The sequence below is a fragment of the Oreochromis niloticus genome, linkage group LG4 (assembly GCF_001858045.2).
Source record: "Oreochromis niloticus isolate F11D_XX linkage group LG4, O_niloticus_UMD_NMBU, whole genome shotgun sequence".
Classification (NCBI taxonomy): Eukaryota; Metazoa; Chordata; class Actinopteri; order Cichliformes; family Cichlidae; genus Oreochromis; species Oreochromis niloticus.
The window spans coordinates 10,927,299-10,978,949 of NC_031969.2; the positions used below are offsets into that span (position 1 = coordinate 10,927,299).

The 51,651-nt window shown below is 41.3% G+C and overlaps 2 protein-coding genes and 3 long non-coding RNA genes across 9 annotated transcripts; 4 read left to right on the forward strand and 1 right to left on the reverse strand.

The window, feature by feature from the left end:
• The first annotated feature begins 18,949 nt into the window (after positions 1–18,949).
• Positions 18,950–19,643, forward strand: LOC102078437 (uncharacterized). The gene is made up of 3 exons (XR_269098.4): positions 18,950–19,124; positions 19,218–19,300; positions 19,396–19,643. It is a non-coding gene; the product is annotated as an uncharacterized LOC102078437 (long non-coding RNA).
• A 5,248-nt stretch (positions 19,644–24,891) lies between these two features.
• LOC100700633 (adenylosuccinate lyase) lies at positions 24,892–30,774 on the forward strand. The gene is made up of 12 exons (XM_019358115.2): positions 24,892–25,105; positions 26,065–26,268; positions 26,356–26,400; positions 26,706–26,785; positions 26,897–27,068; positions 27,167–27,213; positions 27,330–27,420; positions 27,524–27,593; positions 27,672–27,819; positions 28,842–29,022; positions 29,341–29,517; positions 29,662–30,774. Exons 1-12 carry the CDS (start codon positions 24,962–24,964, stop codon positions 29,746–29,748), a joined length of 1,446 nt encoding a protein of 481 aa, XP_019213660.1. The 5' UTR covers positions 24,892–24,961; the 3' UTR covers positions 29,749–30,774.
• LOC112846768 (uncharacterized) lies at positions 27,671–28,912 on the reverse strand. Its single transcript, XR_003219915.1, has 2 exons — positions 28,790–28,912; positions 27,671–27,876 (listed from the first exon to the last, which is right to left on the reverse strand). It is a non-coding gene; the product is annotated as an uncharacterized LOC112846768 (long non-coding RNA).
• A 1,470-nt stretch (positions 30,775–32,244) lies between the features above and the next one.
• On the forward strand, positions 32,245–33,902 carry LOC109201986 (uncharacterized). Of its 2 annotated transcripts, XR_002061943.2 has the most exons (4): positions 32,245–32,550; positions 32,644–32,689; positions 33,274–33,362; positions 33,460–33,902. It is a non-coding gene; the product is annotated as an uncharacterized LOC109201986 (long non-coding RNA). The 2 variants fall into 2 exon arrangements; XR_002061942.2 differs by having other exon boundaries at positions 32,245–32,689.
• Positions 33,903–34,686: 784 nt separating this feature from the next.
• On the forward strand, positions 34,687–39,945 carry tmem150b (transmembrane protein 150B). 4 transcript variants are annotated; one of them, XM_025906545.1, is made up of 7 exons: positions 34,687–35,057; positions 35,187–35,321; positions 37,208–37,267; positions 37,410–37,477; positions 37,662–37,789; positions 37,915–38,092; positions 39,441–39,945. In XM_025906545.1, the coding sequence occupies exons 2-7, from the start codon at positions 35,257–35,259 to the stop codon at positions 39,650–39,652; spliced, it is 711 nt and encodes a 236-aa protein (XP_025762330.1). In that variant the 5' UTR covers positions 34,687–35,057; positions 35,187–35,256; the 3' UTR covers positions 39,653–39,945. The 4 variants fall into 4 exon arrangements, with proteins under 4 accessions (XP_025762330.1, XP_003443279.1, XP_025762333.1 ...); XM_003443231.4 differs by having other exon boundaries at positions 35,253–35,321; XM_025906548.1 differs by having other exon boundaries at positions 35,256–35,321.
• Positions 39,946–51,651: the final 11,706 nt, after the last annotated feature.

Below are 51,651 nucleotides of genomic sequence, written 5' to 3' on the forward strand. Positions count from 1 at the left end.
TTGTTTTCTGATTGTCCCAAATAAGTGGCTTTCTCCCAAGCCCATTTTAATTTTGGAGAAACTCACTTGCGATTGTTCAACGTGTTGTGTAGTGTAGATCTTGTAGGCCTGCTTGAAAAAGAGAAAATTGCCAAACAGAAAATCTCAGTGCACTGTTTCTAAGCATACTCTTAGAATGATAGATCAACCAAAGGAAAATGCATCAGTAAATCTCCAAAACGTTCATCCACCAGTCACACACCTCACACAACAGCAATATTCTATTAGATGATGAGTTTTTTTGTTTTCCTCCATGTAACCAGATGTGTGCCATGATAAGACCTCCCCCACACATCAGAAACAAGAAACTCAATAATCTATTAGTCTCCACTCATCTGACCCTCCTGCATCATTCTGTTCACCCCTGCTATGGGTCAATCATCCTTGCCCAATATAATACTAGTTCACTAGTCTATGTATCACTTCTTAACCTACTAAGTGAACCGGACAAGGTGATGGTAACAGAAACGCATGCTTAAAATGCTATTTGATCTTCATGAGCTTCATTGCATGTGTGCTTGTGTTAGTAGGATTAATCCATTTTTCTGTTTGTGTAATTTTTGTGTACCTCTCCTCTTTGCGGTGCTCCAGACACTTTTCAATTCTCCACGCAAGGCAGTCGTTTTTCCTCCCAGTTTCCTAAACCCAAATGTCATTTCCCACACTAAAAAAGCCTTCCTCCATGTTCTCCCCTGCTCCTTCCACTGTGGTCTCATCTCATCTCACCCCCCCCCCCCGCAGCAGTCCAGTGAGAGAGTTGTCTTTCAGCTTTGTCCTGTGTTTTCCACTGTCTCATCTTGCCATTTTGCTCCAAAAGTGGCAAATGTCCAACTCAGGCAGTCTTTTCAAAGGTCCATTCACACACAGTGAAGTTGCAGCTCATTGGAAATGCACATCCATCCATCCAGTCATGATGATGCAATTTTTCTCCTTGCTGCCGCTGTCTTGCACAGCTGCTGCTGCTGGACCTTTTCTTTCACTGCTCAGGGTACTGCTGTCTCTTGCCCTGCTGTGAGCTCTTGATATCCATCTCGTTGTTCTGGAACTGCATTTCTTGTCTTCAGGGAGAGATTTTTGGAGCTTGTGTTCTCAGGGTGACAAACACATGGAAGTTAAGCTGTAAAATAATTCAGCCAAAACTTGGCTTGAGTGTTTCTAATGGTGTTAACCTATAATTTTCTTCCGACTGCTGCACGTGGAAAATTGCTCCGGGTCTGCTCTTCACCTGCAAGTGACACTCTGAGACATTTTGATCATTGTTCTCACTGCTTAAAACAACACATCTCCTCTCTCTGGTTCTGAACTCCCCTTTCTTAAAAACCGAGAGAGATTTTAATTGTTTTATATTTTTTTTAAAAAACAAAACACCAAACTCTTTTCCTATTTTATTGCTTACTTTCATCAACAATTCTGCTAATTTTGTGTGTGTGTGTCCACCCTAGGGAAGCTGGTGACCTGCAGTACCACCACCTTCCGCTATTTTTTTTTTTGTTGTTTTCCTTGGGGGTTTTTTTCCCCATTTTCAACATTTTTAACCCCCCCTTTTTTTTTTTACAGTTTTTACACACACACACGTTCACACACACACACAGACACACACACACACACATCAACTTCTCCCACACAACCATTCCCTTTCATCTCACAACATACTTTTACACACAGTTCTTAACATACAGTCACATATTGAGTTTTGTCCCTGGCCACCCGGTGGAGTGCTTGCTGCAAGCTGGTAGGACAAAGGTACCTTTTTCCTCAGGGGTGATCAGCCCGTCCACGGAACCGTTGTTCAGCGACCACACGGACCATCCTGTTCGTGACGCCATTTTGTTGTGGAAGTTTTCGATTAAATAAAGCCTGCAGACGAGCGGTAGCTAACATTCTTTAATCAAAACACAAAGAAACAGACAACCAAGTTGGTTGAGAGCCTGCATGACCGCGGGGCAGACGGTCAGCAGAGTCTCCCCTGAGCCTAGCATGCCTCTCAGTTAAATACCTTCTCCAGGAATGAAAGGCAGTACACAGCTGTTTCACAACTTAAGGTTCACACTCTCTTGCTACCTACCAGAGTCCTCAAAGAGACAAAAGATTCTTCCTGTGGAGTTGTCTGCTTCCCCCAACTTCCTTACTAGACCCCCACCATTTGTCTTACTATATGAGTGTGAGACATGTTAAAATCCAGTGGCACCAAGGCATCATACAATAAAATAATGTGATTAATACATAAGTAAAAGACATTCCTATACACTGTACTTCAAGTACCCAGATAAAAGTAGAACTCTATAAAATTGGCAGCACTTAATCCCTTAAAACTGAATTCACAAAGTGCAAACGACCTCTATGAAAAATCATTATAGTAACGTACCAAATAGGTAATATAAACAGTAAGTATTGAACCTGCCTATTTAAAACTTTTGGCATTCCTAAAGTTTGGTTAAAGAACGTGACCTAAATAGAATTGTTAGCAAAACACATTGTACTCGTAGAGTAATATGCTGACTGGTTATTTTGAATAGTTCGACAGTCACCCAGGGAATACCCGAACTCCGTTGATGTAACCGGCGTGCCCTCGGTAGCAGACGTTCTTCCCTTCAGCTCTGGCTTGCTCCATTTTGGGCTAAACTGCAGCTCTTGCCTCCCAGTCTAGTTTGCAGAAATCTTGCTTGAAGTAGATGCCTATACTTCCTTGCACACCTGGGAATGCTTAGTCACTTTCCAGAAAGCGTCTTGGTAGTGCTTCATGGTGAACTGAACTATTATTTGTCGATGTCTACCCGCTTCTTTTTTCCCTAGACGATGGACGGTGTCCACAGCGTTGCCCAGTGAGGAAGCCCAGTGTGGCGCGATCTTAGCCAAGATGTCGATAACTTCTTTGCGGGTATCTTTGTCATTTTTTTCTTTCCAGCCCTGGATTTTCAAGTTCCAGCGACGCATGTATCGTTCTAGTTCCAATATTTTCTCTTTCAGCTCTGCGTTTTCTTTGTTTAGAGCAGGAATGTCTTTTTCCAAACCAGACAGTTTAGCCTTACAGTCTTTTATATCGTCTGCGTTCATTTCAGCTAGCTTGGCAATGTTAGCCACCATTATCATGTTGTTACTTAGCTGCATGCCAAAGTCATCGATTTTGTTTGTTAGCGTGTTAATGGCTTCTATTATGGAGTTGTTGGTTTCCACACTTTGGGACACAGTACCCTTGCTAGGTGGTGTGGGTGCTTTGGTGGGCGTAGGTGGAGTTTTTCTTTTTACTGACGGTGTTGAAGTCTCCATTGCATATTCGTGGTCAGTGGGTGCGGAGCTCTTGGAAGCTACCGCTGGCTTAGCTGAAGCTTCTGTTTTTCCCCGCGTCATCTTCTTCTTCTTTAAATGGCAGATTGGGTCCGTTCAAAAGATTTCCTTTGAATGTAGACAATCCGAATGTTATAGTTTCTTTCCACTGTGTTCCTGTTAATGATAAACTACAAATTTACTTCTCCCCCCCCCGCCCCGCTCCGCTCCTTCTTCCTCTTCCTCTGAGTTTTTATAGCAGTTGTACCAACTTACAGTTGTATTGGGGAGGGGCCAAGATGGCGACCGAGGTAGATGCTCTTCTCCGTGGCTAAGCAGGATTTTGCAGTTTTACTTCCCTTTCAGCCATCGTTTTATTCTCTGAATCACAAGTGAGTTATCCTACTGATCTTATTCAGTACACGTATGCGGCACTTCTAAGTAACGGCTTCCTGAACCATACTTCAAAGAATTTTTCGCGACCCTAGCCTCTTTGCAAAGCGATAGCTCAGCTAACAGCAGGAAAGCTTTGTTACCTCAGCCAAGTTTCCAACAACTCAGGGTAGCAAAAGGAAGGAAAAAGAAACACCCATGAAATTTAAAAGTCTAACCAAAGGAGCAACCAAGGAAATGGAGAGAAACACAGGTGTAGCTGGCTCCAAAACCAGCCCCAAGAATGCCGTGACTGCCGAACATGACTACAACCACAGCAAAAGTCCTGAACTGATGCCACTGCCGGACTCGGACCCCGATACTCCAGCCAGACCGGATGGTAAAAAACACAAAGGTGATATATCTCTTGCTGATGTGCAAAACAACATTGCTACTTTAATTAATGAGCGCTCAGATAATCTGGAGGCTATGATCAGCAAGAATACTGTTAACATCGAGGCCATGAAGAAGTCTATTGACTTCATGTTCTTGAAAGTAGAATCTTTGAAGAATGTCACCCAAACAGTTAAATCTACTTGTGAAAAAAACAGCAGCAGATTGTCGCAAGTAGAACTGAAGGTTAACAAAGTTGAAAGATACCATCGGAGATGGAATCTCAGGCTCTCAGGTGTCCCTGAGCAAAAGCAAGAAGACATCACCAGAAAAGTACTTGACATCTGCTGCACTGTTGCCGGGGAAACAAGTGCAGGATTCAAAAACAGCATTGATGTAGTTCATCGCCTGGGCCGCTACAGCGAAACTCAGGAGAAACCAAGGCTGGTTATTATTCGATTTGTGACAAGATCAGCTCGCGACCTGATCTGGAGGAAAGCTAAAAACTGCTCCTTTCTGAAAGAAAATTACATGAGGTTCACTGAAGATCTGTCCTCTGCCGACAGAGCGATTCGAGAGAAGCTTTGGCCTCTTATTGATGCTGCAAGGAGAGAACGAAAAAGAGCTCACTTTGCCGGGGTCCGTGTGATCATTGAAGGGAAAGAGGTGCACCCAACGCTCACTTCGCCTGAGGATCAAGCTGCACCTGCATTGATGGAGGTTTCATGCCCTCCTTGAGGTATAAAGTTACAGATGTCAAAGGAGTTATTTATAATTTTGAGGTTCAGGATAAACGTTAATACCAGTTCTATGTTAACTAAGGGAAGTAAACGGTTCATTATTTTGTGTTAAAGCCGCACTGTCTATATCACTTTGTTCTCTCAATGTCAGGGGTTTAAGAGACACTGTTAAGAGAAAAACTTTGTTTTTGTTTGCAAATCAACAGAATACTGACTTTAAAACGTCTTGATGCATTCTCAATCATCCAGGAAAGTAAATCTCCAAAAGTTGAATCTGTTCATCTGGACGTAGCGTTTTGTGGGAGAAACGTTTCGTCACTCATCCAAGTGACTTCTTCAGTCTCAGCTGACTGCAGGTTTCCCCAAACCTTATAAACCTTGTTGATCAATGGTCATGGGAATTTGCATAATTATGATTAAGGAACTGACCTCACAGCCCATTGTTCCTTCAGTGGGCTGGTTTCAGTCATTATGCAAATGTACTGTTTATAAGGTTTGGGGAAACCTGCAGTCAGCTGAGACTGAAGAAGTCACTTGGATGAGTGACGAAACGTTTCTCCCACAAAACGCTACGTCCAGATGAACAGATTCAACTTTTGGAGAGAATACTGACTTTGTTTTTTTTCAAGAATCACACTCTGTTATTAAGGATACTGCTTTTTGGAAAACACAGTGGGGCAAGGACCTATGGTTCTCACATGGTTCAGAAAGATCGGCAGGAGTTATTACTCTGAAGAACAAATTTAATGGGAACGTTATGCACTCTGAAATGGACTCAGAAGGACACTATGTGTTAATGATTGTCAACATTGATGGTACACTTCTTCTTCTTGCCAACGTGTATGGTTTTAATTCTAAGTCTGATAATGACTTCTTATTGGATGCCCTTGAAACACGCTTTTTGTTCTGGTTATCCAAATACCCTAATCTCCTGTTATTAGTTGGAGGCGATTTTAACATTGCTCCAGATCCTTCACTAGACAGATGGCCACCTAGCTCAAATAACTCTCTGTCTTGTTGTTTAAAAACATTTATGCAAAAATTTCATTTAATAGACATTTGGAGATTTAAAAACCCTAAAGCCAGACTATTTACATGGAGTAACAAATCCAACTCTTCTAAATCCCATATTGACTTCTGGTTAATCTCTGATTGCTTAAATAGGAATAATGTTATAGCCAATATAATGCCAACTCCACTCACGGACCACAAAGCGGTATCACTTCAGGTCTTTTTCAATACTAATGCTGCCCAAACTTGTAGGAGCTGCTACTGGAAACTTAATAACTCCCTTCTAAAACATGAAAAAGTGATCGAGGATATTTTGTCATTAATCAAACGTTTCTGGGATAAAACCCTAACCAGTCATCTCTACTGTCAAAATTGGGAACTCTTTAAATTTGAAGCCGCTAAATATTTAAGAGAGTATGGCTCATCTGCAGCAAAACAAAGGAAAAATGAAGAAATTAATGTAATTACTAGGATATCTGCTCTCACTCAGATCCCATCAGAGAACCTATCTGAAGAAGATAAAACTGACTTAGCTTTGCAACAGAGTAAGTTAAATGATATCTATAAACTGAAAGCAGAGGGAGCCTTTGTGAGATCAAGGAGAAGGTGGTTAGAAGAAGGTGAACAACACTCATCCTATTTTTTTAAATGAGAGGAATCTCCTTCTAAATTTAGTTCTGTTCGGAGACTTAATATTGACGGTATTATAACTGATGACCCCCGAAAAGTCTCCACCTATTGCTCCAATTTTTATAAAGATTTATACAAGTCAGAGTTTGATGAGAGTGCTGCTCTGAACTTTATGGAACAAATCCCTGATGTGCAAACAGTTAAAGAAGATCAGATGAGTTTCTGTGATAGGCCGATATCTATTGGTGAAGTGCTACCTACTATTCGACGTCTTAAACTTAATAAATCCCCAGGAACCGATGGCTTAACTTCTGAATTTTACATTACTTTTGCAGATCAACTGGCTCCGTTTCTTCTTAATGTATACATTGAAAGTCTTATAAATCAGTCTCTTCCCCCACTTTATCACAAGGTCTGTTAACCCTAATCCCAAAGCCAAAGAAAGATCCCACTTATATTGACAATTGGACGCCAATTTGCCTCCTTAATAATGATTATAAGATCCTAGTTCAGATCTTTGCCAAAAGACTGAAAGCTGTTTTGAATGATATTATTGATGAAACTCAGTCTGGCTTTATGGCTAACAGACACATATCCCACAACATTAGACTTGTTTTTGACCTAATTGATTATGCAGATTTGTGTAGGGATGATAGCTTTATCTTATTCGTAGATTTCTGCAAAGCGTTTGATACGATTGAAGATGGTTTTATTTTTCAGGCTTTGGACAAATTTGGCTTTGGTCCTTAGTTTCAGAATGCAATTAAAACAATGTACAAAAATGTAAATTTGCTCCATCAAACTACAAGCAGGTACATCACCTAGGTTTAACTTGAACCACGGTATCAGGTAAGGCTGCCCCATCTCCCCATACTTATTTCTCATCTGTGCTCAACTCCTCTCTGATTATATTAAACGCAGTCCTCTGAAAGGTATAACAATTGCAGATAAAGAAATATTCATTAGTCAACTTGCTGATGATACCACTCTATTTTTAAAAAATGCTTCACCGGTGCAGATGGCTGTTAACACAATTAATGCCTTTTCTTTAGCTTCAGGACTCCACCTAAACATTGGCAAATGTGAACTGCTTGCCCTTAGAAATTGTACCAGTCTATCTATCGCTGGCATCCCAGTGAAAGAGTCTTTCACTTACCTTGGTATCGTCATTAATAAAAATCAATCCACCAGGTGCTCCCTTTAGTTCACTCCAATTTTGGACAAAACACCACATAAGCTAAATGCTTGGCTGCAGCAGGATTTATAAATTAAAGGGAGAGTTTTACTCATGAAAGCAGAGGGTTTATCTCGTCTAACTTATGCTGCTTTGTCTCTTGATGTAAATAAAGAAACCCTGGCAGATATTGACAGACTTCTTTATAACTTCATATGGAAGAATAGAATTCATTATATTAAAAGATCAGTTTTATCCAACTCATACCAACATGGTGGAGTAAACTTTCTTCACTTCTCCTCATTAAAACAATGTGTTTAAAATAAACTGGATTAAACAGTTTTTCAGGAACCCAACCTCAATTTGGAACTTTATTCCCAAGTATATGTTCTCAAAAATTGGTGATCTTAACTTTCTTTTGCTTTGTAATTACAATATCGAAAAAATCCCTTTAAAACTATCCAACTTTCATAAACAAATGCTTCTTTCCTGGTCATTGATTTATAAACACAACTTTTCTCCACATAGATACTATATTTGGAACAATACAGACGTTTTATACAAACATAAGTCTGTGTTTTTAAGTAACTGGTTTGATAATGGGATTCATCATGTTGTACAACTTATAAATCCTGTTGGAGGTTTACTCTCTTACTCAGAATTTATGAATACATATGGTCTTCCTGTTCCACCAAAGGAATATGCCATAGTGTTTGATGCTATCCCTGCTGGGGTCTTAATGTTGTTTAGAAATCATGTTGTTAGTGATTTGACCCCTTTACCGCTGGATCCTGCTGTTACTCATGTCGGTCAGGTGTGTTTCCCCTCTATAAAGAGGAAAAACAACCGTGAAATACGAACTCTGTTTCAAAAAGACAGAACTTGTGTCCCAACGGCTGTCGCCTACTGGAATAACTTATACCAGGACCTGGAATGGGAGAAGATTTGGACCTTGCTGTCAAAATTTCTATAAATAACAAAGTAAAGGAAATATCTTTTAAAGTTATTCATCGTTTTTACCCAACCAGATCTTTTCTTGTACGTTATAAAAAGGACATCGATGTTAACTGCTCATTTTGTAATTGTGTGAAGGAAGATATTTCTCATTTATTTTGGTCATGTGTAACATGGTAGACTAATGTGCCTGTGTTGATTCAGCTCCATATTGTGTGAAGTTGCACTGGGTTGGGAGTGGTTGTGTGTGTGTGTCACATTTTTGGTGAGCCAATGGCTGGAATGGGGTTGGACTAATTAGAGGCAGGTGTACTTGATTGCACTGATACACTGGTCTACTTATAGCCCACACTACAAACACTGCTGTGTCGTTTTGTCTCTCTGTGCAGGTATGTAATGTGATGAAATTGGATATGTTTGGGATGGATGGGTTTTGTGCTATGAATTCTATAGTGAGTGTGTCATTTTGTCTCTCTGTGCAGGCCAGGGCCTATTATATGCCACAGCCTAAAGGCAGCAGAGTTGCAGAGGCTGGAGTGACCACTGGCTATATGCTTACAGGGTGGTGGGTCTCAGATGACAACTTCTAACCCTGTTAAAGGCAACATGTGGAGTGCAACTGGTCGTGTGGCATAGCTGGCTCTGGCCTTGGGACTGTGTGTTTTTATTTGATTCATAAATGGGACACTGGACTGTTTTATATTTTATCTCTTGATTATTTGGCAATAAATTATCTTTTAGAATTTTATTGACTCATCTTTTTGCCCACGACTGAGACGGTTGGTCAGACCTAGAATCTTTCTTTGGGTGTGTTACAACTGGCGTTGTCGACAGTGTCTGGCCACCATAATCTGTAGTGGGCAAAAGCAGGATGACTGATCAGAGTGAATCGCAGTCTGGCCCAAATAGAGAAGCACCAGTTTCTAGTGCAGGGTTTAGGCCCTTTGGTATGATCCCTATGTTTAATATGGTCACAACTAAATTTAGAGGGAAGGATTCAGATATTAGTCTAGGTCAGTGGTTCCCAAACTTTTTTTGCCAGGCCCCCCTTTTTTTACAAGAAAAATGTTCGCCCCCCCCCCACGCACACAAACATCCTCCAACCACACACACCCATATTTTGTTTACAAACTCCATTGCGGTTTATTTCACACCTCAAACATTTAGTAAACAATTAAGCAAATACAAGTAAACGGCAATAAATTACAGGTAGTAATAAAATACACTAACTCGTCTACACCTACACGGGTATTTTGGAAAATGCAGCTTTCTTTGCGTTTGGGCCTTTCGTCAAAACGTAAACGGCGTTGCGATTCACCGAAAACGGAGATTATTTAAAACTCCTTTTTTAAGTTTATGTGTGGACGAGGAATACAGAGTTCGTCACGCAACGACAAAGGTATGTGCCTCTTTTCACGTCACGCTGTGCGCCACGTTATTGTTTACATGAGATGAATTGCAGAATGGCAGATAGATTAACAGTATTTTGTCTCTATCTTCAGGTTTTACACGCTTACATATACACACGCAGTTACTGTCCCTCCATTTAGAAAGGCAGAGGCGTCACGGTGTGATTATTTTACGTGTAGTTGTTTTTTTTTCCTGTGTAATAATTTTCAACATTGCTATCAATACATCTTTCAAAAAATGTCTCTCTGTACAAAATGGGTTCAAAAACAAAAACGGCTGTGGAATACTATTTGTCCGTGATTTGGAGAGCCCAGCGCTGCTCCCGACGCAGGGAAACTAATTTTGCAGGGGACCCTAACCTTGGCACTTGTGCAGGTGAAGCCAAAGGGAAGATATGCTTCACCATATTTTCTAGTCTTTGACTTGGAAGGAAGTTGGTTTGGAAACATATTTGGCGATGCTTCATCTCCTGCTTTGTGTTTGTGTGGGAGCCCCGTCAAAAACCTGTCCACAGTGTCCAAGCGCTATTTTTATTTTTTTTTTATTTTTTTTTTTTTTTTCTTTTCATACCACGCCGCCCCTGCAATGGCTCTGCGCCCCCCCCCTAGGGGCGGGCCCCACACTTTGGGAACCTCTGGTCTAGGTGAATGGAAAAGTAATTTGCAGACATTTGCTTTGCAAGGAGTTCCTGTAGATTTTAGAGCAGAATTAACACTCTGTTGCTTAGAAGGCAAGGCTAAAAGAGAGATTTTAATTCTACCACCAGAGAAGCGTAATTCACCTGAGCTAATTTTTAATGAGTTAAGTTGTATGGGGATAAAACAACTGCTTCGGTCCTGCGCTCTCAGTTCTTCAATGCTCGTCAAGAAACACATGAAGACATCAGTTCATTTGCACTGAGATTACAAGAACATTTTCTCAGGTTAAAGAGGAAGGACCCTAGAGGTATGAATGACGAAGATATTCTTAGAGATCATCTGGTTGAAGGCTTGAGAGACATTGCCCTTAGAGGTGAATTCAGAACAAAAATTTTAATGAATGATCAGTTGACATTTGCAGAAATTAAAACGGAACTAATCCTGAGGGAACACGTTTATGGTGAAATGGTTGATCCAGTCCAGTGTTTTGCTGCCAAAGGGGAAAGATACAAGACCTGTAATGTTAAGGATATGGAACAGATCAAGTCAGAGTTGTGGGATGACATGAACAAGCAAATGACCACCCAATTCAATGATTTATCACAGACTTTGATCAAAGAAATCCAATCAGAACTTCATCAGGCTACACAAAAGACTCTGGACTGGAAACAGACTGACCAGTACAGGTCAAGAAAGAAAGGAGGGAGCAGACCCAGAGTCCACTCAAACTAATGTGAAAAAACTGATTGGAAAAGTTCCTAAAGTCAGCTTGTGTCTTGATGATGTCCCAATACAGTGTATTCTTGATACTGGATCAAATGTGTCACTGATAAAGAACAGCTATTTCTCTAAACACTTTGGCAGTAATGGTATGAACTTGAAGGATGCAAGTAGCTGGCTGGCGCTCGAGGCTGCTAATGGACTAGATATTCCATACCTGGGCTATGTATTGCTACATGTGAAGGTTGGACAGGTGGAACTCCCTGAATGTGGCTTTTTGGTGATTACGGACCAATGTTTAACCGACAGTGAAGGCGTCCTGGGTACGAATGTTATTTCACAGTGCTACGAAAAAAATGGATCAGGAGAAGCCATTAGCCTACCTCTCCTCTAGTGGGACCGAACAGAGTTTTTGGACTACTGCTTTTCAGATTTGTGCCAGTCAGGCACGGTTTGCAGCTTCAGATGGGTCCATTGGGTATGTATGTACCGTAAATCGCCATCCTATACAGATTCCTCCTCAGAGTGAGATGTTGGTTTGGGGTCGTACGAAGACTGGAGTGGACGGCAGGGATTATCAATGCCTGGTGGAACCTGTCGAGGTGGGTGAAGTCTTAATTGCTAGAACATTATCTACAGTCCATGATGGGAGGCTTTTGATTAGGGTCCAGAACCTTAATGACTCACCAATGTACCTTTACAGACATCAGAAGTTGGCTAAGACTTTTATTATTGATCCAGCAGATATCATACAAGAGAATAGTGTGAACATGACTCGTGTTGGTGTAAACACAGAGTGAGTATGGACCAAACGCAAGCCCTGCCCAAGGAGAAATGCATGTTCCCTGATTTAACTGGTTTTCATTTGTCCACAGAGGAATTGGAGAAACTGCAGGCTTTATTGCATAAGCACCGAGCAGTGTTCGCAGTGCATGAGAAAGATTATGGATTGACAAGCAATTCAATTCAATTCAATTCAATTTTATTTATATAGCGCCAAATCACAACAAAAGTCGCCTCAAGGCGCTTTATATTGTACAGTAGATAGCACAATAATAAATACAGAGAAAAACCCAACAATCATATGACCCCCTATGAGCAAGCACTTTGGCGACAGTGGGAAGGAAAAACTCCCTTTTAACAGGAAGAAACCTCCGGCAGAACCAGGCTCAGGGAGGGGCGGCCATCTGCTGCGACCGGTTGGGGTGAAAGAAGGAAAACAGGATGAAAGACATGCTGTGGAAGAGAGACAGAGATTAATAACAGATATGATTCGATGCAGAGAGGTCTATTAGCACATAGTGAGTGAGAAAGGTGACTGGAAGGGAAAAACTCAATGCATCATGGGAATCCCCGGCAGCCTACGTCTATTGCAGCATAACTAAGGGAGGATTCAGGGTCACCTGGTCCAGCCCTAACTATATGCTTTAGCAAAAAGGAAAGTTTTAAGCCTAATCTTGAAAGTAGAGATAGTGTCTGTCTCCCGAATCCAAACTGGAAGTTGGTTCCACAGAAGAGGGGCCTGAAAACTGAAGGCTCTGCCTCCCATTCTACTTTTAAATACTCTAGGAACAACAAGTAGGCCTGCAGTGCGAGAGCGAAGTGCTCTAATAGGGTGATATGGTACTACAAGGTCATTAAGATAAGATGGGGCCTGATTATTTAAGACCTTGTATGTGAGGAGCAGGATTTTGAAATCAATTCTGGATTTAACAGGAAGCCAATGAAGGGAAGCCAAAACAGGAGAAATATGCTCTCTCTTTCTAGTCCCTGTCAGTACTCTTGCTGCAGCATTTTGGATTAGCTGAAGGCTTCTCAGCGAGTTTTTAGGACTTCCTGATAATAGTGAATTACAGTAGTCCAGCCTGGAAGTAATAAATGCATGAACTAGTTTTTCAGCATCACTCTGAGACAGGATATTTCTAATTTTAGAGATGTTGCGCAAATGGAAGAAAGCAGTCTTACATATTTGTTTAATATGTGCATTGAAGGACATGTCCTGGTCAAAAATGACTCCAAGGTTTCTCAGTGTTACTGGAGGCCAAGGTAATGCCATCCAGAGTAAGAATCTGCTTAGATACCATATTTCTAAGATTTTCAGGGCCGAGTACAATAACCTCAGTTTTATCTGAATTAAGAAGCAGAAAGTTAGCGGCCATCCAGGTCTTTATGTCTTTAAGACATTCCTGCAGTTTAACTAATTGGTGTGTGTTACCTGGCTTCATGGATAGATAGAGCTGCGTGTCATCTGCATAGCAGTGAAAATTTATGCTATGTCTTCTAATGATGTTGCCTAGGGGAAGCATGTATAATGTAAATAGAATTGGTCCTAGCACTGAACCCTGTGGAACACCATAATTGACCTTAGTGTCTGAAGAGGACTCTCCATTTACATGTACAAACTGGAGTCTATTAGATAGATATGATACAAACCACTGCAGTGCAGTACCTGTAATACCTACAGCATGTTCTAATCGCTCTAATAGGATATTATGGTCAACAGTATCGAACGCAGCACTGAGGTCTAGCAGGACAAGCACAGAGATGAGTCCACTGTCAGAGGCCATAAGAAGATCATTTGTAACCTTCACTAAAGCTGTTTCTGTGCTGTGATGAGCTCTGAAACCTGACTGAAACTCTTCAAATAAGCCATTCCTCTGCAGATGATCTGTTAGCTGTTTGACAACTACTCTTTCAAGGATTTTTGATATGAAAGGAAGGTTGGAGATTGGCCTATAATTAGCTAAGACAGCTGGGTCTAGAGATGGCTTTTTAAGTAAAGGTTTAACTACAGCCAGCTTGAAGGCCTGTGGTACATAGCCGATTATTAGAGATAGGTTGATCATATTTAAGATCGAAGAATTAATTAATGGCAGGACTTCTTTGAGCAGTTTTGTAGGAATGGGGTCTAAAAGACACGTTGATGGTTTGGAGGAATTAATTATTGAAGTTAACTCAGAAAGATCAATTGGAGAAAAAGAGTCTAACTTAACATCGATGGTACTAAGAGTAGCTGTAGATAATATTACATCTGTGGGATGATTATTGGTAATTTTTTCTCTAATGATAAAAATTTTATTTGTGAAGAAGTTCATGAAGTCATTACTAGTTAACGTTAAAGGGATGGTTGGCTCAGTAGAGCTCTGACTTTTTGTCAGCCTGGCTACAGTGCTGAAGAGAAACCTGGGGTTGTTCTTATTTTCTTCAATCAGTGACGAATAGTAAGATGTTCTGGCTTTGCGGAGGGCTTTCTTATAAAGCAGCAAACTATTTCTCCAGGCTAAATGATGATCCTCTAAATTTGTGACACGCCATTTCCTCTCCAGCTTACGAGTTATCTGCTTTAGGCTACGTGTTTGAGAATTATACCACGGAGTCAGGGACTTTGGATTTGAGGCCTTAGTTTTCACAGGAGCTACAGTATCCAGAGTCGTACGTAGTGAGGAGGTAAAATTATTAACAAGATAATCGACCTCTGTTGGAGTAGCGTTCAGATAGCTGCTCTGCTCTATGTTGGTACAGGGCATTGAAGATGATAACAGTGGGTGGATTATATTCTTAAACTTAGTTACAGCACTTTCAGAAAGACATCTACTTTGATAAAGTCTACTCTCCACTGCTGTGTAATCAATTATTGTAAATGTAAATGTTATCAGGAAATGATCAGACAGCAGAGGGTTTTCAGGAAACACTGTTAAATATTCAGTTTCTATGCCATACGTTAAAACTAGAGATGGCACGATACCACTTTTTTATGTCCGATACCGATACCGATATCATAAATTTGGATATCTGCCGATACCGATATTAATCCGATATAGTGTGTTTTTTAATCAATAAAACTGTTTTTTTAATATCTTGCTGCGTTTTGTATAAGGTCATACTCAAGTTTAAATAAACAACAACACTAAAGCTATTCTGTTATACCTGTATGTAAAAAATACACTGCACCCAAAATATTTCATAGTTCAGCAACACTGATCAATCTAATAAACTTAAACCTACACATTCCTCCCTATTCTGGTATTTTAAAGAGTACTTAGGTTGCTTAATATTTCTGCTAACTAATAGGGTTGCAAACTCCCAGCAAAAAAAAAAAAAAGGGAACCACCCCCACCCTCCACCTCATGATGCTTAATCGACGTAATCAACTTAAATTTGATGCAGTATGAAAAAAAAAAAAAATGCACAGAAATAAATTATTTTTCAAGAATAATTAAATAGATTCAACATCTTTCTTCTACAGAATTGCAGACTGCACAGATGGTACCTTCCCAAAGGAAAAAGTAGTATAGCTTACTAGGGTATATTAGACTTAACAGTTACTATATACAGTAATGGACTTCTATACATTTTACATCAGATTAAAACTTTGGGTGTAAGATTCAGATAATTATTTATTAAAAGCTAGACATTTTAAATGAGAATAAGAAAGAAAAGTATGTCTTTGTGCCCCCTTTTCCCTGTTAATACCCTATCGGCCCCCCTGGCTAAACTTTGCTAGATCCGCCCCTGCACAGTTACCAGCCGTCAGCTACGTAGAAAAGGATCCTGGTGTAGAAAGTAATATTAAATACATTCTAACAACAGCTTATCAAGCTTAAATGTGCTTCTGTTGTTCAGCCGCTGGTTTCCTCTTTCTGGTGCAAAGTGGGCCAAAAACAAAGAAGAGAGACGGACTCGCGACAGAAAAGCCGATCAGCTGATCATTAAGGAGTTTCATGAAGTAGCGGCAGGAGAGGGAGAGAGAGAGAGAGGCAGTCGCTCCATATATCGGTTGTTAAGCTTAAGGTAGGTACGCTTTACAAACATTCAGAGATGAACTTACACACTTGCTTTACTTCTCTCTGGGATAACTTCCTCGGAGATGAAATGCTGGATTGCTAGCGAGGCTACAAATATACACAGCCGCTCTATCACTGAGCACACTGCTCCAACGTGCTACGGTTATGGGGCAAGTTACGCCGTGTCGCAAGTTTTGTGAGGTCCTTTTTTGATATTTAATGGATCGGATTACATTTTTTATTTCTCTCCGATATCCGATCCAGTAATTTACGTCAGTATCGGACCGATACCGATACCTAATATCGGATCGGTCCATCTCTAGTTAAAACAAGATCTAGAGTGTGATTAAAGTGGTGGGTGGGTTCTTTTACATTTTGAGAGAAGCCAATTGAGTCTAGTAACAGATTAAATGCGATGTTGAGGCTGTCATTTTTAGCATCTACATGGATGTTAAAATCACCCACAATAATTATTTTATCTGAGCTGAGCACTAAATCAGATAAAAAGTCTGAGAAATCAGAGAGAAACTCTGTGTAAGGCCCAGGTGGACGATAGATGATAACAAGTAAGACTGGTTTCTGAGTTTTACAGCTGGGGTGGACGAGGCTAAGCATCAGGCTTTCAAATGAATTAAAAGTCTGTCTTGGTCTTTCGTTAATTAATAGGCTGGTGTGAAAAATTGCTGCCACACCGCCCCCTCGGCCTGTGCTTCGGGATTTCTGGTAGTTAGAATGACTCGGGGGTGTTGATTCATTTAAACTAACATACTCATCCTGCTGCAACCAGGTTTCTGTAAGGCAGAGTAAATCGATTTGTTGATCAATTATTAAGTCATGTACTAACAGAGACTTGGAGGAGAGAGACCTAATATTTAATAATCCACATTTCACTGTTTTACTCTTTGGTTCAGATGTGGATACTGTATTGTTCTTTCTTTGTGATTTTTTTTTATGTTTAAGTTGTTTATTGCTGGTTTTTAGTTTGTTTTTTGTCTTTTTGGGAGCTGACACAGTCTCAATGGAGATGGGTTTTTGGGGGGGTAGCAGGAGGAGAGAAGCTGCAGAGAGGCGTGTAAGACTGCAACTCTGCTTCCTGGTCCCAACTCTGGATAGTCATGCACCATGCAGCATTCAATTCCTACGGGCAATGCTGTACCAGTCCATGAGCGCTATAGACAAATTCCACCAAAGTTGTATCAGGAAGTGAAGAGTTTGATTCAAGGTATGCTGGACGCTAACATCATTGTGCCTAGTTGCAGTCCATGGGCTTCTCCGATTGTGTTAGTCCGTAAGAAGGATGGGACACTTAGATTTTGTGTGGATTATCGTAAACTTAATGCTGTGACCCATAAAGATCCTTACCCTCTTCCAAGAATAGAAGAGTCACTTGCCAGTTTGGGTAACGCAAAGTATTTTTCCACACTTGATCTTGCCAGTTCTATATGGCAACTGTATCATGAATATGCAGGACACTGGGGCCCAGAAAAAAACAATACCCCTGATTAAAAGAAGAGATTTCTGGCCCAAATTAAATGCTGATGTTATAAATTGGTGTTCCCAATGTCAGGCCTGTGTCCTGCGTAAAGCGGCTGCTGCGAAACATGCTCCTTTGATTCCCATTAAGACATCTGTTGTCTGTAGACTTTTTGTCTATAGGTGGTCCAGAAGATCTGTATCATAATGTTTTGGTCATGGTGGATCACTTCAGTAAATTTGCTTGGGCTGCAGTTACAAAAGACCAGACTGCAGTGACAACAGCTAAAGCACTTTGGAGCAAGGTAAATCAGCCCTTTGGTGCACCGAGACGACTGCTGTCAGACCAAGGTCCTAACTTTGAATCGCAACTAGTGCATGAGCTGTGTATGGCATACTATAGTATATAGTATGGCATAAAGAAGGATCATACAACACCCTATCACCCAGCTGGAAATGGGGCCTGTGAACAGCTTAACCGGACTCTTCTGGGGCTGCTGGGCACATTAGGTGAAGAGGCGAAACTGGCGAGATCACCTGCCTGAGATGATCCAGGGATATAACAATACAGTGCACAGTTCTACAGGATATTCACCACATTATTTGATGTTTGGAAGGCATGGATTTCTTCCCCAGGATCGGCTGATGGGCCTTACTGAAAATGTGGGCTCCTCTTCTGTGAGCAACTGGGTGCAATGCCATCAGAGACGGCTGCAGTATGCCTTCCAAAAAGCTCAAGACCATAGAGACTCTGAAATGTCCCGGCAAAAGAAATATTATGACCTGAAAACAGATGCTCTTCCATTGCTGCCTAGAGAGAGTATTGCTACAGGACTTGAGAGCAAGGGGCAGAGGTAAGTTGGCAGATAAGTGGGAGCAGCGACCTTATGTCGTCATAAAACAAGCAGATCCTGATTTGCCGGTGTATGTGATTAGACAAGAAGGGGGAAATGTTGAGAAAGTGATGCATCGTAACTTAATGAGACCTTGTTTGTTACCTGTGCAACAAGACATGCAGAACTCTAAGAGTGAGGTGGAGACAGCCAGGCAGGAAGATTTAAAAACTGGAAATGCATTGCCACACAGTGGTAGATCTCCAGCTGCTCCACCCTGGGTTGGGTTTTGGCTTCCTACAGAAATCCCTCTCGATGCTGGCCCAGAAGACATCGAGACAGGACCCATTCATCAAGAACCCAGATGGTCAACAAGAACAACCAAACTGCTTCCACAGAGATTTGGAGACTAATATTTATAGATTACATGGTCATTGTCCCAATGACCATTTCAGCAGGGAGGGGTGTAACATGGTAGACTAATGTGCCTGTTGATTCAGCTCCATATTGTGTGAAGTTACACTGGGTTTTGTGTGTGTGTGTGTGTGTGTGTGTCACATTTTTGGTGAGCCAATGGCTGGAATGGGGTTGGACTAATTAGAGGCAGGTGTACTTGATTGCACTGATACACTGGTCTACTTATAGCCCACACTACAAACACTGCTGTGTCATTTTGTCTCTCTGTGCAGGTATGTAATGTGATGAAACTGGATATGTTTGGGATGGATGGGTTTTGTGCTATGAATTCTATAGTGAGTGTGTCATTTTGTCTCTCTGTGCAGGCCAGGGCCTATTATATGCCACAGCCTAAAGGCAGCAGAGTTGCAGAGGCTGGAGTGACCACTGGCTATATGCTTGCAGGGTGGTGGGTCTCAGACGACAACTTCGGTTGAGTAAAAAGCTGTTACTTGTGATTACTGATGGTTTCTTTCCTCTCTTCCCTGCCTTGCTCCTGTGCAGGAGGATCTCCCTGCCCGAGTCCTTCCTGACAGCAGACATCATCCTCAGCACGCTGCAGAACATCAGAGGGTCTTGTGGTCTACCCCAAAGTCATCGAGAGACGCATCTGCCACGAGCTGCCCTTCATGGCCACAGAGAACATTATTAAGGCGATAGTGAAGGCAGGAGGCAACAGACAGAAGAAAATACCCTGTGAGGAATTCTCCTCTGAGTCAGAATGGACACAATAATAAAAGTTTTGAACATAACTGGATGAATGCATTTGTGCTTAATCAGGAGAGATGGTTTACTGGGACGTGTGTGTGTGTGTATATGTATGTGTGAGAGAGAGATCTATATATCAAGACATGTGAATCTTTGAAAATATGGTATCTGGATGGCATTACCTTGGCCTCCAGTAATGCTGTGACAAACCTTGGAGTCATTTTTGACCAGGATATGCACATATTAAACAAATATGTACTGTTTTTTTTTTTTTTCCACTTGTGCAACATGTCTAAAATTAGAAATATCCTGTCTCAGAGTGATGCTGAAAAACTAGTTCATGTATTTATTACTTCCAGGCTGGACTACTGTAATTCATTATTATCAGGATGTCCTAAGAACTCCCCGAAAAGCCTTCAGTTAATCCAAAATGCTGCAGCAAGAGTCCTGACAGGGACTAGAAAGAGAGAGCATATTTCTCCTGTATTGGCTTCCCTTCATTGGCTTCCTGTTAAATCCAGAATTGAATTCAAAATCCTGCTCCTCACATACAAGGTCTTAAATAATCAGGCCCCATCTTATCTCATTGACCTTGTAGTACCATATCACCCTATTAGAGCACTTCGCTCTCACACTGCAGGCCTACTTGTTGTTCCTAGAGTATTTAAAGTAGAATGGGAGGCAGAGCCTTCAGTTTTCAGGCCCCTCTTCTGTGGAACCAGCTTCCAGTTTGGATTCGGGAGACAGACACTATCTCTACTTTCAAGATTAGGCTTAAAACTTTCCTTTTTGCTAAAGCATATAGTTACAGGGCTCTAGAGTGCGACCAATTTGGCCGCAAATGCAACCAAATTTGTCAATGGTGCGACTAAAAAAAAATATTTGGTTGCACTGTTTGGGTAACAAAAAAAAAAAATCTCTGCAACTCTCCGTGTGGTCAATAACAGACACACATTATGCCCCTATCGTGGACTAAACCAATCAGAGATAGTCAGGGGCGGGACCTCTCTGATTGGCCGTGGTCCAGTTGAAAGTGCAGGTGGATAGAGAGATGTGAGTAGCTTGAATAAAGCGATATCGATTCATTAAATCCTGAGTTGACTTTTAAATATAACTGTGTTTTGCCAGAAACGCCAGATTCTCAGATTAAAGCTCACAAAACTATTTCAACAACCACCAAACAGCAAATGAGAGCAGGTACACGGATTCCACACAAAGACGTAAACACAGAGCGGACCCAACGCATCAGAATCATCTTTGTCTTTCTCGGCTTTCTCACCCGATGGCCCGTAGACGGACACGCTGTCGGAGCTCACTGATTCTGATGCGTCGGGTCCGCTCTGTGTTTACTTTTTTGCGCTGATTCTGAGCTGCAGGTTTCGTCCCTCTCCAACCAAAATTCACTGAGCCAGCAGCAAAAGCAGCAAACTACGCTTCACATTTGACCAATGTTGTCATGAATTCCCTCTGACTTTTGCTATTTTGCTTCCACCACGATAAAAATCACACTTCATGCACAGCTCTCTCTCTCTCTCTCTCTGTCTGTCTGTACTTCAAGAACAGTTTCCTGTCTCAAATCGGTTTTCTGCATTATTCATTCGCTTATTACCCACCAGTCTACCGTTGTTTACAGCGTTGTCGGCTGCTGTCTTTTTCACTTAAATGACCTCGGACAAGAAAGCCTTATTTCTGCTGTTAAATACTGAAGAAATTTAAACTTTTTAAAATCATGCAAAATTGCAGAATATTGCAGAATATTTTTAAGGTTATCTGCTATAAAAAGCCAGACCAGAAAAATCTCCTTCATGTTTTTCTGTGTTTTATTCTCAGTTACTTTGACACAAAGGCATCTGCTGTGATGTTCACAATTCTGATGAAGTCTCACATGTATCAGTACTGATAAATGATCAGAATTATATTTCTGACTGTCTGAGGCTAAATTGAATCGAATCAGGACTTTGAGAACCGGAATCGAATGGATTATAGAAATCAGTGATGATACCCAGCCCTAGTGAGCAGCCTAGGCCCGACAGAAGTGGATGTAGCTGTGGGTAATAAGAAAAGATGAAAAGAAGTATTGATAACTTTTGTGTTAAGTTAAGGCCTGATCCGTCTGAAATTCATAGCCAGCTCTGACACGTTGCCATCAATCTTTGAATGCTGAAAAAGCACAGTGTATCCAGAAAACACATTATATGCTGCAATAAATGCACTGAGTGTCCCCTCTCCCCACTGCCTTTCAGGAGCAGGCAGCAGCAAACAGGTCGTCAGAGGAGCCAAGATGATGATTAAGTTGAACATTTTCTACAATATTGACAAAGCACTTTAAGCACAAGATTGTTAGTTAATAATTTAGAAATGAATTTTGCCTGTATGGACTGCAATTTCCCCCCCCAAAAAGTGCACATGTAAAACTGCGGTGTTAAGCGATGTGGTTGAAAAATTTGAGTGCGCCTAACTTTTGTGCCGGTGCAACCGTGGCAAAACGTTAGTCTAGAGCCCTGTAGTTAGGGCTGGACCAGGTGACCCTGAATCCTCCCTCAGTTATGCTGCAATAGACGTAGGCTGCCGGGCGATTCCCATGATGCATTGAGTTTTTCCTTTTCAGTCACCTTTTTCACTAACTATGTGTTAATAGACCTCTCTTCATTGAATCGTACTTGTTATTAATCTCTGTCTCTCTTCCACAGCATGTCTTTCATCCTGTTTTCCTTGTCTCACCCTAAACGGCGCAGCAGATGGCCCCGCCCCTCCCTTCTGCCGGAGGTTTCTTCCTGTTAAAAGGGAGTTTTTCCTTCCCACTGTCATCAAAGTGCTTGCTCATAGGGGGTCATTTGATTGTTGGGTTTTTCTCTGTATGTATTATTGTAGGGTCTACCTTACATTATAAAGTGCCTTGAGATGACTGTTGTTGTGATTTGGCACTATATAAATGAAATTGAATTGAATTGAAAATTGAATATAAATAGTTTTTCAAACAACAAATTTTATTTTCCAAAATTACAACAACAGAAGGCAGTTGTTTCAAAAACTTGAATATTATAAGTATTAAAAAGAGCTCAAGCAACTACAATAGGCCAGCAGGAAGAAATTCAAAAATTGAAGGAAGCTGTAGATCCACATATGATGAAGCTAAAAATGTTTGAAATACTCTTGATTTATCTGTTTCTTAGATGGACACTTTGAGTGGCAAACTTTGCAAATATTCTGAAGTAAATTCTGTGACCTTTAAATAGCCCTATCAAGTCTCCTGGTCTTAATAGACTGTTAACGCACAGTAAAAAGAAATGGTGTATAAGTCAGGAAACACTCGGCAGTTCCAGAGTTGCATTTTATTAAAATAATATCAAGAAAAGGAAATAAGGAACCCCGTGTATACTCTATACAGCAATACACTGAAAATTTGAAAAATAAAATAGATGAAATTGCATTTTTTGTGAGTTATTTAATATTACATAAATGCAACTGATAAGCACAGATTTTTCATCATTCTTATATGCTTGGGTCAGCACTAATGTTGACAAAGCTATCTTTGCCTGCAGGGGTGCAGAAAGGATTTTCCAGGGTGCGGAGCTGGGTCTCCAATTTAGCGAGCTTGATCTCCAGAGCTGCAAATACGCAACATGTCTTACAAGTATCATTATTACCTAACGAGGCAGAGAAGTAGCAAAAGATCTGACACACTGATCACTGAGGAAAATACAGGAGCAACAAGTGAAGAAGCCACTGGCTCAACTACAATCTATAATAAGCTAGAAAATTCAAAAGGACAAAGCGAATGAATAATGTGAATATAATTACCAGGTGGTTCAACGAGTTTGACTTTTTGCTGGCAATGTGGACCAAGCTCTCATAACATGCCAGAATATCTTTTGGAGCGACCTCAGAGCTGTGGCATCACTCGGCATCTTGTGGCATCATTTCATGGACTCACCATAAACAGCTGTGAGAGTGCCACTGGGGATGCCACAGCTTGGTGCTGAGGCCACAAAGAAGAAGCAGAGCCGTTTCACATAGAAAAGTCTACGAGATTAAAAGCTGACTTGTTGGCACAAAATGGATTCAAATGACACGAAATAACATGGAGGTCTTGTTTTTGCAGTCCGGTAGGGGCCAATAATGCAACTATAAGTTTGACTTTATGCTGGCAATGTGGACCAAGCTCTCATAAAATGCCAGAATATCTTTCTGGAGCTGTGGCATCACTCGGCATCTTGTGGCATCATTTCATGGACTCACCATAAACAGCTGTGAGAGTGCTGAGGCCACAAAGAAGCAGTAGTCTACGAGATCAAAAGCTGACCTGTTGGCAAAAAATGTATTAAAATCACACGAAATAACACGGTGTTACTTTCGCAGTCCAGTAGGGGGCCAGTAATGCAACTATAAGTTGGTACAACTTATGAAAACGAAGAGGAAGAAGAAAAAGAGCGGGGCGGGGGGAAGAAGCTAAAGACACTTGTCGCTACCCGATCCGTACCGGAAACCCGATCGGTACCCCGCATGCGCGAAAGGTGTCTACTTCCGGTCGAAGCGTTTTACGATAGTTACGGGTCAGAGTATCTGTTAAGATGTTAAGAATAATAAGTATATCTTCAAATGTTTGCAATAATGAAGCATTTCAGTACAATGTAGACAAAAACGAAAAATAAAAAGATAGTTACGGATCAGGACTCCCCGATCCTTACTGCGCATGTGCACAGTCCGACGGTACAAATCGGGTCTACCCGATCCGTACCGCGCATGTGCAGATGTTTTCTTCTTCTTCTGTTCGTTTAATGGCAGTTTACTCCCCAGTGTACGAGGATACCGCCACCTGCTGACCGAGCGAATGAACCCTGTTATAAACTGAATTAGCGTCATTTCAAATGCGTGTTAAATTTGATTTAGCGATAGTCAAGTGTGTTTATGCTTGTCTGTGTGGAGAGGACTGATTGGAATAGTGATGATGATGTCCGCTATCACTGTCAATTGTCAGTAAACACTTAATCTGGCTGATGAATCTTCACGTGACCTATTACAAAGTCTGTATTATTAAATCTGTAATTAGGCGCCATTCTTATTATTTTACGGAGCTTTTGTTCAATCGGGGGACGCTGTCTGTTGAGGAGAAAAGCACGAATTTGTTTGTATACGGATTATCCATTGTTTAAATGTCCCGGTAGTCGAAAAGGAGGCAGAGCTGTTGAGAAATGCTAGGAGCTAACTGGGCGCTAACTGTATCATTCAAATATATTGAATATCGCAATGCTGGCAAAGAGAGGGAGTGACGTAAGATTTGCGCATGCGGTGTACCGATCGGGTAGCGACAATCCTGTCGCTCCCCGGTCGTACACCCGCAGTGTTCACGTTTCTAGCAACTATGGCCGGAGCCGAAGAGATGAATAAGTATCGCTCACCTCTGGTGTCCAGATACGCCAGCAAAGAAATGAGCTACAACTTCAGCGACAAAAAGAAATTCACCACTTGGAGGAAGCTGTGGATTTATCTCGCCAAAGCTGAAAAGGTTTGATATAACGACCCGCTGATTCAAGCTTATGAAAGAAGTCCGCGACCTTTACAGAGCCCTATCAAGTTTCCTGCTCTAAACATAGTTATAAGGAGGTCTTAAGAGTCGTGTGGATGTTGCCTGGTGCTGACTGAGCAGACTGCTACCATACAGTAATCAGTGTCTTTGTCTGGAAGTCATAGGTCATATTTTAAATGAACATTTGTCAGGATTATTATGAGATTCTAAAATTGAAAATCTGCAGTTTGTATTTTTCCATCCCGACAGCGAATGTTACTGTGATGAGCGAAAAGCTCTTCAAGTAGGAAAATTATTAACAGTAACTCTGGCTAAATGCTGTTGTGTTTGTGGTGTTCTTTGTACTGAGGGTTTTTTTTGACCTGTCTGACCTATGACCCCTTTGACCAATCTGTAGTGCTGTAGGAATCACGTGACTACGGTGTCCCAGCAGAATATAGTCCAGTCTAATCAGGATATTGAGTGCCTGTGCCTCCTCACGAGGACAGCACATGATGATCAAAACTGGAGAAAAGACATGCTGACAGACTGATGACTAATAAACAGCAGGCTGTTTGTTATCAGCTTAGCAATGCAAGTCACTGTGTGACTTTCACCCAGACATCCTTTTCATCAACAGAAGAGCCAATACTGCAAATATGTGTATTTATAATAAAACATGTATTTATATAAAAACATATTTGTATTTGTAACTGTTGATACATGAATATCTTAAAAGTAAAGAACTGTATTATCAAGAGTCAAAAAGCTCCACATAAAAAGTAGGAAGCAGCTTATAAGTAAACTCTGAAAATGAATGAAACCCTGCAGGAAATGGTTCAAAATTCATTCTGTAACTACAAGCACTTTTGTTTTGCCATCTCTAAACTTCATAAGTTGCTTGTAGAAACTCTTCCTGTTTGTCATCATGTCTCTGTGTTCAATGTTCTCCTCCTCAGGCTCTGGGTCTGCCCATCACTGATGCTCAGATTGCAGAGATGGAGAGCCATGCAGAGGACATTGACTTTGCCATGGCGGCTGAAGAAGAGCGAAAGCTGAGGCACGATGTCATGGCGCACGTCCACACCTTTGCACACTGCTGCCCCACAGCTGCTCCCATCATCCACCTCGGAGCTACGTCATGCTATGTGGGAGACAATACTGTAAGTATGACTATTGCACAAATAAACCCAGCAGTGATGAGTTTTGACTCTTTAAAGCTTCTCATGTTTGTCGTTTCTGTTCTTCAGGATCTCATTGCATTGCGTGATGGCTTCAACATCCTCTTGCCCAAGGTGAGACTCACCTGTTTGTCCAGAAATTCTATGAAAACAGTGCAAATTAATATCAAGCTTGATTTTTTGTTTTTACAGTGAGTCCATTTAAAAAAAAAAAACTAACAGGACATTTTCATTGAACTGAATTCATGAAAAATTATATTTAAAGATTACAGGACAGGCTATGCAACATATTGGTCACATTTATTATGCATCTTCACTGCTTCTGGGAGCTAAAGATCAAAGTTGGCTGTTTGTAGCCCACGATGTAAAATAAGTTGGACACCCTGATTTGCATCATTGAAGGCTTGTTTTTGCTGCAGCTGGCCAGAGTCATCGACCGGCTGGCAAACTTTGCAGAGGAATACGCTGACCTCCCCACGCTCGGCTTTACACACTTCCAGTGAGTCCGACTGCAGCTGCAGTGTTTTCATAGGCCTTCATCAGACTGATGGAGCTGTCTAACTTTGATGTCAAACACACCCACTGTGCCCCTCTCCTCCTCTCTGTACAGGCCTGCCCAGTTGACCACAGTGGGGAAGCGAGCGTGTCTGTGGCTGCAGGATTTGGTGATGGATGTGAGGAACCTGGAGCGAGCCCGCGATGATCTTCGTTTCCGTGGAGTCAAGGGGACCACAGGCACCCAGGCCAGCTTCCTGCAGCTCTTTCAGGGGGACCATGACAAGGTATAAACAACCATAAGAACCACGTGGGTGGTTTCTGAAGTCCCACAGCACCGTATTGTGATGACTTTTTAATGTCAGTTTTCCTTGTGTGCCACCAGGTGGAAGAGCTTGACAAGATGGTGACAGAGATGGCTGGCTTTAAGAAGTAAGTATCAAACTCCTGTCTCCAATATTAACTGACATGTTTTTTTTTTTTAATATGGTCCAAGCAGGAACAGTTTGAATCACGGGCTATAACTAATTTGTTCCATTCTTATCCAGAGCCTACCTGGTGACCGGACAGACGTACAGTCGTAAAGTGGACATAGACTGCATGTCCACCCTCGCTAGTTTGGGAGCTTCTGTGCACAAGGTGAGGAAATGTCTCTATTTAGTGGTGGTTAAAGAAACTTGGGTCTTGAGCTTCAAAAAGCTGATGTAACAGAGTCTAAACTTTATGCTGTCATCTGCTGTAGATCTGCACAGACATCCGCCTGCTGGCCAACCTAAAAGAGATTGAGGAACCTTTTGAGAAGGAGCAGATTGGTACGTTCGCTCATTCAAAAGCACTTTTTACCTGTTAAACTGTGCCTCAGCCTAAAGCTTTGCCCGCTCCTCTTCCAGGTTCCAGTGCTATGCCCTACAAGAGGAACCCCATGCGTGCAGAACGCTGCTGTAGCTTGGCCCGACATCTGATAGCATTGATGGACGACCCTCTGCAGACTGCCTCAGTGCAGTGGCTGGAGAGGACTCTGGATGACAGCGCCAACAGGTCAGCCAACACAGACACACTTACACTGCTGTGAATTTGGTATGATGCAGTTCTCCTCTGTGAAGTAGATATCACATCAGTGTAGACGCGTACAATAAATAGTAGTGAACAGTGATTCCCAATTACAGGGTTCGTGGTGCATTTTTCTGTTTTAAAGGGGGAAAAAGGGCATTTAAGTCAACCTAAGATGAATTGTTTTAATATTTACATGGTCTTACTGAGGTGATGCTCTTTTTTTGGTAATGTACTGGAAAAGCTTGAAAATTGACCTTGAAAGTGCTTTAAAATTCCTTGAATTTGACCCTGAAAAATGCGTATGAACACTGCAATTAGGAGTGAGTAGCCCAAGTGGAGTGGCACAGTGACTGCCCACTTTTGTAAGGACTCTGGTTTTAAAAGTGGATTTCTCCTTCATTTTTCCCACTGACACTTCAGGAAATCCATGAGAGTTTGAGGCCTTGAACCAAGCCAAACAGCTAAGAGAGGAATTGTGGCCATAAAGGGAAAAAAAACTGAAGGAAAATGGTAAATGGCCTGTATTTGTATAGCGCTTTTACTAGCCCCGCCTAAGGACCCCAAAGCGCTTTACATACCCAGTCATCCACCCATTCACACACACATTCACACACTGGTGGAGGCAAGCTACAGTTGTAGCCACAGCTGCCCTGTGGCAGGCTGACAGAAGCGAGGCTGCCATATCGCGCCATCGGCCCTTCTGGCCAACACCAGTAGGCGGTAGGTGAAGTGTCTTGCCCAAGGACACAACGACCGAGACCGTCCGAGCCGGGGCTCGAACCGGCAACCTTCCAATTGCAAGGCGGACTCCAAACTCTTGAGCCACGAAAAAAGAAAAGAAATCAAGATTAAAAAGACTATGTACATCATTGCGTTAATGGTTAAAGAACTACACATCCTACAATGCATTGCACATTGTTACTCAGGATTCAGTGGTTGAGTAAAAAGCTGTTACTTGTGATTACTGATGGTTTCTTTCCTCTCTTCCCTGCCTTGCTCCTGTGCAGGAGGATCTCCCTGCCCGAGTCCTTCCTGACAGCAGACATCATCCTCAGCACGCTGCAGAACATCACAGAGGGTCTTGTGGTCTACCCCAAAGTCATCGAGAGACACATCCGCCACGAGCTGCCCTTCATGGCCACAGAGAACATTATTATGGCGATAGTGAAGGCAGGAGGCAACAGACAGGTAGGAGAAAATACCCTGTGAGGAATTCTCCTCTGTGAGTCAGAATGGACACAATAATAAAAGTTTTGAACATAACTGGATGATGCATTTTTGCTTAATCAGGAGAGATGGTTTACTGGGCAGAAAATGCCAGTGGTAACCAGAAATTCAGATGACTGAAATGAGATCATCTTCCTGACTAGTAACCAGTGTTTTGACCATTTAAATGAAGAAGCTGATTACCAAAAACCAGACTTGACTTGGAGACCTAACAACATGGCTGTTAAAGTCAGCTCCACCTTAATGTTTCTGTTTTTTTTTTTCCTGTGTCTCCTTCAGGAGTGCCACGAGAAGATCCGTGTTCTGTCCCAAGAGGCAGCAGCTGTGGTTAAACAGGAAGGTGGAGACAATGACCTGCTGGCCAGAATCCAGCGAGACCCCTACTTTGCACCCATTCTAGGGCAGCTGGATGCTTTGCTGGACCCCAAGACCTTTATTGGGCGTGCTCCACAGCAGGTACAGCATGAACAGCCTTATTTTGATTCAGTTTGACAACAGATGAATGTTTTCAGCCAAGCCGCAGCTCCCCTATTACTGCAGCTGTGTCTGTTGCCCCCCTTGATGACAGTTTCTTTTCTTGTTCCTGCTCCTCTTCTTCAGGTGAAAACGTTCCTGGCTGAAGAAGTACGCCCCCTACTGGAGCCGTATAAGGCCAATATGGATGTCAAGGTTGAGCTCGTGCTTTAAAACATCAGTGATGTCTTTAGCTGGTTTTATGGTCGAGCAGAGTTTGCAGTCCACTCCACTCTAGGGACTGACTGTCTGTGTGCCTGGAGTGAGCTCTGTTGTCAGATGGAGGCAGCGCACAAAGTGTGTGGTACAACCAGTGTGTGGGCCGCTCTCGCTTGTACTGTTGTTGGTCAACCAGCCACGGTGGAGAGTGAAGTTATAACAGATGAGACGAAGCGGGAGTGTTACAAACAGTAAAATGTCCACTGCAGCCACTGTCTGTGTTTTGTTTTTCTCTTTTTATCTTTGAAGTGAGTAATGCTGAGACCAGCATTACTCACACTGACACGGAAGAACAGTGTAGGTGGTGGCATAGTGGAGTTTAATAGAAGCTTGTTTCCACCATTGGGGGGGGGGTTGCTATCCATAACATGAAATTTCAAGTTATGTATTTCAAAATTTCAACCTTATGAGCTAAAATTTAGTCAATCAGGAAGCTCTGTGAAGGTATGTCTTTTTTTTTTTTCTTTTTTCTTTTTGGTTACCGGGAAGAAGAAGGTGAAAGCCATCAGCTGCACAATGCTCCAGCTGCGGGTCATTAATGAGCTAACCGCTGTGGATTTTCACTGTGGATTTACAACTGATGAAATCTTGTGTTACTAGATGAATCACATGACATTATCAGCACAACAGTAATTTGTTCTTGTTGACTGTACATTGATATCCAACTGGTGCTATTGCAACGTGCCTGTCACTGCCAGTGCCTGCCGTAACAAGGAAATGATGTCATTTGTGATTCTTCTTAATTGGAAAAACTTGAAATTTCAAAATTCTTAAAATTTTGAGTTACTTTTACTCAAATTTGTCTCACTAACTTGAAAATTCGGCTTATGGATAGATTTTTCTTCCTTCTCTCGGTGATGGAAACAAGCTTCCATAGTGTTTTCATGGTGATGTCATGAATTCATTGGTTCATCAGTATTTAATTTGTCATTGACGCAGTATTATTGTTTGCTTGAAATAAATAAAACATGAATGATAAAACTGTGTGGGGTGAATTCATTAAAGCTATGCCCTCTTTATAGACGGGAAGCAAACGTTCTGAGTGCATGGTGGGGTTTAACAACATTCATCATCAGCTGTATCCTTTTGTGTCTGTCTAAATCTAGCATTACACTGACTCTTAGTCCTTTAAATAGATGAAGTCAAGTTGCTTTAATTCACACTTCACTACATAATTTGCCAGTAATCCATTTTTTTTGTAGATATTATGTATTTTTTGACTTGTTCATCACCATAGTAATGTTCTCTGTGGCCATGAATGGCAGCTCGTGGCGGATTTGTCTCTCGATGACTTTGGGGTAGACCACAAGACCCTCTGTGATGTTCTGCAGCGTGCTGAGGATGATGTCTGCTGTCAGGAAGGACTCAGGCAGGGAGATCCTCCTGCACAGGAGCAAGGCAGGGAAGAGGAAAGAAACCATCAGTAATCACAAGTAACAGCTTTTTACTCAACCGCTGAATCCTGAGTAAGAATGCGTTGTGAACACTGTATCGCAATCATTCGAGTCTTAATTGTAGAGATCTACACCAACTGTGGACTCCATATTCATCAACACCATCTATCATGATTGAAGTCATTTCAAGCTCAGCCAAGCATGTCTCACTTATAGCTGGTTAAATGTTTTAGTTATAATCTCACCATTCATCTACTTCCAGCTGCTAAACCATTTAAAAGATTTGAATGACTAAATTCACTTTTCATGATTTTTACTTAATAAATAAAACAGCGTTTGCACTTTTATCTTGCTTTTGGTTCATGTTAACCCATATTGTCAGTCAATTCATAGATATAGTTTTAGCAAATCATACTTTTTTAACCACCCAGTCATGGTTTATTTAACCAATACCTCATTCTCAAATTTATTGACTTTCACTCAGATGTTCAAAAAACATTTTTTAACAGTTGAGAGAATTTCTCCATGTAAGACCTGGCTAACGCGGAAGCTAAACTTGAGCTACCTAATCCTAATTAAGAATGATTATTCCCTACTTATTGTACGCGTCTACAATAATGCGACATCTTTCTCAAAGTTCAGAGTTATAGCATCATATCAAATTCACAGCTTTGTAAATGTGCCCGTGTTGGCTGTTCAGTCAGGACCTGGTAGCATGCACATGACTATTAAGACCTCCTTTATTCTCCTCAGACCCAAGAAAAAAGGGATTTTGATTTTTTTTTCTCATATAAATCAAGTATCGGGATGTTAAAAAACACATTGAAAAAACTTTTGTTTTTAACTAATTTTACATTTACAATTTAAGTTTTCAACATGTGCACGTCAGTGCACAGGAAGAGTTCATTGATCGCGAATGTGAAACTAACAAATTTCAAGAGCTGGTTGAGAAAATGAAATGCTCCACTGAACTCTGTAAGCAGGATATTAAAACATATTTATATAACAACATAAAAAAGTAGATCATGGGTCAACTTAGAAGTCATTGACAGTTCACCAGCCTTAGGCCTCTGGTCTATGAAGAAATGGTCACACTGGGCTTTTTAATTCACAAAAGTCCATTCATCTATGATATCTGGGGACGCACTGTGATTTTTTTGGAGACACAGAAGAACATTTGGTACTTCACACATCTCATATTTGTTTTACTGTTGCACCCAAGCATTCTGCACCTGAAAGGCCTGAAAGGCACGTGGACTGCACGTTATTTTCCTATACTCTCATCTGGTTGGGGCTTCCTTTTCTTGATTTCTGGAGAGAACGTATTTATCAGTTCCTCGTCCAAGAGGAGTTTGAACTCCAGGTACTGGGAGGAGTTGTTTTTGGAACTTCGGAGTTCTCTCTAAAGCCACGAGTTGGAGTAAAAGCTTCTCATGTTTGTTTTTGTTTTCTTCAGGATCTCATTGCACTGCATGATAATTTCAGCATCCTCTTGTCTTAAGGTAAGACTCACCTGTTTGTCCAGAAGTCATGCACACACATCCAGTTATGCATCCCTTAAATTTTGGAGTAGCAACAGCAGTATTCTTTCTTTTTTTCTTTTCTTTCTTTTTCTTTTTTCTCCTGACAAAAACAAGACGATAGTTAAATACTAATGTACGAGGACAAAACCTATGATGAAACTCCATCGCTGATTTAAAAAAGATGAGAATATTCTACAGGGATGAGATCCAGTCAGAATTGAAAGTGTGTAGAGAAGCGGGGTGATTTTAGAAGTTAGCCGTGCACAATTTGATCTGTTGCCGACAAACAGGGTGGTGGAAACTCCCATGCTCCCAGTTTCTCATGAAAATGCAAAAAAATGTGAATGCTTGGAAGGAAGAGAAGAGTAGACGTATGTACACGTTTCACATTTGATGCGAAGGAAAATAAGACTTTTTGTAAACTGTGTAACTGGTAATTATGCCCTGGACCCCAGAGGGTTAATTCAAGAAGCTGAGTACCAATAACCAGACTTGACTTGGAGACCTAACAACATGGCTGTTAAAGTCAGCTCCACCTTAATGTTTCTCTGTTTCTTCCACAGCAGGTACAGCATGATCAGCCTTATTTTTATTCAGATTCTGGCAACAGATGAATGTTTTCAGCCAAGCCGCAGCTCTCCTATTACTGCAGGTGTGGTGTCTGCTGCCCCTTGGTGACGGTGACGGTGACCGCTGTTAAGAAACTAATGGTATAAATTTTTTTTCTTCTCCCTGCTCCTCTCCTTCAGGTGGCAAAGTTCCTGGCTGAAGAAGTACGCCCCCTACTGGAGCCATATGAAGCTAATTTGGACGTCAAGGTTGAGCTTGTGGTTTAAACCCTCTGCAGTCAGGGATGTGCCAGCGTGTCTCATGACTGATTAAAGATTTTTATTATTTTATTTTATATTTTATTTATTATTTATTTATTTTGTCCTTACAACTGTTTTTTTTAAATGACTCAAACAAATGCTTGAGGCACTGCCAACATTTTAATGTAAGCAGTTTTGTAAAACTTTTTCTTGGTAAATGGTAAATGGTTCTTATACAACAGTTTTCTACTCTGAGTACTTTAGAAGTTGCATTATCGGCTTTTGGAATTTTACAATTTCAAGAAATGATATTCACATTTTAAATTATTGAACAAATCATTTTATTTGTGGTTTTAACAATTAAAAACTTTTTCTTACTTGGATTTTGTTCATGCGCTTGTTTTTGTTTTTGTTTTTGTTTTTTTGTTGTTGTTTTTTTTTTAAAAAGCCTCACCTGAACACATTTTGATGGCTAAAAATTGCTCAATCATGGATCAATATGTAGCCATTCAAGCAATACTTGAAAGGCATGTTTTCCATTTACGGGTTTTAGAAGAACTGCTGTCATCTTCAGACAAATCATCATCTTCACAGCCACGTGTATCTTCAGTTTTTATAAAAAAAACTATTGTTTTGCTCCAACCTCTCCACTTCACTCGTCCTCGCTGTCATTGCTGTCTGATGGGATTTCTCTAACATGCTGATCCTGCTCCGTCCTCCCATAGAACAATCTTAGAAAGTCTTCATTGTGGTGCCTCCATGGTGTTCCTTTAATTTCTCCTAATCACAGTATTTAATTTCATATTGTTGCAGTTAAAAAAGCGGAATAAATATAAATAAAACTTTATGACTGATAACACTGCAAGGGATAAATCAATTTATCAAATTCCTGCCCTCCTTATAAACAGAAAGCAAAGGCTCTGTGTCCATGATGGCATTTTACAGCACTGGTGATCAGTTGAATATTTTTATCTCAGTACTTCTAATTAATCCACATCATTTATTCAGGGCCTGAATGTGGTTGCTGTGACAGATTTCAAGGGGTTTGTTTTCAGGAAAGGAAAAGGTAAACTGTCGAGGTGAGGAAACCCGCTGTTAGAACTGAGAGGAAATTTTTACAAGAGGTTGTAAATCTAAATTACCTCTGGGTTGAAGTTCAGCCCGGCCCTTTAAATAGACGCAGTCAAGTTACCGTAGCTCATGACGTATTGCCCCGCTATATAATTTACAAATGATCAGAATAATTTTAATTGTTAATAATATTTTTTTTGGAGGTATTATATAAATAGTATTTTTGACTTGTTCATCCCTCCACAGGGACCACACATATCACACATGACATATTCTACATAAACTGTGATCGTATTTGCTGAATGTGGCTGGAAAAAGTTGAGTCATGATTTTGATTGTGCAATGTCATGGAATAGCGTCCGATATGTCCTAGGGTCATTTGGGGAATGGTGAAGTTACTGAGTTACTATTTAAAAGCTAACAGAGAGCTACCATTCAACCTGCAATCAGTCATCCCTCACCACAGAGTGAGTACAAATGCCTCCTCTTTCACTCATTGTTACACTAACTTAATGTTTTTGTGTTGTAAAACTGTTACTTTCGCCATGTCCTCTCCTGTAGTCGATATGTTCTTTAATAGGTTTCTTTTTTTACAGTTCAAACTTTATTTTGGAGAGAAGGGTGCTTTGATTTTGTTGTATTTATCTCCACGTGCTCTATAGCAGCATGCAGCTGTGGGCATTGCTCCCCGTCTGCCTGGCTTTCTTTGGCACTGCGGGCATTTGGACTGTGTGAGTGTTTCATCTCCTTTCTTAACTCACTTCTCATAAAATGTTTTACCTTATTTCTCAAACCCAAACACAGGGCAGTGGTCTTTATTCAGGCCTCCTGGTTGTGTAAATCAGTACACCAAATGTGGACGTATTCAAAACCCATGTGTTGTGTTGGTGTCAATAAATGCCACTATTGGTGCCTTGAGGTTGAGCTCAGTCATGCCTCTGTGAAAGGCTGTGGGCAAGCAAACTGATAAAGACATAAAGCACGCGGTATAGGTTATCTATGAGGCTTGTCTTCAGTTTAAAGTACATATTTGTCTTGGGATAGCTGCCTTAAGGTACTTTAACTTTATATTAAACATCTTGCTTCCACGCCTGTAGGATTTGCACTGCATCTGTCTGTGAACTTTCATTTTGATGTCAGCTATACAACTGTTGATTAATATATATTTTATGAGATGTGTTCCAATCTACTCAAAACAACATTAAAACTCAAAATAAGAAATATTACATGTTTATTCTATGTTGTATACATGTTTATACATGTATATGCACTCATTAGTTATCCCTCAGTTAGTTAGTCGGTTACCACCATGTTGGACCCACTTGTGCTCTCAGAACTGCCTAGCTTCTTCATTGTATAGATAAAACAAGGTGTTTGAAACATTCCTCACAGATTTTAGTGCACTTTGACATGACGGTGTCACACAGTACTGCAGATTTGCAAGCCTCACATCCATGATGTGACTCTCCTGTTCCACCACATCCCAAAGATGCTCTATTGGACAGATCTGATGACTGTGGTAGTAATACAGCTACATTCATGCAAGAGGTAGCTTTAGCTAATGTATAAACACATGCTTACTGCAACACTTTAGCTAATATAAATTATATTGCTAAAAGTATTCATTCGTCTTTCTTCACATTCATATGAACTTGACTGATATCTCATCCTTAATCCATGTCGGCCCACGCTTTGCAGCTATAACAGCTTCAGCTCTCCCGGGAAGTCTCTCCACAACTTTTAGGAGTATTTAATGTGAATTTTTGACCATTTTTCAAGAAGCACATTTGTCACAGTCTCTGCTCTAATTCATCCCAAAGGTGTTCTGTTGGGTTGCGGTCAAGACTCTGTGCAGGCCAGTCAAGTTCTTCCACACCAAACTCGCTCACCCATGTCTTTATGGACAGTGCTTCGTCCACTGGTGTGCAGTCATGTTGGAACAGGAAGGGACCATCCCCAAACTGTTTACACAAAGTTGGGACCATGAAATTGTCCAAAATGTCTTGGTATGTTGACGCATTAGGAGTTTCCTTCAATGGAACAAAGGGCCTGAGTCCAACTTCTGGATAACTATGCCATAATCCCCCCTCCACCAAACTTTGCACCTGGCACAATGCAGTCACACAAGGACCGTTCTGCGGGCATCTGCCAAACCCAGACTTGTCCATCAGATTGCCAGACGGAGAAGTGTGATTTGTATCTCCAGAGAACATGTCCTTATTTCCTTATGTCCTTATGTTATATTAAATTCTCTCACAAATGTTTGTAGAAGCAGTCTACTTGCCTAGGTGATTGTTTTTTTCCTACTCGGTCCTGGTCATTTTCAGGTGTTCACACATCTGCCTGTGTGTGCACTCAGCTTAACATGACAGCATGACAACTATAAGGGAAAATGACTAAACTTATCAGATTTGTAGATGACATCAAAAAGAAGACTGTGCAAGAGTTTGGCATGGTCACAAGCTGATGTGTAGTTTTACTCAAGTTTGGGATCCTGCAATAATAAGTGTGCTTGGCTTCTCAAACAGTTATATATGTATACAAAAAATGTTTAATCATACCCTTGCAAAGGCACATAAATTAAGCATTCATTAACAGCTTTATTTCTCTCCATCAGATTTGCAATAGCTGTAACAAATGGATCAGTCAACCTAACAGAGGGAATCCCGTACATCAGGTTGGTGTAAATCCTTTCTCTTCCGAGAGCCAAGTAAAGAATAAAGGACTTAAACTGAAATAACAGTGAACTGGCAGGCTGCTGTCATCATGTTCAAAGCCTTAAAGGAACCTCGTGATTCACTAATTCTTTCTGCTGCTAGCCAGTGTGGCACTTACAACCCGCAGAGCTGTCTCTTCTCCCAGGTCTGCAACATCTGCTGCTTTTTAGGTAAAAATTATTCAAATAAATATCCCAATATAGAGGAAGAATGCTTGCTATCTGATTTCCCTAATTAGTTCATTTAAATTCAACAACAGCTGCCGTTTGTCAGAGCTGTAGTTTCACTTTGGATCTCTGCAGCTTTTGTAACTTTTTGCTTGTTTCGTAACCACCTCCTCTCCGTGTTTCTCAGCCCTGTGGGTTGTGGTGATCCGTTTCCAGCAGGTCAGAGACTATGGTGATCACGGAAAAGCCAACATTGCCAGTATTGTTTTAGGATTCATCTCCTCCATATCGATCTCCATCACCGGGAACTTCCAGGTAGCACTCTTATCTTGTCAACTTGTTTTACTCTGTTAAAGATTAAAACTTTATCAGTGAAAAATAACATGAAGATGACTGTATGCTAATCAAACTCTCCACTCCCCTCTGCTTGTCCTGTGTAGCAATCAGTCTTAATGATTATTCACACTGTGGGAGCAGTCCTGGCTTTCTTCCTTGGCCTGGCCTACTTCTGGGTACAGCTGTATCTAACTTATCGGGCTCATCCATCGCAGGACCGATGGTGGGTGGGGCCTGTCAGGGCGACCTTCTGCATCATCTGTACTGCCACGGTCATTGTTAGTATCCTTTCTGTCTTCAAACTGCTTCATGCAAATATCAAATCCAAGATAATGCTTTTATCCATTTAGCTGTGGAGAATTTTTTAATTTGTATTTTATTTTTTACATTTTAAGAACATTTTCAGTTTTAAAGAATGCCCAGAATGTGCTACCTATTTCTATATCACATAACTTCAAAATATATCTATAGCTTCTTGTTAATGCAACTATCCAGTTGTCCAATCACACGGTTGCGACTTAATGTATTTAGAAGACACGGTAAAGACAACCTGTAAAGTTCAAACTGAGCATGAGAAAGGGGAAGAATGGTGATTTAAATGTCTTTGAACACTGAATTATTGTTGGTGCCAAACAACAATAATATTTCAGAACCGCTTGTCTGCTAAGAACAGGAAACTGTGGGTATGATTCATGTGGCTCACCAAAGATTGACAACAGAAGACTGAAAAAAACGTTGTCTGGTCTCATGAGTCTCAATTTCTGTTTCCATTCAAATGGCAGGATCAGAAATTGGCACAAATAACATCAAAGCATGGCCCAATCCTTCCTTGTATCAAAGGTTCAGGCTGCTGGTGATGGTTTCGGGGTGATGTAATGGTTTTTGTTGGTACACGTTGGGCCCCTTAGTATCAAATCACCATCATTTGAATTCTACAGTATACCCTTTTTGACCACAGCATACCAATTTTCACATTATTCTACCAGTGCCATGCCACAAAGCTCAAATTGTCAAAGATTGGTTTCTTTAACCAATTCTCTCAAAACACCTGCACAATCACCAGATCTCAATCCAATAAAGCACCATTACATGTTGAGGAATGTTAGATTCACATTATGGATGTGCAAACAACAAATCTGCAGCAACTGTGTGATGCTGAAATCTGTACTATGAGTAAGATTTAGGCAGATAAAATGGGTCCAACCCAGTACTTGCAAGGTGTACCTAATAGAGTGGCCAGTGAGTGTCGATACATTTGTTTTAACACTATATTTCTAGTGAATGGCAATAATTTTTGAGCACTGCTGTTGACTCATGAAAATACTGATACATGCAGTATTTGTCGTGACTGTGGTTTTCTTTGAACTTTTTTAAATGACTGAATTCTAACTGAGCTCATATTGACCCGTACTGTGTGTGAAGAGCTATTTCTCACATACATTTCAAATGAACCCTCTCACTGCTGTGACTATACAGAATCATGCACAGGCAGTGTATGGGCTGAGAATAAACACTAGAGTGTCTGAAAGCATCAGTGAAGCAGCAACACTAGTGTGAGGTTTACTATTGAATTTACTCTGATGTGCGGTTGTTCTGCATCGTGCTCCTTAACTGCTCTTCTCTCCTTCAGTGTCCATTCTCCACATCACAGGCGTTTCCTCCGGAGCTGCAGCGTGTGAATGGATTCTGGTGATGTCGTTCTTCTGCCTCTTTGGCCTTTTTGCAGCCGAGTTCAGACACATCGACTGCCACAGCCTCACCGTACAGAAGCAAATGTTTACGAATGACCGCAGCCACGCATCAATACAAATGAATGGCTATGTTATAAATACAATAAGCTAAAAACACTGTACTGGATCTGTGTGCTAGTACACATGGTTCAGAATGCATTATGTTCAGTTATTGTGTATAGAACTGCTTTTTAATTTATTTGCATGTTTTCCATGTTGAAGACTCAGTATGGCAGATCTGTTTCATGATCTATGACAGCATCTTTTGATGCAATTCATCATGTTTATGTCATTACTATTATTAATAAATTATTTTACTATTACACAGTCAACTACCATATGGGGAGCATTTTCTATTTATATATGTTTAGAAGAATTTCAAATAAATAACTTGGGTGCAGAGATGCCTTTCTATCCTTTTATTTTTTTTTAAATGTTGGGAATGATAGTTTTTAGGTTTTGTTCTCATGTTAAATAAAGAAAATAGAAAAAAATCAGGTACTTTAATAAAACAGCAGAAGTTGCAGTAACCACAGTCTAACACATGATGGCGCTGTTTAACAATTTAATCTGCTACAACAGCCTCTACGTGATCACGCTCCTGTTATTTAAGCCACTTCTTAAAATCGTTCATATACCCTCTTCTCCTGATGGCTTTGATGAACTTTGATTCCATCTCCTGTGTTTTCTAATTTTCATCTTCATGATGTGAAATCAAATGGTGATTGCAAGCAGTGAACAAAAGGAAAACTCGGCTCTTTTTCTGCAGCATTGTCCACCTGTCAGCTGGATAATGCAATAGAGGAAGCTGGAAAAGAAGGATGGCGGTATGGAGGAAATGTTGGGTTATTGAGAAAAAGAGAGAGAAAAAAAGTCCATCGTATGACGTAACACACGAGAGAGTACTGTAAGATACATTTAAAATGGTTCACTCTTGAGTTTTACCTGCACTTTAAACTTCCTTTTTTATATTTGTCAGAAACATCACCGGCCAGCGGGGGTGCTGTCGAGCATTTCTGGCTGCTGATCATTTGGCTGCTGGGAAAATGCACGTCTGGTGGCGTGCCAGCATGTTTTTTTGGAAGATACCTCCAGTTTAGAAGGAGGTTTCGCATTCACTGCAATTTGTCAGGGCTACTTGCAGCGGGCAAAACAATGAAGCTCTCATAGCTGATGCTGATAGTGGGAGAGGTCCTACTCTTGGCTCCAGCATGCAAACTCTTTCTCTCATCCAAGTTCTTTATTTATTTTAAAATATTATCTCAGGGTCTGTTGGTAACGCACTTTGTGAACGTATCTAATTTTGTTTGTATCTTTATTTATGTCAACAAAAAATCACTAGGGTTTGCTCGAGATGGGAATACTGGGCCCCCGGTGTCCTGCTATGTTTCGGGAGCATTCTTTCACATACTCCACGCTGTGTGATGTAACCAGAGGGGGGCTTTGATGAGTGGGCACAGGGAGCAGACGGACAAGCCCGGAATTCTATGGGAATTTTTCAAAGTGCGGTTCATTACCAGTGTTCCTGCTGCAGGCAGCATGCAGGGTTTGAACATTACAGTCTCATGTCCAGGGCAGATTAGAAAGACGGTTTAGTTTCCTGACGTTACTCCAAAGTGCATGATTTAAAATAAGTTCACCCCTTATGCTGTTCTTTGTCTGCTTATGCTGAAATGACAAAAATGCTCTTGAGTTCTTGCTACTTATAATAAGGAATTCAGAAGGAGGCCTTTTGGTGCCAAAACACCCTTAACCCTGCTGTTTTCATTAGTGAGTATAAAAGGCTCCTGATAAAGTAATAAAAACTCATAAAACCACCAGTAGCGACATGCAAAGACTGGGAGGCCCTTGATGTAAATGTCAGAAAAAAAGGTCTGGATCCTCTATTGTAATGTGGGAGAACATGGTTTATGTGACGCCTGCCTTGTTGCTTTTGACTTTGAGTCAAGAAGAAGGTAAGAGTGCACATGCTCTCAAGGCTCGCGCTGTAATCTCGTCCAACACCTGCTTATGCCCTAGTCTGTCTTATCCCGGCAACACCTCTTGAGCAGAAACAAAAGCACTGCTTTCCTATCGCGGAGCGGAGCAGCTGCCTCCAAGTCCGCTATCAGACGCAACCGGCAACCCTCGGACGCTCCGGTCTCTCTTTAACCCTGGGCTTATCATCGACGAGCCAAATCCTGTGCACTTCACATCGAAAAGGCCCGCTCTATCTGCGAGACAGCAGAATCTGCCAGATGAAGGCTCGGGGAAAGGACTGGGAGTAAACTGTTTGAGGAGAACAGTTGGTCAGTCCAATACAAGGGAGACAGACACAGAAGAGAGATGGGATTGTCCAGAATTGAGAGATCCACAAGCAGATACAGAGACCTAGTGACAGGGACGAGAGTCCCAGAAAGATGGAGTGTGAGTGATAAAGATGGAAAAATAAGAGTGGGCACCAGCAGCCATGATCTCACCCTCTGCTCAGCTCTTTGGCACCGTCTTCCAGAAAACTGCCCTTTCGCTGAAAAATGCCAAGTGCACCACATTCCAGCAGCCACACAAAGGCCCTCCCTCGTCTCAGCTGCACGGGCACAATCAGACAAGGGATAATTATATAATTAGGCTGGCTGGTGGCAGACAGGGACTCTCAGATGGTGTGTTGGTGTGTCATATTTACGTTATCAGACAATGAGGAGAGTTTGGCCTTATCAGAGGAGGCAGCGGCAGAATGTGTGTGTGGGGGGTGTGTGTGCTCCAGCTGCGGCACTTAGGAGCAGATTGTCACGATAGAGAATAATAGTGGGTCGATAGAATGACCTTCACTCCGTGGCAGGGCAGGGATCAGGGAATGCGATATGTGACTACGAGGTGGGGACTTTTTTGGGGGCTCCAACAAGCTCCATTCTCCAGGACTGAAAAATTAGGACAAAGTGGAAAGGCCAAAAATTGCAGTTCTTCGAATGTCTACTTGAAGCTGAGTACAAAAATCAAACCTTTGCTGCTTTTTTACAACCTGGTCTTAGATTTTTTTAAAGGCCTTTCCTTTGAGTGAGGAAGGCTGACCAGTGCTGGGTAACAAGTAATCATGTTACATATTTCTGTAACACTATAATATAAAGTTGCAGCTACTAATCATAGAATTATATTGTTACTTGAGAGGCACAAGTTTATCCGTAATCTGTTTGATGGGTAGGCAAGTTAATGCATGAGGCAGGATAAAGATTGCAGAGGAGTAGAGATACGCACATGACTTTGTTTTGCAAAACAACAAGAATGTGACAGTAAAGTGCAAAGTGTGTGCAGAGCAAAAACAGCTACCCACCTCTATGCTAACAAGACACCAGCTAGCACCGAGCATTTGCAAAAGCAAATGCTACTATCCATCATGCTAACACCCACATGGAGAGCAACGCTAAAGCTAAATGCACGTCAAACTCCATCAAGCAGTCACAGCTTTATTATCAGCAGGTAGTAAAAGAAAAAGTTTGTTTCTAATATTGTTGGTCTTTACCTTGCAGTGTGAAGCTCTTTGACATGACTGCTGTTGTGAATTGGCACTATATAAATAAAAACTGTGTTGAAGTGTCACTTCCTAACTCAAGTTAACTGTTGCTCTTGTTTTTTTATTTGGAGCAAATAATACTTGAATAAACACAGAAACTGGTGTCTTTGCAGTTAACTAGCAAACCATCCACCAAACCTCTGCTCCAATTTGGGTCAATGAAACTTTTTGTGTTATTTGTCAGTGTTTGCATGATGCACCCGTACAAGAATACGCTGTGCAAACTAAGGCTCAAGTCAGACAAGTCTAGAGATTGGTCAGTGATCATCTGGGAGCCACCGACTGCAAGTGTTAAATCTGTACTCCTCATGGAATATCCTGACAGTTGCTATGTGTAGCTGGTTGCTGAGAGGTATACATGATGCACTGAAAACCTCTTTGAGATTTCTTTGATTGGTAGCAGATTGACACGGTCAATCGGTCAGTTTGCAAGAAATTATTTACCTTCAAAGTTAAGTAAAGTTGGACCTTTAAAAAAAAGTGTTGGTTGTAGCCAAAAGGTCCAACTTTTACTTTCAAAGTAAACAGTGTCCATTTCTAGTTTGCATCACGCTTTTTCATGTTTCACTAAATAGGCCTGTGGTCAGCAAATGTTTGCAGATGAATCAGCCTTTTCCATGCAAACTGCAAGTAATCATGACAATTTGTTAGCGACCAAGGCAGAAATAAAGAAAGTTTTTGGTGCAGCAACCTTTTTGCAACCAATTTCATCTGGTGCCAGCCAATAATGTCCAGCAACCACTCACTAAATATATTTTTCGCTAGTGGAGCTCACCAGGGTGCTGCCAACAGACTCAAAGCCTGTGGCCAAGGCCTATGATTTCTAGTACAGTGGAACCCCGACTTACGAAATTAATTCGTTCCCGAGGGTCTTTCGTAAGTCGAAAATTTTCGTAAGTCGAAGCACCCATCGCGCCTTTTGAGTGAATGATAGGCTATAGGCTAATTGCTAACTGCAACAACAATACGTCGTTCAAGTGGAACAGCGAAGCGCAAGTACGAAAGCCAAGGGGTTGTCACATGATTCGGAAGGCATTGTGGACATTGTAGGCATTCTGGGCTCAGCCAATCAGAGCCAGCGAATTTCGTTACGCGGGCATTTTGCCGTAACACGGGCAGAAATATTGCCGTTAAGTGCCTTTGTAACTTGAATTTTTTGTTAAATGGGGTATTCGTAAGTCGGGGTTCCACTGTATTTGCTGATAACTCCAACGTCTTATCCAAATATGGTCACTTATGGCAACAAGAATGCACGAAACAATGGCTTTCACCTAGTCTTTCCATTGGAAGTTATCTTGAAATGTATTTGGACAATTATTTCAAGTTATAGATAGTTATAGATACTGATCTCACAAGGGAAATTTTTGAACATGTGGACATGTGGAATTAGCAAATGGGTGACACTTCCCATATCGCTTTCTTCTATAACAGCTCTGCTCACATCATGGTGGACATGATGCCTTATGTCATGTCCACCATGACAGCACTGCATGTCCATCAGGCAGTGCTGATGGACATGATCTTTTATATCCAGTCTGTGGGGTGCACCAACCACACATCATATAAGAAAATTAAAATGAAACATTTCACCTCTGAGAACCAAAACGGTATCAGGGGTTCCTAACCATGTTTCAAATATTCTTATCTAAATTGTATTAAACATGTTTAAACATGTGAATATTCAGGTGTTACATTTGGCTAAATGTAGAAACTTATATAGTATTTTAATGCAAAATGTATTATTATTTTTTAATTAGTCTGAAAATGTAGAAGTACCCCACTGACTGTGACTTGTCCTAGCTGGGGAATCACAGCACCAAATGACAGCGACAATTCACAGCTAAACAGACACGACCACCTCTGCCCCCTAGTCGAGGAAGAATCATCTCTCCCAGACGAGAATTAAGCCAGTGTCTCTCTCTGCTGGCCACCAGCCAACAATCTCCCCTTGCGCCATGGCCTTGGCTTTGGGTGTGTCTCCAGTTGCACGGGACAGCACAAAATAGACTATTGTTGATCGCACAAGACAGAGAACCAGGGGAAGGAGGAGGGGCAGTGGCAGTGGTGGTGGTGGTGGGGGCTGGAGGTGGTGGGAGGAGAAATTCACTTTTAAAAAAGGAGGACATGGAGAATGAAGAGCGACTCCCCTCCTACTTACGTGCGTGTGCACTGATGAAGAGCTGCTGGCCACACTCCTTTGCCGTCAGTCAATTTCTTTACAGGTGCACTTTTCTTAGAGATTAACATGGAGCAAATCTGAACCTCGTTTCTTTATTCTTATGCAAAACTCGTGCAACAACAAAAGATTATTTTTGTCTTACCTGGATGATTTAGCCTAGAGTATTTCTTGGCAGGGAGCAGTAACTTCCTGGATTCCTTGACTTCCTGGTTGCCTGCATCTCTGAGACAAGAAGACATCTGCATCCAGCCTGAAATATAATTATATTTGGGCTTTGCGACCTTTGGAGTGTAGCCCAACTGATACTGAATATTTGATGTCAATATTGACATTTGAGCTTTTTGAAAAAAGAAAGTATTAAAATAAAGCACCAGTGTTGGCTGATGTTTTGGCCTGGCTAAATAATTGGTGAACCTCAGTAAGTGGCTCAAAACATCCTTGTGTAGCTATGAGTGTGCCGAGTGCACGTAGAAAGGCCACAGCCAGCCAACAGGTTTGAACCCAGAAGCTTCTTAGAGCACGCTAACAGCACTGTCCACTGCAGCACTCTGCTGCTTGTAGATGAAGTTAATGCTTTTTAAATGTTGCTAATAGGATGGCTCCTGAAAGATATGTTTCTACCATCTTTGCTGTCACAGAAAGATTTCAACTCAGGATTCTTTGTATATATGTATATATATATTTTTATTTGTTTTCTACTACAGGACACATTCACCCATTTGCACACACATAGATGACTGTAGCTCAGCAGGTAGAGCAGGTCATCTGCTAATCAGAAGGTTGTCATTTCAATCAATCAAATGGAGCGTGAATGTGTGAACGTTAGATAGAAAGCCCTTAAGCGTAAAAAAGGTGCTTGTGTGAAATGATTAATGAGGCACATTGTCTTGAGTGCTTCAGTAAAGTTGAAAAGTACGCACACTTTTATTCTATGCCTTTAAATATTTTGTAACTGTCACACTTGTGTGCTGTGTGATGCATCAAAGGCAATTTAGGTTTCATCATCTTGCCCAAGGAAATTCTGACATGTGGTCTTGAGGAGGAATTGAATCATCAACCATCTGATTAGTAAATGACCGGCTCTAACTGTCTCCCCATATTTCTCTCTCCTATCATCATGGTGCCTATGTCCATCTTTTACTCTATGCGCAGTCCCGAAGCCCTCAGCAATTATGTGCTTGAATGATTATCGGCCTGTTGCACTAACACCGGTAATCATGAAATGCTTTGAGAGACTGGTGATGACATCTATCGAGGCCTGAATCCCCATTGACCTGCACTGGCATCAGTTTGCTTATAAAACCAGCAGATGGACTGAGGATGCCATCTCACTCCTGCTCCACACTGCCCTCATACTCCCTGAAAACCCTAAGACCTATGTGAGAATACTGTTTGTTGACCTCAGGCAACCTGGTTAGCAAGCTGCTGTCACTGGCTCTGGCTCTGTAGTTGGATTTAAAACTTCCTCTCCAACAGACCACAGCACATGAGACTTGGAGGCCTCATCTCATCCAACACCATCCTCAGCACTGGCACTCCGCAGGGCTGCGTTCTCAGTCCACTCATATTCAGTTTTCACACACGACTGCACTCCCATTCATAACAAAAATTTCACATACAAATTTGGAGACGACATAGCTGTGGTGGGGATGATAACCAATAACAATGAGGTGACCTACAGAGAGGAGCTCCAAGCCCTCACATCCTGGTGTCTGAACAATGACTTGCTCCTCAATACCAGCAAGACAAAGAAGCTTGTCACTGACTTCAGGAAACATAAAAAGGATACATCCTATGCCAGTCTGGCGATTGATAGATAAGAGGTGGAACAGGTGGAGAGCTTCAGATACATTCCACCTTTTTTCTACAGTCCCTAAGAAAAACTGGACTCAGAAACTCCTCACCAACTTCTACCAGTGCACCACAGAAAGTGTCCTGATGTGTGGTGTAGATCTCCAGCTGCACGTCAGAGGAGAGAAAAAACCTGAAGCGGATCACCAAGACTCCGGAAAAGGTCATCGGTGCCCCTCTCCCACCTCTGGATCACATCTACTCTGCATGACTGAAAAAACAGAGCTGAAAAGATCAGGTCTGACTGCACACACCCTGCATAGTGTCTTTTTCGATTCTCATCTTTTCCCGCCTCTCTGGCAGGTTCAGGGTCATAAGAGCAGGAACAGAAAGACTCAAAAACAGCTTCTTTCTGAGGGCTGTGGAGCCTGAGCTGTACTGGCACCTTTTGCTTTACACCCTACACTTTACATTTACTGGAAATTCAAATCAACAATAAGAAAACCTTAAATTTTACACTCTCACATGTGATTTGCTTTGCACCTCAGTTTTGCACTCTCATAATTTGTCCATTATTTATTCACAATTTCACTATCCAACTTGAACAACTTAGCAATAGACAGTTAAGTACCTCCCATGTCCTTTTATTTTTCTCATTTTATTTTTTGCTATATGCTGTTGTACTCCTGCAGCCCTGAACTGGATCAGTTCTGATGCAAAATGCACCATGATTTTGCAACAAGGTTTCTATCAGACACTGAGACTGCAGAATTTAAGAGCAAGCATCATATTATCGAGTTTAAAATTTGCAGCAGCCTGGTAACAGATGGCAGCATCCTACTAAAGAAATTGCTCTAACTATGACTCAGGTTCTATAAATTTAAATCCTGCATATTTACCCAAAACACTTCAGATATTCTTTATAATTCTCAATCTGAACACCCTTTCCTTTTTGTGAAACATCAAGCCTGGAACATGGAGCGTGAAGCTTAAGTGCGTGTGTGGTCCTTTACATTGTGTTTGCATTTAGTTTTGCTGTCACTCTGTTCACTCACGAGCACATATGCAGGGTTGTATTCTCCCTGGCAAAACACATATTTAAGAAAAAAAACATCCCGATGTGAAAAAAAGACCAAAAATCCCAAAGAATTTCTTTGTCTCGTGTAAATACAGGGTTTGCCTAAACATTAGCAAACAGTCATTAGCACGGAGAGGGCTCCGAGTGTCTGTCTCTTTGGTGAGATTACTGCTTTTGAAAAGATGGGGAAAAAAATTCTGTACTTCAGGTAGAAAGCACAGCTTTTTCCACAGTTACAGACTCTCATCCAGGCTGGAGAACATATGCACACGAAGAGACCCAGCCCCCTCGCTGCTGAGCTATATTTGACTAGGACTTTTTGAACATGGTGAGAACAGCTAGAAGAAGAAATAACTGCTGCCACTGAGATTCTCTGTTTTTAATCATGCTGTTTTTAGATGTTGGCAACAATATCTTAATTTTTGTTTGTCCCCAGAGACTGATATTTTGCTTTGGAGCAAACATTTTTCCAGTAGAAAGAAAAATAATTGGGCAGAGGTCATGTTTATTGGCATGGAACGGGAAAAGAAAAAAAAACTATTTATAGCATCTCACACTGAAAATTAATTCACACAATCAATGAGTTGTGTTTCCAGTTACGATTACCGATGAATGATGCACTAAAAGTTGACTTGACTGGAAAGTTAGTCACTTCGTATGACAGATGAGCCACCAGCTTAGGTCACAGGCTGCTGCTCCGAGTGGCCTATCGGTCACCGTGCACCAAAGCCTGACTCAGACGTTATAGGTCACTTGTACATTGTGACATAATCTATAAATCAGCATTAAAAGCCAGAAAGGGCTAGAAAAAGCTAAATTCCCAATCTCCGTGTTAACCTTTTGCATAATGCAAGGCGAGCTTGCCAGGATCATTCTCTGCTCTCTAACGTCTTTGACCTTTTTTGTCTTGTTGGAAGTTTTCTGAGAAGGGAGAGGGTATAGCTGGTGTGTCACGACAGAACATGCATGCAGGAATTATGTAAGGGCCCTGACATTTTGGGCTGTGACCTGCTTTGGTTCTTCACTAGTTTGAGAATCAGTCAGACATTCGCTCAGACAGACCCAAGAGGAGGTTGGCGCCGCTCGTGGGCTGAAATGATGTCTTAATGCAAAGCCTGTTGTGGGCTCTTTCTCTGTGATGTCAGACAATATGGGCTTTATCAGCGGCGCACAATATGAAATGTGACAAATTGGCATTTCCTCATTACTCAGTCCTGGTAGTTCAAGTTCAAGTTCAAGCAAAAAGAAATGTGAGCTCATTATTTCTTCTCTCTGATGTTTGCTGCTGAATGATGTTTGTGCACAGTCTTTACGTCTCGCTGTCTGCACGTTTATCTGCTAAAGGAAGAAGTGGCCGTGTGATTGCTTTAAATTGGATCTATTATGCTTTTCCTTATTTCGTCTTATTTGTGCTGTTACAGTTGACTTATACCAAACATAGCCAAAGTTTCGAAGAATGAGGTGGGCTTGTGTGCCAGAAATCCCAGTGAGTCAAAAGCTCAGGCTGCCCTAAACACACAGCTTTTTTTCTATCCTTGGCTCTGTGTAATGTCAGAAAGTGGGAATATAAGTTCATCTAAGGCACACAGCTCCTCTATCAGCTTAAAGGTTGGGTGACTTTTAAACTTATGGTAATGGGAACGAGCTAACATGTCCTGTTTCAAGCAAGGGAGAGGGTGCACTAAGATAATCTTTTGAAATTTGAAACATGCAAACCTACTTTGTTGTAACGATTAAAAATATGGACCTGAAAATGTAAGTTTCAGTTTAGAATCACGTGTATAAGAGGAGGATTACTTGACAGCCCGTCCAGAACAAATTGGTACCCATTGCACAAAATCTGGACTTTTCTGTGGAGTGGGTTCAGTGTTTAAAATTTGTAAGGAAATCACTTGCTTCTCACAGACCGTAAATTTAATGACGCTACGATGATTTTTATTCAATATGACCTAAAATGAGTGAATGACCCAATAAACTGAGCAGAAAAGCCACTTTCTGATAGACTCCTATGAGACTGGAGGTCTTTCTTTCCAACCACCGCCATCGCTATCTGGTGGTCTTCAGTTTGTGCTCCCAAGGTTGACCTCTATTAACAACAAGCAGACAAACAAACCCCTTAATCAGATTATACTGGGCCTCGATGTAGCCCCAGTTCATCCTCCCATGATCACCTCCTTTTGACATCAACTATACCCAAGAGTAAAAAAAAACAAAAAACAAGTATTTTAGGGCAGTTTCATTACTAGTATATATTTTGACCATGTTTACTGTTGAAATGCAGATTTCAGCAGTTTACTTATATGTAACAGAAAATAAGAAAAATCAGAAGAATGGAAGCTCCATTCTGAAGCATATCCAGCCTCACATATTGTTTTAAATACCACACAGACTCTCAAAATATTTTGTCTACTAGCACACTCACTATGATGGTAGGAGTGGTCACATGTAGACACAAGCAGGTGTGCACTAAACTGGCACCTCACCAGTGATCTGCGATGAACCTGAAGTCCAATCCAAGGCTGGACTAGACCATGGGAAACTTGACGTCAAAGAAGTTCAGCCTCCAAAATAAGTAACCTTTCCTTCCCCCCCCCTCTCTGCTCTCCGGTCTGGCCTGCATTTTCATATTCCACTGGTATTTCCGGATGGCTCCCACATTTGCAAAATAAAGGCCATCAGAGTAATCATTATAATGTTGAACAATAATAACTGGGGGAACTGAATGAAAGCCTGGAGAGGCTTGTTGACCTTTCAGAGCTAAACTGGTCCTGGCTTCTGTCTGTGCACTGCTGAGCCCATTGTGTTCCCAGACCTTATCATTGTGTTGCAGTTTCCTCTCCATGCTGCGTGTGTGCACGTGTGCATGTGTGAGTGTGTACGTTTGTGTCTGTGCTTCTGTCCAGTCCTGGTGTACGCGCATGTGTGTATCTGTGTTAGTGAACTGAGCAGGCAAACTGGAAAGGTACAAAGGTTTGAGGGTTGATGCCTGCTGTTTCACACTTACTGGAATCTTGAACACACACACACACACACACACACACACACACACACACACACACACACACACAAATGACAACCTGCTGAAAGGACGGCTCAGGACTCTCTTCTCTGGATGAGAATTAGTTGAAAACGATATTAAATGGTTAAAAAGTCTTATAATACAATATTCATCATTATTTTCAGCTCAAGACCATAAACTAACTTTTTAAAAATGAATTCAAAAATATTATTAGCATATTACAGAGACTTATGGAAATATGTTCCAGAAGCAATCAAACTACAGGTTTCCATAAATGTCACAGCAGCATATCTGCTTATCGTTTCTATCCTTATCTAAACCTAACATTAAATAAACTCCTCACCTCACGATTTAATGATTTATATGATCTTTGCCTGAGACCGATGCTGAGTTTACAGGGTCTGACTCTGTAAATAGAGTTATGTTTCCTCAGTGTGACTAATACAAGAATGCACTCGTGCATGCATGCCTCTCGGAGAGGTGAACATCAGGGATTT

Bases quoted from the DNA above. Each gene is read 5' to 3' on its own strand.
- tmem150b (XM_025906545.1), top strand. From the start codon at position 35,257: ATGCAGCTGTGGGCATTGCTCCCCGTCTGCCTGGCTTTCTTTGGCACT. The intron at 35,322-37,207 runs GTGAGTGTTTCA...TCTCTCCATCAG, and splicing joins ACTGCGGGCATTTGGACTGT to ATTTGCAATAGCTGTAACAA. The intron at 38,093-39,440 runs GTATCCTTTCTG...TCTCTCCTTCAG, and splicing joins TACTGCCACGGTCATTGTTA to TGTCCATTCTCCACATCACA.
- LOC100700633 (XM_019358115.2), top strand. From the start codon at position 24,962: ATGGCCGGAGCCGAAGAGATGAATAAGTATCGCTCACCTCTGGTGTCC. The intron at 27,069-27,166 runs GTATAAACAACC...GTGTGCCACCAG, and splicing joins TTCAGGGGGACCATGACAAG to GTGGAAGAGCTTGACAAGAT. The intron at 29,023-29,340 runs GTAGGAGAAAAT...TGTCTCCTTCAG, and splicing joins AGGCAGGAGGCAACAGACAG to GAGTGCCACGAGAAGATCCG.